The sequence below is a fragment of the Dama dama genome, chromosome 1, assembly GCF_033118175.1.
Source record: "Dama dama isolate Ldn47 chromosome 1, ASM3311817v1, whole genome shotgun sequence".
In the NCBI taxonomy this organism is placed as follows: Eukaryota; Metazoa; Chordata; class Mammalia; order Artiodactyla; family Cervidae; genus Dama; species Dama dama.
The window spans coordinates 80955922-81027318 of NC_083681.1; the positions used below are offsets into that span (position 1 = coordinate 80955922).

Below are 71397 nucleotides of genomic sequence, written 5' to 3' on the forward strand. Positions count from 1 at the left end.
GGAGGAGGGTATTTTTTTAAGAATACCTTTCATCTAGGCCCTTTCCCCCCAGAATTTTGCACTATTAATATTTGGGATATATCCTCTCAGAAAATTTTCACGTGTAAGTGTACAAATGCAGATAGGAAGCACAACTAATCTCCTCCAAATGATGTCCTAAGCAAATTTTAAAAGAAGATACGTATCCTTATAGCTGATTCACATTTCTATACAGCTGAAACCAATACAACATTGTAAAGTGATAAATCTTCAACTAAAAATAAAATTTTAAAATAATAATAATGTGCGACCCCATGAACGTAGCCCGCCAGGCTCCTCTGTCTCTGGGATTCTACAGCCAAGAATACTGGAGTGTGCTGCCATACCCTCCTGCAGGGGATCCTCCCGACCCAGGGATCAAACCCAGGTCTCCTGCATTCAGGCGGATTCTTTACCATCTGAGCCTCCATGTATAAAGGAAAGAAGGAAAAGATACTAGCGTCCGCCTGTTGTAGTTCCGGTCACCCGGCGTTGGCGAGGGGCCTCGCCCAGTCTGTCCATCACACCTTGGTGAGGAAGGCAGGAGGCAGGGAGGGAAACCTGGGAAGGGAGGATGGGCCGGGCGGAGGAGAGGGAAGAGGAAGGCGGACAAATGGGGGGTGGCGGGGTGCGGGCAGGTCCAAGGCAGGAAGGGGAAGATCAGCGCAAGAAGCAGGAGAAGCAGGCACTCGGTGGCGAGCAGCACCGCGGAGCTATTTTTGTGAACCAGCTGCTGCTGATTTGCATATTCAGCATCGCTGTGCATCCCGAGGTCGGAAGGCCCCAGCTCCTGAGAGGAGGAAGCGGAATTCATCAGGGCCGCCTTCTGGAAGGCTCTTCAAGCACTCTGCGCCCAGCTCTCCCCACCTCAGGAAAAGCGAGGGGAAGGGGAGAGCCAGCTCCTCCTCCAGCGGGGGCGCCCCCCGCCCCACTGCTTCTCCCTGGGCGTCTGGCTCGGAGTCCCCAACCCCGAGAGGGAGGGAAGCGGGAAGGGGCTCAGGCTAGTGAGGCAAATCCCCAGGAATTAACGCAGAGGAGCTCGCACCTCAACAGGGAACGGAGTCGGAAGGTGTCGTAGGAGAGAGATCAGATGCCTCACCCTTCGTCTCAAATCTCTGAGTGCAAGCAAGGAAGGAAAGCAGGAAGGAAGACAAGGAGGGAGGGAGGCGGGAAAGGAACGGGGTTGGTTTACAAGCGAGCTCATGCACTTGTCACTGCGTTATCCTTCAGCAGAATCCCCATTTGTATTGAGTAGACAAAGTGTGACTTAGCTCGGTTACCTGCCCGTAGTCACACATTGGGAGAAGGAAATGGCAACCCACTCCAGTGTTCTTGCCGGGAGAAGCCCTGGACGGAGGAGGCCGGTGGGCTGCCGTCCATGGGGTCGCACAGAGTCGGACACGGCTGAAGCGACTTAGCAGCAGCAGCAGCCACCCATTAGAGGCAGATCTGTGGTTTGAACCCGGAGCGCTCTGAGTCCATAGTGTATAATCCCAACTCTTGGGTTGGCCAAAAAGTTCGTTTGGGTTTTCCCATAAGATATTACACCCAAACGAACTTTTTGGCCAACCCAATGTTATACTGAAGTGACAAAAAAAAAAAAAAAACCCACACAACAGGGAATAAAGGAGAGTCTGAGCACTTGAGATGGGAACAGGAACAAGAGACTGTCTCATGCCCCACGCTATATCCCTCCCTCTTTCCTTTCTTTCCCGCTAGCCTGTAGTAGACCAATCTGGGGAGTTTCTTGGAGCTCCTCTATCCACCCCGCCCCCCAAACCTTTGCTTACGTGAAGTCTTGATGTGTCACGGCAGGAACTCTGATCCCAACTCCATGTGACCTCTTGTTTCAAGTCCCACCATCAACTCGCTGATTTCACTTCCGTGTTTATCTATAGACAAGACACTGTTCGCCCAGCCTGAGGACCGGGTCCCCTTGGGACATCTGTCAGAGGGCCGCCCTTGGTCCACCCGGATGCGGTCTGCAGTAATAAGAACAGGGAGTCCAAGCAGGAAAACCAGATGCCACAGGCACGCCAGGAGGGATAGAGAGGGTTACAGGGGACCGACGATCGGCTGCTTCAGAGGTTCACCCTTAAAGGATGCCCGCTCAGGGCATCCTTTGCTGAAAGCGGGAATACACTGTCTGAGCTCAAGTTCCTCTGAAGGGGCGAATAAGCAGCGGAGCACTTTAGACCCCTTGCCCAAAAATATCTCCTCTGCCTGCCTGCCAGCCTGGTGCCTGAAGATCTACCCTTAAGGATTCCCGAGGCACCTGGGACAGGTCACTTAGCCTCCTTCTGCATGAAAAGCATAAAAGGCAGCCCTAGACGTTTTGCCCCAGTGAGAGGCAGGACGGGGTACGAGTTGACCACATCTGTGCAGGTCAGTGTTGGAACAAAGCCTGCTGGTCATCTCCCCAGCATCCATCCTCCCCTTCTTCTATAAGCAGATGTCTTATCTGGGCTCAAGGCCACCCAGCCAAAAGCCGTCTTTCCCAATCTTCCCTGAAGCTGGCTGCAGCCAACTGCTTGGATTGAGGCCAATACGACCATGAGCAGAAGCCGTGGTCGGGCCCTTAAGTGGAAGAAGCTTGCTCTGCCTTCCCTTGGCTCCCACGACCGCAGCGATTCACTTGGTACTAGAAGCTGAACCAGCCATGTTAGTCACAAGATGGAACATGCGTCTTGAGGACGGCAGAGCAACAAGGTGGAACGTGCCAGGTGTCCAGGGCCCAGGGGCCACTGGGTCAGCCTTCAACTGTGGGTGCCCGCGTTGTTACTTCGCGTTGTTGTGTGGGTGAGACATAGACTTCCTTCTCTTGCCACTCAGCGTTATTGGCTGTTACCATATCACTCCAGGTCTTTCCTGGCCTCAGTTAGAAGGTCCTTTGTGCCCAGTGGCAGGCCATCTGGTAAACACAGCTTCGGGCCTTTCCCAGGGCTGGCGAGGAAAGACTGGGGCCTTGTAACCTGGGCACAGCTCCGACCTCCACTCGGAAGCCCACCCACTGAGACCTCTGCTTCCTCTTCCGGGGAGACAGTTTCCTGATCCCTAAATCAGGACTCATGGTCTGACAAAGGCTTGGGAGACCTTGGGAGACCTCTGCTTCCTCTGCCGGGGAGACGTGTTTCCTGATCCCTAAATCAGGACACGGTCTGACAAAGGCATGGGAGGTGTCTTTGAGGAACAAGAAATGTTTTAGGAGATATAGACTGGATGATAAAATGCTGGTATTTATGGGATATTTCACACAAATACAAGAACACTAGGAAATTTTTTTTTTCCAAACTTTATTTGTTTCGTATTGGGGTACAGCCGATTAATAACAATGTGGTAGTTTCAGGTGACCGGTAAAGGGACTCAGCCGTACACACACATGCTTCTATTCTCCCCCAAACTCCCCTCCCATCCAGGCTGCCACGTAACATTGAGCAGAGTTCCCTGTGCTATGCAATAGGTCTTTGTTGGTTATCCCTTTTAAATATGGTAGTGTGTACATGACCTTCCCAAAGTCCCTAACTATCCCTTCCCCTAGCAACCACAAGTTCGTTTTCTTAGTTTGTGAGTCTCTTTCTGTTTTGTAAGTAAGTTTATTTGTATCATTCCTTTTTAGATATCACATATAGGAGATCTCATGTGATATTTCTCCTTCTCTGTCTGACTTACTTCACTCAGTAGGACCCTCTCTAGGCCCACCCATGCTGCTGAAAATGGCATTATTTCATTCTTTTTAATGGCTGAGTAATGTTCTGTTGTACATATACACCACTTCTTCTTTATTCATTCCTCTGTCGATGGACATTTAGGTTGCTTCCTTGTTTTTGCTATTGTAAATGGGGCTGCAGTGGACACTGGGGTGCTTGTATCCTTTCAGATCCTGTTTTTCTCTGGAGAACACTAGGAATTTCAGATGTCAGTTTACACTGAAAAGCCCAAGACTGGGACTGCCCTGGTGATCCAGTGGTTAAGACATCACCTTCCGATGCAGGGAGTGTGGGTTCGATCCCTGGGTGAGGAGCTAGGATTCCATGTGCCTCGTGCCCAAAAAAAACGAATCATAAAACAGAAGCAATAGTGTAGCAAATTCAATGAAGACTTTAAAAATGGTTCACATCAAAAAATCTTTTAAAAATAAAGGATTCACAGTGTTCCGTGTAGGAAAGGCCGGTTCCCAGGCCCAGCGTTTCCTTCTTGTCTTTCACTCACCGCCTGACATATTTCAGGCACTTGTCCTGGTGGTGGTCAGTTTACAACCTCTTGTGCAAATAAAGCAGGAAGCAGCCCTGTGGAAGAAAGTATGGGGGAACCCGGCTTCAGCTTGCCCATGAGCTGTCTGGCTCAGCCTCCTGCGACAGATTCTCCGACCACCTCCACGCCCCCAGCCGAAACCTAAACATTTCAAGTCCTGGGGAAGACGTACCTGCTTAGCTGGGGTCAGACACGTGCCCATCCTTGGCTTTTCCTCAGAGTGGAGAAAGAAGTAGCTGGCTTTCCTCGGCTTCTCTGGCGAAAGAAGATGAGCACTGGGATTCATTGTCCCAACAGGATGTATAAGGATAGAGGGTTATGACACCAAGAAGATCTGGGAAACGATCTTGCAGAAAGCGGTGGATGCCAAGTGGCCAAGGAATGGAAGAGCACCCCTAGGTCCACCTCACCCTCTTGAGAACTAAAGTAAAATTAAATGAAACAAGAACAGAAGAATAAAACCCCAGAGAGAAGCTGTGGAGCCGAGGGAATTTCCTTTCTCCGGAGATATTATCACCGGTGGCATAATTTGATTTTCTAGCAATGCCTGTGATTTAATAAAGAAGAAGTCAATGCTGTTAGGAGCACAAGTCACAGGACGGCATCACCAGGGTATAACCTCACGGACATCCTTTGGAGGATCGCTCAGAAGGAGGGCTCAGTGGTAAATCCCCAGGTGTCAGAGCCAAGACGGGGACAGGCCCGCCCGGGGAGCAGCACTGGATACAGAACCGCGCCTGTGCTGTTCTGCAGACTTTACGCTCCCTGGCAAGTCTCCACCTGGACCTGGTGGGACCTCTCTAGAAGCCTAGTCTATCTCGTTACACACCTGAATGCCACTCAGTTGTTCTCGCAGACAGAAGGGACCGTGTTTCCTGTCATTACCATCTGGCCACCTGCTATGTGTCTCAGTAACACCTCCTAAAAAGATTCTTCTCCAGTATCCCCTGTGAATTTAGCAGAATAAAGAGGAAAACTATAGCTATAGCTAATCTGGCTCCGATTGGCTTTCCATCAAGGGATACTTCCGTGATGTGCCCCAGCATGGGGAAGCCGGGGCATCAGAGACCGGCAGAACTGGGAGAGTATAGGAAAGATGAGAATTCTTATCATTATACCTAAAGGGATTGTGGCCATGCACCGACCACTGTCCTAGTCACTTTAGAGGGACTGTCTCATTTCATCTTCTCCACAATCCTCTGAGTTGGGTAACATTACCTCCATTTATAGGTAAGAAAACTGTGACACATGAGTAATGTAAGCAGGTCACTCAGCTGGAAAACTGCAGTGGACCTGAGTCCAGAACAAGCTTGCCACGCCTCTGCAGAATTGCCACTGGAAGACGGTGGTGCACTTGGCATCTCGCAGATCCTTGGCTCAGACAGACGTGAGCATAAGCCGCCAGCCCTCGTCTGGTGGCGAAGGGAAGGAGGACAAGGGGAGGGGAAATGACCGCCTCGCTCTCCTGAGGACAGATGACCTCAGCACATGGACGGGGCAGTTTGGGCAGCTGCTGGCACTCGAGGGGGCCCCGCAGAGCAGCAGAGACTTCGGACATCATGGCTCTAACACTGACCAGGGCCGGGCGGGAGGCCAGTGGTCAGGGAGGCAGGAAAGTCTGAAACCAGCATAGACCGGTGACAGACAGGTGAGTAGGTAGATAACTGATTTATAGATGTATGAAAAATACAGAAACAGGGATAGTTGGGAAGTGGTAGATGCATAAGTGGGCTTCCCCGGGGGCTCAGTGGTGAAGAATCCAGCTGCAGTGAAGGAGCCACAAGAGACGCGGGTTTGATCCCTGGGTCGGGAAGACCCCCTGGAGGAGGGCATGGCAACCTACTCAGTATTCTCGCCTGGAGAATCCCATGGACAGAGGAGCCTGGCGGGCTACAGGCCATGGGGTCACACAGAGTCAGACAGGACTGAAGTGACTTAGCACACACACACGCAGATACACAGCAGATAGATGATAGATACATAGGTAAATATATACATACATAATTATAGATGATAGATACATAAGTAGATAGATACAAAAGTAGATAGATGATAAACATGGTAATAGATACATAATCAATAGGTGATAAATACATAAGTAGACAGATAATTGATACATATATATATGATAAATACAGATATCGGTATACTTGGTAGGTGGTAGATATGTAAGTAGATAGATGATAGATACACAGACAGATACAGAATTGATAGATGACAGATAGATAAATAGATGATAGGTACAAAAGTAGATAGATGATAGATAGACACACAGATAAATAGACAGATGACAGATAATTAGGCCAGCATGCCACATCAGAGTTCTAGCCATAGACACGGAGCCCCCAAGGAAGAGTTGAGCACGTGGATGGCGTGGACTGGTACAGCACTGCCAAGTACCGACCCATACAGCAGATGGGCCAGGCTGATGACACCTCTGGAACTTGGGTGGGGCTGAGCCTGTGGACAGGGGCGCGGGTGACTGCAGCCAAGGAGGGCTTGCAGCATGAGATTCCCCATCCAGGCGCCTCTGGGCTCACAGGTCAGCGTTGCTGTCATCACTCACGTTTACCGAGCGTTTACTCTGTGCACGGTTCAACATGCTACACGGCTGCCTTTGTGTCAAGCTGTAACAACAGGCATGGGCTGTCTATGTCATTCTAGGTCCTCAGATCGCAAGCAACAAAGCCCGTTGCCTTGTCCCACTGTCTGTCCCTCTCCTCACCCCCAAAGTCCTTGGAGGCCACACGTTTCAGAAAACCAAGGTTTAAAATGGCCCAACTTCCTTCAGACTTTGAGAAACTAAGAAACAGAGAACAGTTCAGAGCTTTCTGACATTCTCCTCCCAGGTTATTACAATCTTTACATCAGGTTCAAATAAAATTCCACACTTCTTTCATTGAAAAAAAGAGGAAGAAAGAAGGAAACTTTTATTGCATTAAGCCACTGAAGGCTCAGGATTAATTTGTTATTGCAGCTTTGCCTGACTAATGCAATACTCATGACCTCATAGGCTTGTTATGAGAAGCGAGTTTATGGATGTAGAGGATTTATAATCTTGCCAGCAGTTTTGTAAGCACTCCATAAATGCCAGTGAGTGTTCATATCACTCTTGGATGACAGAATATGATACTGATCTCCAGAGGACCTGAGCTCTTACTGATGTTGGCATGTATTGCCCCAGAAAAACATCCACACAGCTCCTGTTCATAACAGCACAGAGCTGGGGCTGGATTTGTATTTGCCAAAGGTTTTATTGGTTTTATTAAGAATTATACAGTAAATGCGTACTCTTGCAGTTGGAAAGGATCTTAAAGGTCACCCTGTCTCTCCTTCACCTGGGGCTTAACTCCCTTCCCCAACTTCCCTACTGAAGACTGAGACCCCGTGAGCCTTATCTGAACACGCAAAGAGTGCTTACTGCTGGAAAGTTCTTCCTGTACTTGCCTGAATCTATCTCCAGTAGCCGGTGCCCTGGCCAGTAGACCCTCCCAGCCCATCCAATGGCCCGAGGACCATGCACCCAATTCACTTGGCACACACTCAGTGACTTCCCACCTTGTACCTGCTTACCATGACCTCGGGCAAGTTACTCACCGTCTCTGAGCTTCCCATGTCTCGTGTAAAGAGAGTATAAGAGCACCTCATTTGTTGAGTTTCTGTGAGGATTAAACAGGCAGTATATACAGAGCCTGGCACATGGTGAGTGTTCAGTAAATATTTGCCTTGATTGTCACCACTGTGGTTGCAAAGTATTGGGGGAAATGGAAGCTGAGTCAGTATTTACAAGTCTGATGAGGACTCCGAAAGAGAAGGGATGGGGTTTCACAGAAACACTGAATGGATTCGAATTGGGTTGAATTATTCCACTGATGCTAAAGCTGAAACTCCAATACTTGGGCCACTTGATGTGAAGAACTGACTCATTGGAAAAGAACCTGATGCTGGGAAAGATTGAAGGCCGGAGGAGAAGGGGATGACAGAGGATGAGATGGTTGGGTGGCATCACCGACTCAGTGGACATGAGTTTGAGCAAGCTCCTAGAGTTGGTGATGGACAGGGAGGCCTGGCGTGCTGCAGCCCGTGGGGTCACAAAGAGTCGGACACAACTGAGCAAGTGGACTGAAATGAATTCCATATGAAGAGAAATGCCATTGATTATTCACGGATGCTCAGAAAGGCCTGGAAAAAAACAAGCCGAGAAAGCCACAGCAGAAAGCTTGCAGGTCTCCCTGAAGAGACCCCAAACACACAAGATGGGAGAGCTGTCCCTGCGGAGAGCAGCAGGATGGGGCCCTCAGCATCTGAGCCAGGAGAAGCTCAGGTCCAAGATCCAAGAGCAGGAGGCGGTGGTGGCCAGCTCCGAGCAGCTTAAAGGAGCAGGGCAGGACCAGTCCTGTGGACAGAAGACAGACAAGGCAGAAGGACCTTTAGCAATGACCTTGCATTAGCTTCCAGCTCCCTGACAAGGAAGTCAGCACGGGTGAGGGATCCTGGACAAGCAAAGCGATAGAAACCAGGTCCCCTGCATGCTCTCTGCAAACTGGGCTCCTGCTTCTGAACCACTGCTTCCCCGCGTGCCAACAGGGGAGAAAGCCTGGGCTTGAGGGTGGGCGGTTCAGAAATGAGGAAAGCACCCCGCCCTGCCCAACTCAGGGAGGGCACATGGGGGAGGCGGTCACTGCACTTCCAGCCAGTGCCCCTCCGAGCGTGATCTGCGCTGCTTTGTGGTTCTCTGGACACCTTCTCTCGGAGGAGAGCCCAGGAGGAAGGCGCTTCCTCCCCCTCGTGGGCTGCTCGCTGGCGGGTTCATCCTGGCCACAGCCCCGGGGGCGGGCAGCCCGCTGGCGGGTGGGTGGGCAGCGGGAGGCAGCTCCTCCTCTGAGTCACAGATGGTACCCCCACCCCTGCTTCTCTGCCAATTAGACCAAGAGCCCTGGCTCTCCATGGGAGACTCAGAGGACCCTGATAAATTCTGTTTAAAACAGGGGTTGGTTGTGGTTTTTTGTTTGTTTGTTTGTTTTTTCTGTTTGGGATTTTCTGTTAATGATCAGAAGGGAAACACCCTTTTTCCTTAAGGAGCTCAATCGCTAAATTGCTCAGAAGAAATTCCCTGCCCTCCACAAGGGTGCTGAATGGGTTAGGAGGGAAGAGGGGTTGTGGGATGGAGAAAGTCTACCCCAGGGCCACACTGACCATAAGCTGGCCCTGCTTTCCAGCTGTCAGCTCCCTCCAGCATTCAGGCCAGGCTGATGACAGTGACAGGTAGCCACGGTCCCCAACCAGGGACAGCATGACCCCACAGCTCCAGCAGAGTAGGGACACAGAAAAAACCACCACTCGGGTCTGATTCCCAACTCCCTCACGTAGAGTCTGTGTGACCTTCGATGAGTTACACCACCTCTCTGAGCCTCAGGTTTTTCATCTGCAAAGTGGAACCAATCATAATGACATAATAGGATTCCAGGGAAGATTAAAGAGAACAAACATATATTAAAAAGCTTCACATGGTGCTGAACCCAGCAGAAACACTCCAAATTAGGAGCTGTTAAAGTCCCTGTCTACCATGAATATGAGGTTGACTGTAGGAAGCTTGTCCTTTTCAAAGGAAATAAGGGGCCCAGATTGTGCGTCACTCTCTGGAGTGTTGATGGCTCAGCTCCTAGAATTCTGAAGACCAGCCCTTGGGAAAATGACAAGGATTCACCTCTGTCTCTCTCCGTGTTATTAATTCCTTGGGATGGGATGGCGGGGGTAGGAGGGAGTCTCAAGAGGGAGGGCATATATGTAAACATACAGCTGATTCACTTTGTTGTATGGCAGAAACTAACACAACATTTCAAAGCAATTATACTCCAATTAAAAATAAATAAGACAACTGTTATTAAAAAAAGACTCCTCTCTCGAATTGCTTTTTATTTCCTTTATTAAAACAGTATCAAATGTTGGTGCATGCATGCTAAGTCGTTTCAGTCATGTCTGACTCTTTGCGACCCTATGGACTGTAATCCACCAGCCCCCTCTGTCCATGGGGTCTCCAGGCAAGAATACTGGAGTGGGTTGCCATGCCCTCTTCAGGGGATCTTCCCGACCCAGGGATCGATCGCACATCTCTTATGTCTCCTGCACTGGCAGGAAGGTTCTTTACCACTAGCGCCATGTGGGAAACCCATCAAAAGCTGGTAGAGACCCCCAAATAGGTGGGCTGCAGAGTGTGGTCTGGCAGATGCCTTTGCTTCCTGATGGAGCAGAAGATGTAGGGAATAAAGCATCGTGAGGGCTCTGTGTGTGTGTGTGTGTGTGTGTGTGTGTGTGTGTGGCCAGGCTCCTGTGACCCACTCGCAGCATCTCAGCTGACATTTGCAAACAGAGCTAAATTGAGAGGTGTCACCTCCTCCAGCAAGGTCAAAAGACTGACGCCTGCCACCCCTGAGAGGTGGGAATTGCAAGCAGCAAACAAAATCACACTGCCACTTGGAAACCAGCCAACTGCTACAATCAGGGTAAAAATAATTGGAAAAATCAGTCAGGTGTGAATCAGATGCCGCGGCACCCAGCGGAGGTATGAGCGCGGTCGCCTACCCTCTCTGCCTCCGGGAGCCTCCTGCACTGCCCTCTAGGATGTGTTTCCTGCCGGGGGCTCTTCCAGCTGCCGCCATCCCCGACCCCTTCCCTGGCTGCTCCTTCCTTTCCCAGGCCCTCGGGTTTGGCCCTGGGCACCTTGTTACTCCCCTCTAGCTCTGGATTCCCTGGAGGGTTCATCCTTCCCTGGGATTCATCTCCATCCCACCCCAACCTCACTGCTGCTGACCACCAAGCTAGAACCTCCAGCCAGAGCCCTCCCTGCCCCCTGCTTCCCTCTTCCTGTGGCTCACAGGCTGCCTTCTCTTGTATATTCCTGAATAAGCCACACATCCACTGGTTCAATTCATCAACAAATAATGATTGACTATCTGCTTCATGCCAGGCCCTGAACTAGGTGATAGGGAGAGAGAAGTGAAATTTCCGTACTATTGGATACACAGAAAGGAAATTTTAGAGAAATCTTTAACTATTAAAATTGTGGAAAATATTATAAAGAATACTGCATGGCCTAACATGAACAAAATTGAGGGTTGAGGAAGGGGAAAAGTCTAGCTTTTATAATGGAAGACTGCTCTGAGCTGGTACTGTTGAAGCTAACAGCTAAGGGTGAGCAGGAGCTGGGTGTGCAAAGAGTGGGGAGAGACAGTTCCAGAAAGATGAAATAGCACAAGAAAGGCTCTCAACAATTGCTTTACAAAATAATTTGATTTGTGTGGAACATGAAATGGAGGGTCTCCAATTTGCTGACTACCGAGCAGAAGTTAAAAGCAGACAGAGAGTAACACGGTAACAAAAAAATATGCATCAGCCAGTCATCCAAATAATTACGTAAATTGTCCCAGCCCTGACATTTATCACCAGCCCTTCCCTTGGAGGTAAGTAAGTAGGAAAATAATGAGAAGAAAGTTATTTGGTAATTACCCAGCATGAATTATGACTCTGAGAGGCTATTTCCAGGGGGTATTTTAGTGTAATTTAGTTTAGCATTATCGGAGTTCAATTTAGAATGACATCATTGGTGCAGAAAAGCTCTAAAACCAGACTCAAAAGAACAGGAGTTCCATCCTGACATTCCTAGTTGAGTGATGATGGATCCTAACCCTGAAACAACTACCTTCTCTATGATGTGGGAATAATCATTCCTATTTTACCTACCTCCTGGAAGAGCTGGAAGAATCAAATAAGATGATGGATGTAGAAATGCTTTGCAAACTATAAAGTGTGGTCCATGGGAAGGGTCATTCTTCACGCCCTTCAGTGAGGTTCAAAGATCCCTTTTTGTCACTTCTAACAAAAGAAAAGCTAGCTCCAATTGGGGTAAGGAATGAAAAATTTACTGGCCACAGTAAAGAAAAAAATCTAAGATTAACAAGCTGTAAGTAGGGTTTGATCCAGGGGCTCAAATGATACCGTCTTTCCCAGATCTTTCTCCACCTCAGCTCCTCGCTTCTCCAAGCTGGCTGCCTTAGGCTCTCCATGGTGGTCAATGACTGCTCTAGACTTACACCCCACCCCTCCCCCAGGTTCAAATCCAGCAGGAAAATGAGAATGTCTCTCAACAATTCAAGAAGTTGTGAAAAAGATGTGGGCATTTATACAATGGGAAGTTACTCAGCCGCGAAATAGAGTGAAATAACACCACTTGCAGCAAACATGGATGGAACTAGAGATTATAACACTAAGTGAAGTAAATCAGACAGAGGAAGACAGATATCACTTGATATTGCTTATATGTGGAATCTAAAGATATTGTGCAAATGAACTTATTTACAAAACAGAAGTAGAGAAACCAATGTAGAGGACAAATTTACGGTTCCCAGGAGGGGAGGCGATAAATGGGAGACTGGGATTGACATATACACTCTCCTATGTGCATTCACGCTCAGCTGTTTCTGATTCTTTGTGACCCCATGGACTGGAGCCCGCCAGGCTCCTCCATCCATGATTTTTTCCAGGCAAGAACACTGGAGTGGGTTGCCATTTCCTCCTCCAGGTGATCTTCCCAGCCCAGGGACTGAATCCACATCTCCTGCATTGGCAGGCAGATTCTTTACCACTGAGCCACCTGGGAAGCCCAGTACACACTACTATATATAAAACAGATAACTAAAAAGAAAATCCTACTCAACACTCTGTAATGACCTTTATGGGAAAAGAATCTTAAAAAGAGAGGACATATGTATATGTATAACTGACTCACTTTGTTATACAGCAGAAACTAACATAACATTGCAAATCAACTGTACTCCAATAATTTTTTTAAAGGAAAGTTACAAGCCTCACTGGCCCCAGTGGGACTGTAGGACCACCCCTGCATTGACCACTCTGTCCAGGGAACAAGACCCTCCACAAGCCATGTCTGAGTCACATGCCCAACCCTCAAGCGAGAAGCAAGTGGACCAAAAGAAGGGGGAGGACAGATTTATAGAAAAAAATCAAGAAAGGAAGTTGGAGAGCAAAACAGTAGATGTCCACTCTCAACCCACATAATAGAGCCCTTTACAAAAAACTCCCAGGTCAGTCTTCAGCGTCTCCAGACCAACCGTGACTAAAGACTGTTGTGATTACAGAAGTGGAGATTCAGCTGCCTTTTTCACATTCAATCCAGAGTCACAATCATTTCTTCCACAAATGACGAAGTTCTTCTGTCATGTGATTTATGGTCTCTCTCTAGTCTCTCAATTCCCTCCTCTGGAAATCCTGTGAGCTTATCAACGTTTCTCCTCTGCCTCTTCAATTTACTTTCCGCTCCTTTGTAATTTTTGCTTGATGTTCTGGAATATTTTTTTAAATTTGTTGGAGTGTGGATGACTTCCAGTGTTGTGTTGATTTCTACTGTGCAGCCAAGTGACTCAGTTGTAGTTATACATGTGTACACATTCTTCTTCATGTTCTCCAATATTTACTCAGTGCTATCCTATGGATCATAAATCTCTTCTTTGTCTTCTTTCTGTTATGAGACTTCATGGATGCTCTTATAACTATCATTCACTGTTCCATTTTTTGAATGACATTATGTCACTTTTCTATAGAACATTCTTATGAGTCTACCCAAAGACACTAACTAGATTTTTAGAAGATTTTATTTCTTCTGCTTTACCTGTTTTGTATGTTTTTAGTTGTTCTTTACATCTTGAGAATGATCTTGGTGCATTTTTATTCTGCTTATTTGCTTTCCTGCTAGCTGGTTTTCTTTGTTTAACTGCTTCTACTACTAAATATAAGTCTCAGTTCATGTAAAAAAAAAAAAAAAATCCTACAGAAACTCAGAATGTGGAGCCTTCTCTGAAATCCCAAGAGTTCACCCTGCTCCTGACAATCTCATATTTCCTTTCAGAGCCAGTCTACCTCCCTCTCCTCCAGGCTAAGTCCTGCCAGCCAGGAGCTGACTGCTGCAAGGACCTGTGTTGTAAGTTTCACCCACTTCTCCTACAAGCATGGATTCCATCCATTAATCAGCAATGTTGATTCTAAGTCTCTTTTGACGCTGACTTCTCTCCTGCCCCTTGGCTTTCTTGCAGGCATTTGAATTCTCCAGGTGGTTCAGTGGTAAAGAATCTGTCTGCCAATGCAGGAGCCACCAGAGACACTAGTTTGATCCCTGGGTCAGGAAAATTCCCCTGAAGAAGGAAATGGCAACCCACTCCAGCATTCTTGCCTGGAAAATTCCATGGACAGAGGAGCCTGGAGGGCTACAGTCCATGGCATCGCAAAGAGTTGATCACAACTGAGCACACACGCATGCACGGGAATATAAAAGATGTAGTGGTGCATTAGCAAATGATTAATGTGCTTTGGGGGCTTTTGCGGGGTGATTGAGGGTGTGTGGTGGGGGAGGGTGGGTCTTGATGAAAGCTTTATAGGGGAGAACTGAACTGGGTCTTAAGCAATAATTAAGAATTTGCTAGAGCAAGAGGAGAGAAGATCATTCCAGGCATGAATCTTTAGATCCAAAGCTATTTTGATCTCTTGACAAAAAAAGAAAACTCTTTTCTCAACCCAGAATTTGCAAACCAGTGGCCCACAGATAGATCAGGCTGACAGATGTGTTCAATTTGGCCCATGCAGCATTTTGTAGAATTTAGTTGCCAACATTTAAAAATGGTGAGCTTTTACATAAGGATCTGGGTTTCCAGCTGCTCTTGAAAACTCAGGAGTTCCGGCAGCCCTGGACCCGAGTCCCTACGGGGATAGCAACTGACTGAGTTGAGTGGCACCTGCCCTCTTAAAACACGATCTGCTGACCTCCTGGTTCTCACAAGTCATTGCCTGGCCTGTTGGTATTTGAGTTTGTGACCCTGTCTCAACCCAGTCAACTGACCATTGACTCTTGAGACCATCTCCCATTATTATTATCATTATGTCATATTATTGGAGAAGGAAATGGCAACCCATTCCACTATTCTTGCCTGGAAATTTCCATGGACAGAGGAGCCTGGTGAGCTACAGTCCATGGAGTCTCAAAGAGTCAGACACAACTGAGCATGCACACATGTTTTGTCATATCATATCATATTCAACAGTCTAATCTGTTTACATTACTACTTAAAAGTCTCCACTGATTCTCCAAATCAACAGAACAAAATCTGAATACCCAAGGCAGACTAGATTGACCTCTACCTTGGCCCCAAATCCTCCACTCTGAATTTTTACCATTTCCTCATCCCACTCTTTCCCACCACTACATTCTCTTCACACATGTTGTCCCTCTCAGCAGCATTTCTGGGAGAGCTCTCCACTGGTCAAATTCCCCTCCGCCTTCAATGTCCAGCCAAGAGATCCCCGCCTCTCTGTAGACCACCCTGAAGGTGAAAGAGAAAGAGTCAGTCACTCAGTCATGTGCAGTTCTTTGCAACTCCATGGACTGTAGCCCGCCAGGCTCCTCTGTGCAGGGGATCCTCCAGGCAAGAGTACTGGAGTGGGTTGCCTTTCCCTTCTCCAGGAGATCTTCCCATCGCAGGGATCAAACCCAGGTGTCCTGCACCGCAGGGAGATTCTTTACCATCTGAGCCACCAGGGAAGCCCAGGCCGCCCTGCCCCTCCTAGCAAAAACCGCCTCTCCTCCTCAGGGTTCCTCAGCGGCACTGTGCTCCTACCTCAGCTCTGCCTCCTGCCATGTTTTTCTCCGATTATCTGTTTACAAGCCTGCCTCCTCCACGCGCACCCAGACTGAGATCCTTGAAAGCAGAAACCCTGTCTGATTCATCTTTGTAAATTCAGTGCCTTTCCGTATACCTTGGCAGATATCAGATACTCAATAAATTCTTCTTAAATGAATGAAGAAGGGAACAAACACACCGGGAACAAATTGGCTTGTGTCCATGGAATGTCACACCTCAGCAATTGTAATGAAAGAAATGCTTTCCACTGAAGCTTTTCTGTCTACTCTGCCACAAGGAGCCCCCTTCTCTGGAGGCTGGTAGAAACAGCAGTTTCTGAGAGATCTTAGGTGAGTTATTAGAGGAAGCGAGGAGGAAGGTCGGATCCCTCGGGTGCAGACGTAGAATTACAGAGCCAGAGAAATCCTCAATGCTGGTCTCTGACTTTCTGGCCCCTGGCAGCTGCAAGCACTGAAGTTCTTGAAGTAGTGGCTCAAGCCCTAATGCCAACTCTCATCCTGGCAGAGAGTAACTCCGCAGCTGAGACCCCCTCAGAGAAAAGGTCAGGATAGGTTATCCTGTTCTCATTCGGTTCCAGCCACACGTCGCCTATGACTAGCTTTTCTCCTTGAAAACATCAAGCATCCTCCTGCAAGACCTTTGCACATTCTATTCCCTCCACTTGGAATTCTCTTCTCTTGTATCTTTACAGGACATACTCCTTTCCTTTATTCAGACTTCAGAGCACATTTGGGGTTTCCAGATAGCACTAGTTGTAAAGAATCCACTAGAGAAGCCAACGCAGGAGACATAAGAGATGTGGGTTCAATCCCTGAGTCAGGAAGATCCCCTGAGGATCCCAGCATTCTTGCCTGGAGAATCCCCCTGGACAGAGAAGCCTGACAGGCTACAGTCCCTGAGGTCACAAAGAGCTGGATGTGACTGAAGGACTGAGCATGCACGCAACAGCACATTTAATCTGATTAGAAAAGCCTTCCCTAGTCAACTAAACTCTTCTTCATGCCTTGTCACTCCTGATCCTCTGCACTGCTTCAAGCGAGAACTTATAGGAACCAGAGCACTAAGGACCAGAGTGAGCCAGGACCTCAAGTCCTCAAGACTCTCCCCTCTCTCCTCTTCACCTCTTAGGTTGGGCTTGTTCTACTGAGCGCCATTCTTTTCTTCCTTTACATGGAGGAGCAGTCATGAGTCACATCCTTCATGCTCATAACTGAAAAGAGAAGGGGCCTTTCCACTCATGTGGGTGAGGATAATCTCAAAGAAATAATGTTTGGCCTGGTTCGGGTCACATGCCAATTTCTAAGCCATCACCACTGCAAGAGGATGTGTGTTTTTGTTGGTCAGGTCTGGGTCAGGCCCCAGGATTGGCTCTGACAGGGTCTGTATGGTTCATCCCCCAACCTGTCACTATGGCCAGAGGGAGAAAACCTCAGACCTGTTGAGACTCGGAGCCAGGAGAGGAGCGAGGTCCATCTGAACCATGTGGTTAAGGATGGGTGAGTGGAAAATCAAGGTGTGATTGCCCCCATGATAGAGGAGACAGACAGACATTGGGCAGATACGTGTATCAGACACGTGACTTCACCATCCTCAAAGCACTTGCTCTCAGCCTTTATTTACTCCACTGGACCCTCACACCAGTTCTGTACAATCACTCAAGAATTTTGAATTACCCCAGGGGTGAACCTCAAAATACTGAACAACCAGTATGATGTGAGCACTGCCCAAGAAGAAGGGACCTCTTAGTCATTTGGAGAGAGGGTGGGGGTCTCCTCACTACCCTGGGGAAGTGGGGACTGGTGGCATAGACTCGATGACTTATAAGAGACAGGAATTATTTCTCACAGTCCCGGAGGCTGGAAGTCCAAGACCAGGGTACGAGCATGGTCAGATTCTGATGAATGTCTCCTTTCAGGCTGCAGACTGCCGACTTTTCACTGTATCCTCCCAGGGCAGCAAAAGGGCTAACTCGTCTCTGGTCTCTTCTTCCGGTTCCAGTTCAGTCACTCAGTCGTGTCTGACTCTTTGTGACCCCATGGACTGCAGGATGCCAGGCCTCCCTGTCCATCACCAACTCCTAGAGCTTGCTCAAGCTCATGGCCATTGAGTTGGTGATGCCATCCAACCATCTCATCCTCTGTCATCCCCTTCTCCTCCCACCTTCAATCTTTCCAGCATCAGTGTCTTTTCCAAAGAGTCAGTTCTTGGTATCAGGTGGCCAAAGAATTGGAGTTTCAGCTTCAGCATCAGTCCTTCCAGTGAATATTCAGGACTGATTTCCTTTAGGATGGACTGGTTGGATCTCCTTGCAGTCCAAGGGACTCTCAAGAGTCTTCCCCAACACCACAGTTCAAAAGCATCAATTCTTATAAGAGCACTAATATCATTCATGAGGGCTCCATCCTCATGATGTAATTACCTCCCAAAGCCTTTCCTCCAAATGATATCACATTACAGAGTTAAGACTTCAACATATTATTAGGGGAGAGGGGACATAGACATACAGTCCACAGCAAGACTCTAGCTATGAACCGTGGGGATACCCATTCTGGCGAACAAGTGTGAAACAGTAGCCCGATTATCTTTACTTTGAGGGCTCCCCGGGTGGTGCTAGTGGTAAAGAAACTGCCTGCCGATGCAGAAGATGTAGGAGACAAGGGTTCACTCCCTGGGTCAGGAAGATCCCCTGGAGAAGGAAATGGCAACCCACTCCAGTATTCTTGCCTGGAGAATCCCATGGACGGAGGAGCCTGGCTGGGTACAGTTCACGGGGTCCAAAAAGGGTCAGACATGATTGAAGCAACTTAGCACACATCTTTATTTTACCTTCATGCTGAAAACAAGAGAGATGTTTGGCTTTGTGCCTAGACAGATGGCGAATCTGTGGCAAGAACTCGAGACCCCTGGCACCAATTCTAGGCTTCTTCCACTGTCCTAAACTACCCCCTGTCCTCAACCATCGGGAGGGGAAGTGAGACAGGATGGAGGAAGCCCGAGAAGAGTTGCTATTATGATCCCAGCAGAGTGGAGGAAGAAGCCAGCATGCCACAGCACACAGGGAGGGCTGCTTGGTGGGTGCCACAAAAACCTGGAAAGCAGCGCCTGCCAGACAGCAAGGATGGGGCGCCGCCAATGGGATGGGAGTCTGCAGCCAGGATGGCAGATGCCAGGAGGGCTGCAGCTATTCTGGGCCTTGAGCTGTGGCTGCTCCCTCACCCAGGCCCTGCCAGTCCCCACAGCCCCAGGGGAGTGGGGAGACCCCCACCCTCTTTCCAGCTCCCTATAGATGGAGCGTCTGAGACCTGAGACTTCAGAGGCAGGAAGCCAGGCCAAAGGGAATCAGCCCCTCACAAAACAAACATGATTCAACATCATCTCACAGCATGGCAAATGCTTAGTCACTGTCCTTATTAGAACTTTAAATCCACCCAGTCTACTTGGAACTCATCTCGTCCAAATGTCCCACACTATTAGATAAAAAACTGAGGGGACTTGTCTGGGGGTCTAGTGGTTAAGAATCCGCCTGCCAATGAAGGGGGTCACGGATTTGATCCCTGGTCTGGGGAGATTCCACATGCCAAGGGACAAGGAAGCCTGTGGGCCACAACTACTGAAGCCTTCACACCCTAGAGCCAGAGAGCTCCGCCACAAGAGGAGCCATAGCCCTGAGAAGCCCACTGGCTACAGCTTGAGAGCAGCCCTCAGTGGCTGCAAGGAGACAAAGCCTACGTGCAGCAACACAGACCCCAGCGAAAAATAAGTATTAATTAAACTTGTTGAAAAAAAGAAAGAAATTGAGGCCCAAGAAGAGACTATTTCATGCCTCAAATTTGAAGCAAATCTGAAGGAGAATTGGGCATTGCCTAATATCTCAACTTGGGACTCCTTCACACTGGGTTGCCCAAGATTGGGAAAGCATCCGGTTCTATTCTTGGGGTCATCCTCCTTCCATTTCACGGGGCCAGCTGGGCTGAAGTTAAAGCCCCGTGTCCCCCCCACCCCGGTAAGGGCTGTGCAGCGGTGAAGGCCTGAATTCCGGCTCCACCCGCTTCCACGTCCTCAGGCGCCATCTTGAGAACCAGGCCATCTTGAGGACGGCGCCATATTGAGGACCGCGCCATACTGAGGACCTGGCCATCTTGAGGACAGCACAGTACAGGCTTGGCCCCGCCCCTCTCTCTCCGGGACTCAGAGCGCCATCTTGAGGACCATGCCATCTTGAGGACCACACAGTGCAGGCTTGGCCCTGCCTTTCTCTCTCCCGGACTCAGAGCCTGAGCCAGCCCACAGCGTCCAGCCCCACATCTCCACCGTGATGTGGTCCCTCTCAGCTCTCCAGGCGAAAGGCACCACCGGAGCAGAAGCATCTGAGCCCCACATGTCTCTCCTGGAAAGAGAAAAACCGAAGAAAGGGGGAGAAAGCAATCCCTCCTCTTCTGCCTCTGGCAGAGGTCTCCTTTCCGTTGGCTCCACCTTCTCAGCCTGAGAGGGCACCACGGCTGTGTCACGTGGTTCTGTCGTGCCCTCTGTGTTCAGTTTTGTGGTTCGGGCCACAGGCTCTGGAATACTAGGTATACCATTGACTAGGTGCGCAACCTGGACAGTTTACTTCACCCGTCTGTTTTCTCATCCGATAAATGAGACTGTGGGGTAGGATTAACCTCTGAGGTTTGGGAGGTCGTCATGATGTAAAGGATTTGTCTCTGTGCCTAGGATAGAGTCAGCCCTGGGTGCTTCTTAGGGATCGGATGACATCAATGGCCACACGACCTGGAATGAAGGGGGACTGTCACCGTGGCCACCACCGCCTTCCCAGCTCCGGTAAGACCATCCCAATCCCTGAGTATGCCAGGAGGCCGCCTCAGATTCCTCTCATCTCCCATCAATTTCTCTTTCCAGAAACATCCAGTTTAGTGATGAATTAAATAAATATCTTGTCTAATTATTCTGGGTTTGTGTCAGTCTTGTCTCTTCATCTAAAACCCTGAACACCTATCAGGCGAGACCAGTAGGTTTTCTTCTCTCCCCGGCAGTGCAAAGCCCAGGCCCAGGGATATAGGGGTTCTGGGAAAGTTAGCAATTAGATGAGTGAACAGCTTGGTAGCTTTTATGGGAATGGAGTGAAACTATCTGTATGGATCTCATCTCTTGCTCCTGTGATCTGTATGGCAGAGTACATCCCTGAGGTCCTCGGCCAGACCTGGAAATCTGTCACATGAGAGCTCCAGCACGTCGCATCCATAACCCAAAGAAGACAGAATCAGCATCATATGGACAAAGCACTCAGCAGCTTATGAAATGGCCTCAGCAATTCACTGATCGAGGAAGTACCTTTCCTCATCTCTCCAGAGGGATGCCAAGGATCTGAGGGCTTGGAAGAACAACCCTCCCTCACACTGCTGGTAAGGGGCAGTTCAGAGATCGCTGCCCAGTGCTGCTGGCCCTAGACCTTGAACTTTGCCCTCTCAACCAGCTGCCTCATAGGGAAGTCACACTGGCATGACTCCTACTTAGCCACAAGTAGACTCCACGACCCCTCCCCCTCAACCAGGCAGGAGCTGCCAGGGGTGGCTTTGCTCACTGTATGCTTCCCTAAGGCCCACTCCACTGGAATATTTACGGAAACCTAACACAGTATGAAAGAACATCCCTGTGACTGGCACCGGGACATATTGCTGCCCAATATCTCCCTGTCCCAGGGCTCACATCTCCTCCAGAACAGGCTTAGAGCAGACCCAGGGGAGGGGAGATGCACCCAGAAGGTGGTTCCCCCTCATAGTCATTCACCCAAAAAAATGAGCCTCTGCTCCACGTGCTGATCCCATGGAACACCATCCACCTTCCATAGAGAAGGAGATTCAGGAAGACAGTGTGGGCTTGGGCTTTGGAAAGAGAGTGATCAGGTTGCAGTTCTTTCCCTGCTGCTCTACGAGCTATGAAATTTCAGGCAGGTTACTCAATTTCTTTGCTCTTAAGTTTCCTTCTGGCTGGAAGAGGGGGCTATCATACTTCTGTTTCAGGTTATCTTGAGAATTTTCAAAGGTGGCATTTGGAAAGTACTGAACACAAAGTGAGTGTTTAATGAGTGATGGGTATCAGTTCTTCTACCCACTAGCTAAGCTACCTTCCGCAAATTACCTAATTCATCTGGGCCTCGGGCTTCCCTGGTGGCTCAGTGGTAGAGAATCTGCCCTCCAGTGCAAGAAATGCTGGTTCAATCCCTGGGTTGGGAAGATCCCCTGGAGGAGGAAATGGCCACCCACTCCAGTATTCTTGCCTGGAGAATCCTACAGACAGAGGAGCCTGGCAGGCTACAGTCCACAGTGTGGCTAATAATTGGACATGACTTAGTGACAAAACAACAACAACAATCTGGACATCAGGGATTTTAGTCTGTAAAATTGTGATTTGATGGGAAAAAAAAAGAAAGAAAGGAAAGGAAACACCTCCTTCACAAGGCTGCCAGAAGAACAAGATAAGAACATCTATGCAAAGCTCTTAATGGAGTGCCTGGTGCAACATAACTGGTCAATTTCATTTGTGTATTGCCATCCCCAGGGACAGAGAACTGGACAATAACAGAGTTATAACCCTTGGCAAGGTCTTCTGGGGCTAAGCCAGTATAGTCTGGGAGATGAAAAAGAAAAGGAATCAGCATTGGTGGCTTCCCCGACATGGGCAAGAACAAATTACTTCAAATATGGCAATTTTTCTGTGCCTGAAACAAGAGCTCAATCTTATTTCTTTGTCCAAGTGGACAGGTAATACAGAGCAAGAGGGCATAGGTCCCAAAGGTGGACATGACCTCACTGCAGCACCAGGGTATTTCCAGGTGACACCTCGCTCATCAGGACTCACCCTATAACTAGGTCTTATTTCCCAGAGCCTGGGAAGGAAGCTGGCAGCTTCTCCCAATCCAAGTGACTCATCTCTTCTTCCTTCATCGTGGCAGCTCCCCTTTTCCAGAGGAGCCCAGAGCAGGATATGGGCCCCCTCTCACCCATCCTCTTCTTGGAATTCTAAACGATGCCTGGGAGAAGGCATCTGCCCCAAATGAGTGGGTCAGAGGAGTGATTCAGAGTCAGCTCTGGTTAATAGGAGTGGCTTTTTGGTCTGGCTGTGGAGTCCGGCCTGCTAAATGCATCTGGACAGTATCAGAATCACAAAAGGAGGAGATCTGGGAAGGGCTCAGGGCCAGCAGACACTCCCAAAGAAAGGAATATGTAGGGAACCAGCCAGGCAGGGGTGGTGATCTTCAAAATGAATGATTTTATATTAACTATATTTTTTCACATGTCTCTACACAGCTAGAGGAGATAGTGCTGTTGTTTAGTTGTGTCCAATTCTTTGGGACCCCATGGACTGTAGCCCACCAGGCTCCTCTGTCCATGGGATTTTCCAGGCAAGAACACTGGAGTGGGTTGCCATTTCCTTCTCCAGGGAGTCATCCCAGACCGGGGATCAACCCACGTCTCCTGCATTGGCAGGTGGATTCTTTATCACTGAGCCACCTGGGAAGAACAGAGAAGATAGAGGGGTAGGCTATCAAGTCAAAGGAAATTTCTAAGCAGAGCATTTTCTATAGGTCACGGCCAGACCAGTGTGATCATGCACCATCATCAAAGAAGTCATAAACGGCTGGACACCTTGAGCTGTCATTACTGCAGAGTTGTTTTTACAAGCCCACTGTGTACATGGCGCTGCCCTCCTGACTCAGATTCAGACTCAGGAGAAATAACATCTTCCTTATTGTTGCCTCTCAGTTCATTAAAATCTGTATTTCATATATGAAGTTAGTTATCTCACCTGAGAGAGGCGAGGGCTATAAAAGCATCTGAGGAGTAAAACGACACTGCAGAATGTTAACAATAAATAGCTTGCAGAAGCACAAAAAAGAGATTATCTAATAAGGTTGATACCTATAACTCAAAAACAAATAACCAAAGTCAGTGAGCTTATAAAGAATGCCGCCTCGCAGGGCACAGGAGGGGGGCCCTCAACATCTCATCTAGCTAATGCACAGAGGTCTCCCCGACTCCCCACCACCACGCTAGCACAGAGCCCTGCTCTTAACTCCCTGGACCTCCCTGTATCTTCTCTTCGAAGAGCTTTTCGTCTTTACAATTATTTTAAGTTTTTTTTCCCCTGCATCCCTACCTCCCCAAGCAGAGACCTTGCTTGTTTTCTTGACTGCTGTATTTCCAGGGCATAGCATGTTGTCTGGTACACAGTATGGGCTCCATAGATATTTGATGGCCAATAAGACCACTCGTTCTGAATCCTTTTAGGGAGGACTAATAGGCTTCCTTGATGACTCAGCAGGTAAAGAATCTGCCTGCAATGCAGGAGACGCAGGTTTGATTCCTGGGTGGAGAAGCTACCCTGGAGCATGAAATGGTAACCGCTTCCAGTATCCTTGCCTGGAGAATCTCTTGGACAGAGAAGCCTGGCAGGCTACCCAGTCCAGAGTGTCGCACAATCAGACACAACTGAGTGACTGAGCACACAGCAGACGTATGTCCGTAGCCACCTGCTTCCACCGTCCCCTTCTCAGCGGCCGTGTGGACGGAGAAACTGGGGGGTTCCCTTCTGATCCGGCAGCCCAAGTTCTCGCTCTTTGTAGCTCTGAAATCTCAGGCAAGTTGCTAACTGCTGCCCCGGTGCTCCGGTTTGGTTTTCCTCACGGCACTATCATCATGCCCTGTTTCGCCTGTGTGTGTGCTCACTGTCTCCAACCAGAAAGCGAGCACCAAGGGGTCGGGGACTGTGGTTTGTTCCCAGCTAAGCAGCGGCCGTCACCACGTGCAGTGGCAGCCGTCACAGCCACTGACCGGTCAGCACGGGGCTGGCCCGTGTGCTGAGCAGGTGCACGCTTCCCGTCTATCAAACCTAGAACGGGGTTTGGAGTGCAGTAGGTACCCAACAAATGGGTCAAATAAGTAGATGGATTGCAGTCACCCTGTCTATAAAACAGGGTATTTTAGCTATCTGGTGTACATGGGGTCCTTTCAGCCCCCCATGCAGGCCCGCTCTGGCCAACTAAGGAAGCAGCCAGACCCTCTGCTCTGGCCCCCAGCATCTCTCCCACCACAGCAAATGTGACCTCTCTCAACAGGATCTCAAAGTGACAGCATCAACTGTCTCCACCTCCTACTCTGGGGACATGGAGCATACAGTCCAATCTGTAATTTCACCCTTTACATCCATCTCTCTCTTGCCATTGCCACCAGGGGTAAAGAGCCGTATTCCTAGACATTCATGCTCCAAGGACTCATGCGGTTCCCACGGTTATTATATACTAAAGACTTGTGAAAAACATAAACAAAGCTCTTCCCCTGTCCACAGGTTGCTTACAGTCTAGCAATGCAAACAGATAAGTGAATATACCATTACATGGAGAACTCCTGAGAGAAGAGAGCTTAAGAAAGCAAGGAGTTGCAGTTGCTAGCAAATTTTAATAAAGTTAACTTTTCAGGGACTTTCCTGGCAGTCCAGTGGTACCGATGCAGGGGGCACGGGTTTGATCCCTGCTGGGGTAACTAAGATCACACATGCCATGCGGCCAAAACATAAAATAATAAAATTAATAAAACTAACTTTTCAGATAGACGCACTTGATAAGCTCTACGTTTTCTATCAATAGAATCAATTCAGAGTCTCATAGCTGCCTGGAACTTGCAGGATGGCAGCAATGATTCCAGGAAAGACCTGGCCAACAGAATCTTGCGTAATAAAAGGAACACCCCCTGCCCACCCCTCATCCCTTCTGTCCTTGCCTCCCCTCCCCACTTCCCTGCCCTCAAGATGGGGGCAGGGGCAGGACAGAGAACAGAAGCCAGGCGCCGATCACACTGTATGAACACACCTTGTCTTGAGACAGTCACTTGTGAGATTCTGCTCTTCATGTCTCCGAAGTTTGCACACCACCCTCTCGGTGCCCGGCGCCCCTCGCCCACACAGTTCCATGCACACACGTGAGCACACGCACACACCTCTGAAGTGGCGAGGAACAGTGCAGGATGTTAACCTCCAGCTCCAGCAGCATGTGCGGAAGGTCACCAAGGCAGGGAGCAGAGATCAACTCAAGGACGGGCCCGGGGATCCAGGAGCCGAGAGACAGGAATTGTGAGTGGTTCTCGGTTCAGAGGATGGGCTTGGGTTGTTGCCTAAGAACAGTGCTGTGGTCTGAGGTGGGTGCCCTGCTCACCCCCACCACCCCTCTCCCAAAATAACAGCAGTAGCTTAGTAGTAGTAATAATTCAGGTGTGCTGAGAGCTGACTGTGTGGCAGGCACTACGAACCATTTTACGTAAGTCATTTAATTCTTATAATAATCCTGGGTCCAGTTTATGACTATTATTACTCCACAGCCCTAATGTAACCACTATGTTACACAGCCTCCCGCCATGTAATATTAATTACATGTAAGAGTGCCTCCAGGTTAAGTCAAGAGATTTTAAAGTATGAGGCAGAGAAGACCTTCAATCCATTTTATATAGTGTGACTAATAGTAGTGGTAATGGCTAAATAATGGAAGTTTTAGAAAGAACCAAAAAATAAAATAATAAAATTGCCAGATCAAAGAGACCAGCAGTTTCTTAAGCCAGGTTCCACATACATCACCTCTCTCAGGTCTCCTGGTAGCCTCTTTCAAAGCTTTGGGTACAAACTAAAATCAAGCCCATTTTAGAGATGAGCAAACTGACCACCAGAAGGACGAGTAAACAGCCTAAGGACACAGAGCTAGTGAACGGTGGAGTCTCTACGCGTTAACTGTTGCTCTGCTTTATTCAATTAGCACAATTCTACATGCTTTCCAGGCAGCAGCATTACCCATCAGGGCACCACAATTAATCCTGTTCTCCATGGCATTTCCTTCCTATTAATATGATGTTCGCTTGGCACCTCCTGTTGCTGGGCATTCATGTTTTCTCCATGTTTCATTATCGTAAATATCCCTGCTATGAATTTTTTGCATGAAGTAATTTCTTCCTAATTGCCAGATCAAAGAGACCAGCCATTTCTTAAGCAGATCTGAGCCAATGCCCAGGGCCTTCAGGAAGAGTTCAGGTACCTGGCCCCCCCATACTAAACTCACAGAATGTTACAGATGTATTTACTGTTATTCATGGAACATATTAGCACAAAATGGGGATTGTTTTCACGCATTTAAGTGCTAGCCAAACAATGCCTTTTTCCACACGATGTTTGTATTAGTCCTCTCGGCTGATAAATTTCCACACTCAGAGTGGCTTAAAAGTACACATCCATGTATTAAAATCCTGGCACAACACAACTGGGCCCTCTGCCCTGGGTATTTCACGGGGCTGACATCAGGGTGTTGGCCAGCTGCGTTGTCATCAAGAGCTGCAGATCATCTTCCAGACTCATCGGCAGAAAGCAGGTCCTTCCTGTTGTAGAATCGGGGTCCCCATTCTCTTACTGGCAGTTGTCCAGGAATCAGTCTCAGCAACCAGAGGGCTCTTAGGTCCTTTCCCCCATTCTTAGAGCTAACAGTGGAGAATATTCCTCAAATACCCAATGAGGAAGAGCCCAGGCCCTTTTAAGTGTTCCCCTGGCTAGGTAACACCATCTTAAATAATTGCCCTTTTAATTAACACAAAATCAACTCACGACTGGGGTCATCACAGGAGTGATGTCTTATCATAGTCACAGATTCTGCTGAAACTCAAGGGAAGGGGGTGACCTGAGTATACACACGGAGTCAGGGGGGGCGGTTGTAGGAACCTCCAGGGCTGTATTAGTTGCCTCTGGCTGCTGAAACAAATTACCACAAACTCAGGGGCTTGAAGCCACATATGTTTCTTATCTTTCTGGTCTGGAGGTCACAAACCTGCAGGGCTGCGCACCATCTGGAGGCTCTGGGAGAACAGCTATTTCCCTGCTTTTTCTAGCTTCTGGAGGCTGCCTGCATTCCTTGATTAACTGCCCCTTCCTCCATCACAGAGCCAGCAGGTGCCAGCTTGCAGCTCCGCTTCCACCATCACGTCTCCTTTTCTGACCCTGCTACTTCCCTCTTACGTAACACTGGACCTCCCTGGGGAATCCAGGCTCACCTTCTCATCTCAAGATTCTTAATTTAATCGCATCCCTTAAGTCCCTCTTGCCATTTAAGGTAGCATATTCACAGGCTTCAGAGATTAGACTGTCTTTGGGAGTTGTCATTCTGCTTACCACAAGGATCATCCTCCAGTCTTCCCTACCACAATGTTTTAGGGGTTGTTGTATTTTTATTTAGATAATGATTAATATATACAACATTTTCTTTTCTGAATGTGCATTAAAGATCTATGTGTGATATCTTAGTTCCCCGACCAGGTATCAAACCTGAGCCCCTGCATTGGAAGTGTGGAGTCTTAACCACTGGACCACCAGGGAAGTCCCACATGGATTACTTCATATCACTTATCTAAAGTCTGCTTTTTCACTGAGTTTCTTTCCTTTCTCTTTGATTTATTTTAACTTTTTTTTTTTTTTTTCTCATTGAAACCTTGTTGTCTTTCAATATTGTGTATTTGACAAAAGCCGTCTTGTCACTGACATCCTCCATTTCCTCAACACACAGAAAGATAGCGACTCTCCAGACCTGGGAGAAATGTGCTTCTCTGTTCTCTTCCTGCATGCATATTTTTATTGTTTCTCAGTTGCAGTCTGGACCATTTGGAATTTTTTCAGGGTATAAAAGTGAGATACGATGCTGAAAAAGCTCAATAACATTTCTTACTCTGGGACTCCTTTCAACATTGTGGTTTTGTTTCACGTTCTTTATGTTCTGTATTCTAACAGTGAGAAGCACTTACTCAAAGCATAGTCATTCCCATGGTCATTTTCCAAACCACAAATATTAAGTAATACCACTGAGTGATTTTCAGCTTACAATATATTTTTAAACTGTTTTTTAGTTAGGTAAATCCACCACCATTACTTTTAAGCATTTTCCAGCATCATCATCTTTACTAACACCATCAGTGCATTCCGGCCCCTTTTTCTCCCAGATGGTTTTCACAACCAGTTCACCAGATTCTCCTAAATATTTCATTAAATTATTATAATGTAGAAAGCAGAGTCACCTTTCTTATCGTTAAGCTTTCTCAGCCGCTGGAGAGATCAGCTTTCTGTTTCTTCCTGTATTGTCATTCTACTAACATTTCATAATTTTCCCTGAGCAAAATTCTTCTGTGATAGATTAAATTTATTTTCTAGCATTTGAAGGTTTTATTAAAACAAGGTCATTATTAAACAAATGTAACATGGATGTCAAGCAATCATAATAGTAATAAAAATTATTTTTCAGTTCACTTATATCTGTATCTCAGATTAATTTGTCCAGTAGAGTAAATCTTTCACATTCATGATGAAACAGTCATGGTTTCAATAAATTGCAAGAGACCCTGAAAGGCCATGATATGTAGTAATTTATCATTTTACTGGGGTTCAAAATTGCATCACCCCCACCGCAAGGTGGCTGTGTAGAGAAACTCATTCTGCAAAGGGGAATAGCCAGCCACCCAACACAAGAACAATGCTGGATATTATACATCTTTTGCTCTCCCCCTCTTTCCCTTGGTGAGTCACCGTGAATGTTTTCACATTAAAACTTCTGAGAAATCTTAATAAATAAATAAATTTGCTTCATTTTGTTTAGTTCAATGTTTCTCAAACTTATCTGAGAACAAACACTTTTCTCATGGTGCACAGTGTACCATGAGACACCAGTTTGGGAAACAGTGGTTTAAGACTTAACTTAGAGAATGACTATGGTTAAAAAAAAAATCATTTAAAAGATAATTATCCCCATTAAACTTCACTTTTACAGAAGACATAGGCTAGGATGTTTCAGAGCTGGGATTTTCCCAAAGGTTTGGAGACTTATCTTGCACAAGAATACGTTCAAATCACCAGCAAATGTGATTTTTTTCCTTTCTCCACTGCCCATTTCTGTGTCATTTGTTTTCCTTGCCGCGTAAGTAGTTCAGCAATCTTATAGTCTGCAGTTTGTTTTATTTTGCTTTATTTATTGATTACACAAACACATCTGTATACTGCTCTAAGTATTTTGTTAATAGCAACCCATGTAACCTAAAACAACCTCATGAAATAGGCGCCGTTCTAATTACTCCTATTTTACAGCCCAGAAAGCGACAGTTTCAAATGGTGACAAGGCATTCTTGCCTAGGTCCTGTCTTTTAAGGAAACTGTCACAAATGTTTTCCTTCAGTCATATTATTGGTTCTAACGATAAACATAAACATATTATGTAAAGGAAGAAAACCCTTTTTTTTTAATACGCCTTTAGTCAACAGTAAATATTGAAAGGCACCGATTGCCTTTCTTAGCTTCCACTGAGATAATTATGGAATGTTAATAAGGTATTCTGCTCCTTTGCTTTACTTGTTTAACTGGGCCACTCGTTTCCACACATTGTCGTGTTTTGTGCGTTAAGATGAAGATGTCGTTTCTAAGTTTGAAAATTCCCTTCTTTAGGGAGGGAGGGTGATGCAAATTGTATTTTCCTCAGCCAACTCAGTGTGGAAACACCAGTGCAGTGGGTGCCCTGCTGCTCTGCCCTGGACACTGCAGAACACGGAAGATTCCAGACGAGCGTAAAATGAGAAAGGATGGTGCAAAGGGAAGGAGATCATCGGGGGCCACATAGGAAAAAGAACCATGTTAGAGACAGACGATGGAGTGCTGCTCAGCCGTAAAAAGGAATGAATGTGAGGCAGCTGAAGTGAGGTGGGTGAACCCAGAGCCTGTCATCCAGAGTGAAGTCAGACAGAGAAAAGCAAAAAAGGGGTATTAATGCATACACCATATACATGGAATCTAGACAAACAGAACTGACGAACCTATTTACAGAGAAGAAATGGCGATGCAGACATAGAGAACGGACTTGGGGACACGGGCGAAGGAGTGGGTGGGACTAGTTGAGAAAGTGGCATTGACATGTGTACCATCACGTGTGAAACTGGTGACTAGCCCGAAGCTACCGTATGACACAGTGAGCCCAGCCTGGCACCGTATGACGACCGAGAAGGGTGAAATGAGGGCGGGAGGCTTCGGAGGGCGGGCGTGCATATATAACTATGACTGATTCGCGTTGTTGTACGGCAGAGACCAACACAATAATTGCCTTATCGGCAATTATCCTCCAGTTGAAACAAAGGCTCATGCTAGAAAAGATAGTGATTTTGAGAACTTTGTAAATCTGTACAACTTGATACCTGTTTTCTACTATTCCATTTCAGTTTCCCCTAAAGATCTAAGATATTACTGAAATAGAAGAAGCCTCAGATCAACTAAGTGGACAGACAGGACTGACATCAGCTCTGTATTTATTTATTTTTGAGTTAGCCCTTATAAGGGCAGAACTTACATTTATCTTACCAGTGGCTCTCTGCCCACCGTGTAACCAAGTGCCCAGGAGACAGCGGTTGTTATTAGTCACTCAGTCGAGTCCGACTCTTTGCAACCCCGTGAACTGTAGCCCACCAGGCTCCTCTGTCCATGGTATTTTCCAGGCAAGAATACTGGAGTGGGATGCCATTCCCTTCTCCAGGGGATCTTCCCGACCCAGGGATCGAACCTGGGTCTCCTGCATTGCAGGCGGATTCTTTCCTAGCTGAGCCACCAGGGAAGCAGCACAGAGTGAGTGCTCAATAACTAATAATTAAAAGAAGAAATGAGGCAGCTCTTTGACCAAACCAACTAGCCAAACGTTTTTTTTAAATTCAGGGCAGCTAGAGACTTGTTCCATGGGTCACCAAGAAAAGAGGTGTTGCAAAGACTTCACCTTCTTCTGAAGTCGGTCTGGGGCAGGAGTGAGCATGAAGCTTGGAGAGTTGCAAACGGGACAACAGAGCCTCTGGCCTGGACAAAGAGCAAAAACCACAAGGTTCGTCCCGGCAACGTTCACTCCCCGAGAGACAGATCTGTCTCTACAACCCCGGGTACACCTCACCTGGAACAGACAGTCAGCCCTTTGCATCCCAGAGGCTCTCAAAGCTCGTGAGGTCAGGACTGAGGGACAGTTAAGGGACCCAGAAAAGTTCTCACCGCCTACAATTATCCCTGATAAGCTCTGATCCTGTCTAGTCACCTGATACCTAGTGACCAAAATACCTTCAGACCCAGGGAAACAGATGCTGTATATGGACTGACTAGATAGGGCCCATCAAAGGAGCAAGTTGGTCTCACGCACTTCTCTCTTGTTTCCCATCTTCATTCCTGTCTCTATTGCCTCCCCCAGTTTTTCCCCCACTCTCCTCCTTTCTCTATCCCGAGCTCTTACTCCTTTCCCACTGGGATCTGACGCCCTTAAGCTTCCCTTCCTCGGTCTCGGATTGCAGACCCGCGCCTCTGCCCCTGGCTCTCTCCCCGCCTGCTCGTCTGCCACCCACCCACCACCCACCCCGACCCCTTGGTCCCCTTCGTGGCATCACGAGGAGCCGCGGGTGTGGATTCTGCGATGCCTCCTTCCCTGCTCTGCCGTCTCGGTGGGGTCCATCGCCAGCTCTCCTGTTGCTCAGAGATGTGGAGGCTGTTGCTAAGAGACCGTGAAACGTCAGTACCTGGCCCTCGAGGAGAAAAAAAAAAAAAAAAAAAAAAGGAGCGAAAAAGGGAGCAGGGAGGGAAGAGAGAAAGGGAGGGAGGAGGGAAGGGAAGATCTGGCGGCAGCCACCAGCCCCAGCAGCCTCGGCACCCGCCGAGTCTGGGTGAGAAGCACTCGGATTCCGTGAACTTTCTTCTAAGCCGCCCGCCTCTCTCGGTTCCCCTTCGAGTAAGGGAAGGGGAGCGGCAGGGGGACCCCAGCGCTGGAAACCCCGGAGGATGCCGCCCCAGGATCCCGGAGCCGCCGAGGAGGAGACGCCGGGGGCGGAGAGCAGCCCTGCAGGCTGTCTGTCCTCCTGAAGCCGCGAGCCGGGAGGCGGGGATGAGGGAGGGGCGCCCGGGCCTGCCACAGGCGGACGGCTGTGTCCTCGGACCCGAGTAAGTGGGTTCCCGCGGGGTGTGGGGGTGCAGGGGAGCTGGGGCTCAGAAAGAAGGGGTCGGGTTGCGGGGAGCGGGGTGATCTCCCAGTGGGTGGGGTGGAGGCTGGAAGCGTGAGACGGGAGCAGCGCCCGGCTGGAGGGTGAGGGCACGTGAGGACGGCGGGTGGGCAGGAGAGGGGCCGGGGCCGGGGCCGGGGCCGGGGCAGGGCTGCCGGCGTGTCCTCGCTCGGCCTCCCGCCGACCCGGTGCGGCCGTGGGCGCCCGCTGGGGGCCCGAGGGCAGCGCGGGGAGTCTGTGGGAAAGGGTGCTGGGGTTAGGGGTGCACCGGGGTGCAAGACAGTGGGGGCTCTGCAGGAGCGCGTGCAGGAGGAAGAGAAAACTGAGGAGGTGCGAGCGCGGGCCAGGGCAAAGCATGGGGGAGGCCCAGGAGAAGAACGCTCGTGTGCGCGTGTGAGTGAGTGTGTGTGTGTGAGTGTGTGTGCCTGTGTGTGAGTGTAACTGTGTGTGTGAGTGTGCCTGCGTGTGTGTGTGCCTGTGTGTGTGACTGTGTGTGTGTGAGTGTGTGCCTGTGTGTGTGACTGTGTGTGTGAGTGTGTGTGACTGTGTGTGTGTGACTGTGTGTGTGACTGTGTGTGTGAGCGTGTGAGTGTGTGTGTGTGTGAGTGTGTGTGCCTGTGTGTGAGTGTAACTGTGTGTGTGAGTGTGCCTGCGTGTGTGTGTGACTGTGTGTGTGTGTGTGCCTGTGTGTGTGACTGTGTGTGTGTGAGTGTGTGCCTGTGTGTGTGACTGTGTGTGTGTGTGCCTGTGTGTGTGACTGTGTGTGTGACTGTGTGTGTGTGAGTGTGTGTGTGTGACTGTGACTGTGTGTCTGTGTGTGCGTGACTGTGTGTGTAAGTGTGTGCCTGTGTGTGTGACTGTGTGTGTAAGTGTGTGCCTGTGTGTGTGACTGTGTGTGTGAGCGTGTGTGAGTGTGTGTGTGTGTGAGTGTGTGTGCCTGTGTGTGAGTGTAACTGTGTGTGTGTGTGTGCCTGCATGTGTGTGTGACTGTGTGTGTGTGCCTGTGTGTGTGTGACTGTGTATGTAAGTGTGTGCCTGTGTGTGTGTGAGTGTGTGCCTGTGTGTGTGACTGTGTGTGTGTGAGTGTGTGCCTGTGTGTGTGTGACTGTGTGTGTAAGTGTGTGCCTGTGTGTGTGACTGTGTGTGTGTGTGCCTGTGTGTGTGTGTGTGAGTGTGTGTGCCTGTGTGTGAGTGTAACTGTGTGTGTGTGTGTGCCTGCGTGTGTGTGACTGTGTGTGTGTGAGTGTGTGCCTGTGTGTGTGTGAGTGTGTGCCTGTGTGTGTGTTTGTGTATGAGTGTCTGAGTGTGACTGTGTGTCTGTGTGTGTGTGACTGTGTGTGTAAGTGTGTGCCTGTGTGTGTGTGACTGTGTGTGTGTGTGAGTGTGTGTGTGAGTGTGACTGTGTGTCTGTGTGTGTGTGACTGTGTGTGTGAGCGTGTGTGTGTGTGTGTGTGTGCCTGTGTGTGTTTGTGTATGAGTGTCTGTGTGAGTGTGACTGTGTGTGTGTGTGACTGTGTGTGTGAGTGTGTGTGAGTGTGTGTGTGTGACTGTGTGTGTGTGAGTGTGTGTGTGAGTGTGACTGTGTGTCTGTGTGTGTGTGTGACTGTGTGTGTGACTGTGTGTGTGAGCGTGTGTGTGTGTGAGTGTGTGTGTGCCTGTGTTTGTGTATGAGTGTCTGTGTGAGTGTGACTGTGTCTGTGTGTGTGTGACTGTGTGTGTGACTGTGTGTGTGAGTGTGTGTGTGTGTGTGTGAGTGTGTGTCTGTGTATCTGGTGTGTGAGTGTGTATGTTTGTGTGTCTGTGTGTCTGTGTGTGCGTCTGTGTGTGTCTGTGTGTGTGTCTGTGTCTATGTGTGTGTGTCTGTGTGTGTGTCTGTGTTTGTGAGAGAGAGAGAGATGGGAGTGCTGAGTGTGGAAAGGGGGTGCAAACAGCCAGACTGTGCATTTTTCTTAGAGAGTTGTTCAGAGGTGGGGCCAGGAGACGCAGCAGACGCTCGGCGCCCAACTCAGAGCCCTGGGCGGGGAGGGGCAGCGGGCGACCCCAAGCGCTGCCCACCGCGGAGAGGCGGGAGGCGGAGAACAAGGAGACGCGGGTGGGGAGGCGGCGGGAAGCCGGGACCGGGGACGGGGGAGCCGGGGGCACGGCCGGCCCCCTGAGTGCTTTCCTTGTCTGCAGAGGGTCATCTGCCCCCGCCCGCTGAACACCGAGCCCGCCGGGGACCTGAGCCCCGCTAGTCCTGCGCCTCCGGACGCGGGGCTCCTCCCGCCGCAGCAGCCCACAGCGCGGCTCGCCTGGGTCCTCCTCTCCCCGGGGACCTCCCCTCTCTGGGGTCCTCGGGAGACACCGAGCCCGCGGACTGAGGCGGCCAGAGGCCCCTGGAGGTCCCCTTCCCCCCGGGACCCCTCCCCGAGACGGCCACCCCGGGACCCTCCCGGATCGAGGCCCCTGGGAGAAACGGCCTCCGAGACCCCGAGGGCAGAAGACAGCAGGGCAGCCCTGGCTGCCTCGTCGGCCCAGACCTGGGACTGGGCTTCGGCGTTCCGGGACCTACCAGGCCCCTCAGAAGGCCCCTCTGCTCTCCCCACGCCCCTTCCAGCTCTCAGACACGGTCCCGGGGTGGCACCCAACAGTCATGGGTGAGAAGGACCCCAAAGACCTGCAGGGCCCCTTCCGCGACGTGCGGGCAGCTGGTCCCTCCGCATCCTCGTGTCCTCCCTTTCTCGTACTCTGATCATCCGTTCCAACCCTGGGGGGCCTCGGCTGGGCGGCGAGCCCCCCTAGTCTCCAAAGGGAACCTCCTGTGGCGCTCACCCAGGGAGCCCTCCGGTGCCCAGAGGCCCCTGGGAGAGGCTTAAGCCATGACCCCGCAGAGCCCCCAAGCCCCACCTCCCAGGGCTCCGGCCCCCGAGGAAGCAGCTGCCCTTCTGAGCGGCTGACTCTTGATTCCACGGCCAGAGCCCCCGTCCCGATGGGCTCCGTTCAGCACCACTGTTGCCCGCAGCCGAAGATGGGCGACACCTGGGCCCACGGGCCCCGGCCTGGGCCCCCGCGGCCCGCCCTGCTCCTGGTCCCCCTCCTCATGGCGGCCGGGGTGATGCCCTCGGACGGCGGCGCCAGCTGCCCGGTGCTCTGCACGTGCCATAACCAGGCGGTGGACTGCAGCGGCCAGCGGCTCTTCTCTGTGCCCCCGGAGCTGCCCGTGGACACGCGCAACCTCAGCCTGGCGCACAACCGCATCGCCGCTGTGCCGCCCGGCTACCTCACGTGCTACCGCGAGCTCCGGGTGCTCAGCCTGCGCAACAACTCCCTGGTGGAGCTGCCCGCGGGCCTCTTCCTCCACGCCAAGCGCCTGGCACACCTCGACCTGAGCTACAACAACCTCAGCCACCTGCCCGCCGGCATGTTCCAGGCCGCGCACGGCCTTGTGCGCATCGACCTCAGCCACAACCCCGGGCTGCGCCGGGTGCACCCGCGCGCCTTCCAGGGCCTGGCGCAGCTGCGGGACCTCGACCTCAGCTTCGGGGGCCTGGCCTTCCTCAGCCTCGAGGCCCTCGAGGGCCTGCCCGGGCTGGTGACCCTGCAGATCGGCGGCAACCCCTGGGTGTGCGGCTGCACCATGGAGCCCCTGCTCAAGTGGCTGCGGAACCGCGTCCAGCGTTGCACCGCGGGTAAGGCGTGCGGGGCCCTGCTCTCCAGGGCAAAGGCTCCGCTGGAGAAGGGGGGGCTGGAAACCCCGCCTAGGGAGGATCTGGACCTGGGCTGGCCTCCTCCGCACGGGCGAGCATGCCCAAGTCTCTGCTGTGTGTGCCCGGTGCCGGGGACCCCGCGTCAATAAAACAGACCCCGCCCTCACCCACCCCCGAGGTACTGATGACCTAGGGAGACAGACGGACAGAGAGCGGACAAGTCAGAGCAACTCACTGATAACCAACAGTGTTTATGGAGCGTCCACCATGACCCTCCAACTCGGCAGGTGTTATCTCGTGGGACCCCACTCTTGTTAGCCCCATTTTACAGGTGAAGAAACTGAGATTTAGAACAATGAAAAGACTTGGCCAGAGACACTCACGTAGAAAGTGAAAAAGACATGGAGAAAATCCAAGTTTATGTGATTTCGAAGCTCTGTGTTACTCTGCCAGACTGCTTTTTAAGTATGCCGAATACTAGAAGAAACAGAAATGGCTCACCCTCTTTATTTTAGTACTTACTATCCACCAGGCCCTATTCTAAATATATTACGTTTTAACTCATCCGGTTTACTGGTGGCTCAGAGAGTAAAGAATCCGCCTGCAATGCTGCAGCCTCAAGTTCTATCCCTGGGTCGGGAGGATCTGCTGGAAAAGGGAATAGCTACCCACTCCAGTATTCTTGCCTAGAGAATCCCATGGAGAGAGGAGCCTGGTGGGCTACCATCCATGGGGTTGCAAAGAGTCAGACACGACTGATCAAGTAACACCTCATACCCAGCTCATCACATCCTCACAAGAACCCTGATCTCACACACTCTCTCTCTCACACACACACTCACACACACACACTCGCACACACACACGCATTCACTCACACACACACACAAACACACTCACTCACATACTCACAGACACTCTCACACACACACACTCACACTCATACTCACACACACACACACTCACGCATTCACTCACACACACACGCATTCACTCACACACACACTCACACACACGCACTCACACACTCACGCACACACTCACGCATTCACACACACACGCACTCACACTCATATTCTCACACACTCACACATACGCATTCACTCACACACACATACACACACACTCACACTCACACTCACTCACAAGAAGAAACCAAGGCACGGACAGGTTCGGAAGCGTGCCCAAGGTCCCACAGTGGTTAAGGGCTGGAGTCAGGATTCAAACCCCGTCTGGCCCTGTCCTGATGAGTGAGGTTCTAGGCTAACAGGAGAGGTCAGGGCTTGGGTTCCGGGCCAGCCGCAGGGCCTCTGCGAATTCTGCGAGGTCTGGGCTTGGGGTGGAGGGCTCAGGTCTGAGAAGAGACGCTGTTCCGCGGCAGTTTCCCGAGCTAGCCTCTATGGGGAGTGGACCTGGGCCTGCGGGAGCCTGCCCCACACGGGTCGGCTGGGCCCGCGGGCAGGCTGGTGGCGCCCTGATACCACCCCATCCCTGTCACCAGGAGAATGGCAGCCCTCAGGGGCTTTCCCAGAGCCTGAGCGCAGAGCGTGTTCAGAAAGAGCGATGCTGAATGAGGTGGGGGCTGAGGGGTGGGGAGGACCGGGGCGGGGTGGGTGGGGAGGAGGACCCGGTGGGAAGCCCAGGATCAAACTAGTTTGGGTGGGGGGCGGGCCGTGGTCAGGGTTCCCGTGCTCCTCGGAGCTGTGGGAGGAAGTCCTCTGGGACCAGCTGGGGCCCGGGGCGCGGGTGCTGGTGGGGCAGACGGCCGGCTGCCTGGAGCCGCCCCTCCTAACCCAGCCTCTGCAGGCTGCGGCCTCCTTCCTCTCGCGCCCGCACTAAGGACAGAAAGGTCCCGCTGGGTTCCCCCGCATGGAGGGGCTCCCTCTGTTCTGGGGGGCCCGAGGTCCCCGCCGCCCTTCGGAAGACGCACAGGGCCCCAGCGAGCAGGAGAAGGAGTCCCAGGTCCCGTCGGGGAAGCCTCGTGTTCGTCCTGACCGGGAACCACCCTCCAGGGAGGCCACGTGGCTGGCCACAGCCAGAAACCCAGCCTCCCTGTTCCTCCATGGAACAGGCTTTTCGCTGTATCTCTAGGATAATTTTCTCTTGGGGGCAAAGAACCTGCTGGGGTAGGAAAGACGAGGTGACCCGCTTCGCTTGGTCTTTTTCTGCTCCCTCCTCCCCTTTTCTTGACGGGATTCTCATTACTGTCTCTCCTTTTTGGACAAATCCCGCCCCCCCCCCCCCACACACACACAGGGCCATAGGGACCCCCTTGGGATGTAAATCAGGTTCAAGGCTGGACCCTGCATTAACCAGAGGGCTTTGTCAGCCCGCAGTCTCCTGTGCTGCCCTCCTGAGGGTTCTGCCAATCGCCCTCAGGGTTCCCACACCCCCCAGCCTAATGATGGATCGCCAGCACCCCACTCATGCCTGCGAGAGACTTTGGGGTTCGGCATCTTCCGGTTCCAAGACGATGACATCTTGATGGTCAACCCCAGGCACCAGCTTGTTCTCCACGGGGTCTGAGCCACTGTGCACACAGCCCACAGGGGGTCCTGAGCCCTGGGGCTGGGGGGAGGTTCATCCTGCTTCTGAGCCTGACTCTCCGTTTCTAAGAATCCATTTCTCAGCATCATGTTCATCCACTTCTCAAGGGAGTCGATTTCAGTCCAACGTTTTATTCTTTTCCCTCAAAAACTGCAGAATGAATACACAGCTTTTATGTACCAAATAGCTTTAAAAGCTCCTTCGCACTGACTCTCTTAGACACTGAGATTCAGTGATCCACTTCTTACATTTCGCCCGTCTTCATAAGAACCAGAAAGGCAAAAAAGACTTGCCCCTGGTGAGCGTCTGATTCGTATCTATCCCCTGAGCAAGGAATACCTGGCTTCAAGGCAGAACTGCTACCCTCCTGCCACTCTCCCTTCCGAGGCAGAGTAAGATGCAGCCAGTTGCAACCATGTACAAATGCATGATGGATGTTGTTGCTCGGTCACTAAGTCATGTCTGACTCTTTTACGACCCCAAGGACTATGGCCTTCAGTCCATGGGATTCTCCAGGCAAGAAGACTGGAGTGGGTAGCCATTTCCTTCTCCAGGGGATCTTCCCGACCCAGGGATCGAACCATCAAGGAAGCCCAAGGAGAGATAAAGAGGGGATTTGAAGCCAGGCTGGCAATTCCAGAGCCCATACTCAACCCTACATTCTTGTGTATCTGGAAGAGTCACATGGGGTCATAAAAACATACCTGGCTTTGGACTGGACAGAGTCATTCATTCTCAGATTCAATGAGCAAAGGTTAATTATGCGTTCACATGGACAGGTCCCTTCTCTAATGCTAAGTGTACTACAGGGAGAATTTACATTCAAAGGGAGCAAACAGATAACAAACTGGGAAATGGTGATCAGTACACTGGGGAAAAAAAATAATAATAAGCAGAGCAGATAAGATAGAGAATGCTCAGAGAAAGGGGAAGTAGGGTTACTACTTTATACAGAATCATAAAGGAAGCCCTCACTGATAAGCTGATATTTGAGCAAAGTCCCAGAGGAAGTGAGGAACTGAGCTATGCAGAGATCGGGGCAGGAAGAACCCCCTCCCGAGGGGATGAATGCAAAGTCTCCCCCTCCTCACCCTGAAAGGGGACGAGCTGTTTTTTTACTTCCTTTATATTGGTGTATAGTTGACGTACAATATTATGCAAGTTAGGAGACCCGGGTTCAATCCCTGGGTGGGGAAGATCCCCCTGGAGAAGGGAGTGGCTTCTCCATGCCAATATTCTTGCCTGGGTGAAAATCTCATGAGCAGAGGAACCTGGTGGGCTACAGTCCATGGGGTTGCAAAGAGTTGGACATGACTGAGCTGCTGACACTTTCTTCTTCAAACTCCCTAACTATCCCTCCCCACCCCCATGCACCCCCCCATCAATTCATTCTCTAAGTCTCTAAGTTTTGTAAGTTCATTTGCATCATTTTTTTTTTTAGGTTCTGCAATGTCATATAATATTCTCTTTCTCTGTTTAACTTAGACTTCCCTCGGGATGACAGTCTCTAGGTAGGGCTTCACATTTAAAAGGATCATCTCAGCGTGGAGATGGTTAAAGGGCAGTAGCTGAGAGACCAGTTGGGAGGTTATTGTGAGAGATGGATAATGTTGAAATCCCCCAAAAGCCTCAGATCTGCCTCTAGCAGGGGCTACTGGGCTTGAGGCAAATTACTAAAGTCTCCAAGCAGTCATCGCCACCTCTATAGAAATATTCAGTAGGTCAAAAAATACTTGCCCTGAGGGTTATTGAGGGCACTAAAGAAGGTGAGTGAAACGTGAGGCACGCAGAAGTAACTCAGTAAAACCCCAGCTCCGCCTGGACGGGGTGGGGGGCTCTCCCTTCCGTCTGGCCTCTCCAGCACCTCACCCACCGTCTCTGTGTTGCAGACTCCCAGCTGGCTGAGTGCCGAGGCCCCCCGGAAGTCGAGGGCGCCCCCCTCTTCTCGCTCACGGAGGAGAGCTTCAAGGCCTGCCACCTGACCCTGACCCTGGACGATTACCTCTTCATCGCCTTCGTGGGCTTCGTGGTCTCCATCGCGTCCGTGGCCACCAACTTCCTCCTGGGCATCACCGCCAACTGCTGCCACCGCTGGAGCAAAGCCAGCGAAGAGGAGGAGATCTGACGCGGGGGCCCAGCGCCCCTCCACACTGCCCGCCACTGTGGCTCCGCGGGCCCTGGTCACCTCGGTCGCGCTCAGGCAGGGTCACGAGGCCACCTTTGTGTGCGCGTCTCCGGGGGGCCAGGCGCTGTGCTAGGAACTGGGGCTGCCAGCTGGATCAGACCCCCACCCTGGCCCCCAAGGCCCTGACAGAGGAGCAGGAATCCGAAACGCTTCCCTTCAAGGCGTTTTGGCAGCACGTGGAGCGATGGAGGCCCAGAGGACAGGTCATCTCCTGTCGAGAAAATCCGAGAGCATTACAAGAACACAGGCGATGTGTGAAGTGCCTCATCGAAAGGAACGCCTGCTTTGTCCGTAGCCAGAGAAGGGCAGACACCGGGCGATGACACGCGTGGTGTGTGAACAGTGACATCGATCACTGTGACTTCAGAGTACAGAGCAGGAGGGGCCGGGACCAGAACTTTCCCCCCGACGCCTGGGCCGTCAGCTCTTGGCCTTGCCCACCCCTGCCCTTGGACGGTGACAACGCCTTCGCGCCGGCCCCCTAAGCCTCCTCCTACCGGCAGCCGCCAGGTGAGACCCCCTCCCGTTGACCGCCCTTGCCCCATCCTACGTGGCCAGCTGTCGCCACAGGCGAGGTGGTCCGGGCAGTGAACCCCCTGCAGCACCCTTCCACTCCCCCATCTCCTGCCTGGCATGCGAGCGTGGGCTTCCGAAGAGGGAGGCAGGAGTCCTGGCGCCCTGGGACTCTTCATCCTGTGACTGTTTCTGTGCCTACACCAAGGGGTCCCCCCAGGACAGTGCACCCCACCGTGCAGCCCTGCAGCGTGATCCCGAGGCCTGATGGAGACGGCCACCACAGTCGTGACCACAGGAAGGTTAGATCCTCCTTTGAAGCCACGGACCTGTTTCAGCAAGAGGATGAGAGGGCTGTTCACTGCCCAGCACCTGCTGGAGTTGGGCACGGCAAAGGGCTCTCTCCAGAGACAATCCTATTCATGCACACAACAGTCTGCTGAGGTAAGCATCATTGCGCCCATTTTACAGGTGAAGAAACCAAGGCTCAGAGAGGTTAAGTCATATGCTACTTAAAAGCAAAATGAAACCCCATTCAGGTTGGGGGACATCACAGTTTCCTCTAACCTTCTCTAAGTTCAAATTCCAATTGGATGAAGCCCCTAAAGGACCAGACACTCTCCTGGGGCACTTGTAAGTCTGTCGACTCACTGATTTCAATTCTCCCAGCAACACTGCCTAGTGAGTTCTGTTATTCCCATGTTACAGATGATTCAGTTGGAGCAGGTTGAGTCTCTCACTCCAGGTTATATGGATACACTCTAGAAGAAAGGGGCTAGGCAGTTCTATTCAGGGAACCCTGTCTAACCGGTCAGTCAAAAATCAAGGAACTTCATGTGCAAAGCACAGTGAGCATCTTCCTCTTCTTCGGCGTTGGTCTCATCGTCTTGATCATGAGCTTTCCCGTATTTGTTCAGCGCTGGACAGTTTGTGAAGCACTTTGATATCATTCTCCTTGACTTTTCATGACCCTGGGTGGTAGACAAACCACAAAATCCTTGCACCTACTTTACAGATGGAAAAATAGAGACTCCGGAGCAGGTACGACTTGTGTGCATGGCAGGGTGGCAACTCAACTCCATCTCGGTCCACTTTCCAGGGCTTTCCCAGATGCTTTCCCAGAGGAAGAAAATGCCTGAGGGCTCGGCAGAGGGGCCCTTGAATTCACAGCCAACCAAGAAGGTCCCTGCCAGTCAGCTAAATAAAGGGCACTGAAATCCTGCAGTTTAGAGGTACTCGCATCAGGGCAAATCCTAGAAGACGCCTGACTTGCAAAGTGTCAACGACACATCAGAGCTGGTGGGCACCATGGCAGTCATGCAAAAGATAAGACCTCTGGGAAACAGGAGAGAAAGCTGTGTTCCCCCAGCCTGCCTAAGCCTTTCTGTGTTGCAAGAAATACAAAGGCAGCAAGAAGCAGTCCCCTCTGTAGGATAGGGGACCACTCTAGGACCCAATCCCATATGCTGGCAAGATCGGCGAAGATGAGGATTAAATCCGGGACTTTCTACCGTGCCCTTGGCTCCAGTAAGCTCGCCTCACCCATCCTCCTGGCAGGCCGCAAAAGAATGGAGGAGAATGGCAGAGCATCTTCCAAGAAGTCTTCCCCAACTCCTGCTGGCCTGAGCTCGTCAACCAAAAGAGTGCCCGACACTCTGCTGGAACTGGGGTGCTTGACCCTTGTCTCCTCTGCGTCTCATGTACAATGTCAGGGCCAGAATTCTGCTCCCTGATGATGGGGCAGGGCCGTGCCCACTCTCTTCCGCTGTGTCCCGGGGCCGGCAGACCAGGGTCACTCTCTGGGAGTCCAGCCAATGACAACAAAAGAGTATTTGAGGAAGAACTATTAGAAATAACAGCCCTAACACAAACAGTTAAACCTCCCACAGAGGGGCACCATACACATCTATCATAATGTCTTAGAGACTCTGGTTTGCTGAAATATAGTTAACATATTTTAAGACAGGATTTTTTTTTTTTTTTTTTTTTGCATAGAACTAGACCAAGCAAGCCAACCCTTGAGATCAAATGCCCTCTCTAATAATACTCTTTAGTTCCCACTGATGGCAAAGCTTTCTGAATAGGATACAGGCTTTTAAAGAATAGATGCTTCTGCAACTACTAAAAGGTCCCCAGTTAATAAATCACAATGTAAGATGCAGTTAACTTCCCTACGGCCGTGGAATTCCCTGCTTCTCCCTTACCCCTCACCACCATCATCTTGAACAGGCTCTCAAAGCAAGCCTCTAGAGAAAGCTTCTGGAAATAATCTAGCAGTCCTGGTTGGTATCGTTCCCACAACCCTACCGACCGAGGATCCACGATGTTGCTCCTACAAGGCTTCCTTAGGCTTTGTCCAGGCGGGTTGACGTGTGAGCCTTGGGGTATCTCTGAGTCCATGTGTCTGTGCGTGGGGTTCTTTGGTTGTGGTGTCTCCTGATACGGCTCCCGTCTCTCTGGAGCCTCAGTTCTCTGATGTGATCTGCTCAGCCGTCTGTGTACTGTGCGGCTTACTACAGTAAGACGGAATCCCTTCAGGCTAGGGGTAGGAATGGCCACTCAGAAAATACAGGAGAGACGAGTGTGTAACTGAGGTAACCTGATGGCATCCTAACTGCCTCCCAACCCTCAGTGATCTGTCCTTATCACAGAAGATAGGTTCATGCTGAGCCAGAGGATAACAAAGCTTAGCTACCCAACAGGGCTACCACAGTCAAGGTGCAGGCCAAGAAAACTGTTCTTTAGAAAAGACACCACGTCTGTGCACACCCGATGACAAACCCTCATCTGTATCTCCATCCCCACAGGGATTCCCAGGAAACCCTTGTCAATGAAGGTCCCCTAGGCTGCTAGGGGCTTCCCAGGGGGCTCAGTGGTAAAGAATCTGCCTGCCAATGCAGGAGACACGGGTTTGATCCCTGGGTGGGGAAGATCCCCTGGAGAAGGAAATGGCAACCCACTCCAGTATTCTTGCCTGGGGAACCTCATGGACAGAGGAGCCTGGCGGGCTGCAGTCCATGGAGTCGCAAAGAGTTGGACACGACTGAGTACTGAACACACACACAGGTTGCTATAGTTTACCGGCTCCTTTTGCGCAACTTGGTGTATGGAATTTGAACAGATCGGGACAGATACTTCTCCATCGGAGGAGACCTAGGGCCCCATTTTCCCTAGAGATGTCTTTGTGTCACTCTGACATCGGTTCCAGCTCTGAAAGGGTACCGGGAGACACGCTCGTCCATTCCTCCAAAGAACATCTTCCCGAAGCTGGAGAAGCTCATCTGCTCTCCCCAGCTCCAGAGGGAGGCAGCAGGGAAGGGGAGGAGGCAGGCTGCAAGGTCCTTCGCCAAGCACCATCGAGTCTGCTGCAGCACACTGGCTGGAGAGTTCTGGACCCAGGGAGCTCTCTCAACGGCAGAGGGCTGATGTCTGGGGGCGGGAGGGTTAGGGCGGGGCGGGGAGTGGGACGGTGCCAACCTTGTATGGAGATGATTTTATAACCGTGCACTTTTGTAACCGGGAAGAATTTTTCATACACGTACATTAATAATAAAGAGTGTATAGTTTAACAAATTTTCTAAAGAGTCGTGGAGAGGAGGAAGGGGGAGGGAGGCAGGCAGAGAAAGAGGGAGAGAAAAAGGAGGAGGAATCAAGCAAATGTGCCAAAATATACACACCAAGGGTCCATGGGGAGGGAGTGGATGGAATAATTAGGAGATGTGCCAGCCATGGAGGTTCCGTGTGGGAGTAGATGGAACCTCACAGAAGCATATTTCTACCAGTCAGAAAAGAATACACTTGCGCCTGTATGCACACACCCCCGACGTGTCGGCGTATTTTGGTCCCTGGAATTATACAAAGAAGAGAGCATATGTCTTATATGTGTTGGTGTTTGCAGCTTGGGTCATCTGCAAAGCATGCCAAGGCAAGTGGGTGTGCCTGTCTAGTCAGCATCACTAAGGAGGGTGTCCTTGGGAGATGGTCCATGCCAGCCACATGGACATGACGATACTAGCTCAGACACACAGGCAAACCAGGCGTCTACACGCACAGCAGAGCGGACGGATGAGGCCGTCACTGGTGGAGCTTCAGTCTCTGTTTTCAGAGGTTAACGTATTTTCTTTTTAAGGAAGGGACTGGGGACTTCCTTGGTGGCTCAGACAGTAAAGAACCTGCCTGCAATGCAGGAGACCTGGGTTCGATCCTTAGGTTGGGAAGATCTCCTGGAGAAGGGAATGGCGATCCACTCCAGTGTTCTTGCCTGGAGAATCCCACAGACAGAGGAGCCTAACAGGTTACAGTCCATGGGGTCGCAAAGAGTCAGACGTGACTGACCAACTAACACTTCCACTTGGTCCAGTGGTTAAGAATCTGCCTTGTAATGCAGGGGACACAGGTTCAATCCCTGGTCCAGGCGCTAAGATCCCAGACGCCTCAGGGCAACTAAGCTCACGTGCCACAACAAAGACCCAGCACAGCCAGAATAAATCATCAAAAACTTTAAAAGAGGAGAATTTTAAACCTGCCGAGTCCTGTAAGTCTTGCCTACACATCATTAGAAACGAGATGGTTGGACAACGTACCTTGGGAACAGAGACAGGAAAAGAAGGGGTAAAATCGACTTCTATAGGTACGAAGGCAGCCATGGCTATCCCGGGAGGGAGGAAGGGAGGAAGTGGCTCTAAGCCGGAAGCGGTTCTTTCCACCCATGCACATCCTAACCTCCCCTTGGTCCTCCCACTCTAGTTGCCCCAGAGTACAGACAAATATTGCACCCACAGCGTAAAGCCACTGAAGGGGACACACTGACTCAGAACACTCGGATGGAAAGAACAGGCACAACCCCAACCAATGTGTTCTGGAGTCATCTGGAGAGGGGCGATTTCTTTCTCTTAAAATTAGGACTTCAGGACTTCCCTGGCAGTTCCGTGGTTAAGACTCCACACGTACAATGCAGGGAGTGCAGGTTCGATCTCTGATTGGGAAGCTAAGATACCACATGCCATGCGGCATGGCCCCCCCAAAAAAAAGGACTTAAAAGACACTGCATTGAACAAGTGCAAGATCAAAAACTAAGGGCCGTGAAATGAGCAGATATCTCAGAAGGCCAGACCTTGTCTGTCTCACCCAGTGCTATCTATCCCTAGAGGCTTGCAATTCATGATGATGATGGTAGTGATGAAACATTTATTGAGCATGGTATATGACCAGATCCTGTGCTGAGCAAAACACATGAATTAACAGGCTTAATTCTCACCACAACCCAAGACAGGTCTTCACTATACCCATTTCCTGATGAGGAAACTGAGGCCCAGACAGATTACACAGCAAGGAAGTAGTAGTTCCTGGTTTAGTTTAGACACTCAATAATGTTAATACCCGGGGACTCCCTGACCAGGGGACTAGAACAGTACGAGGCATTAAGAAAATCCAGTCTCAAAAAAAAAAAAAAAAAAAGAAAATCCAGTCTCACTCAGAAGTCAGCTTTTAGTTACAAAGACCTTCTGTAAATACTCAGTGCAAAAAAAAATTGGAAGGCGGTGAAACCAATGCATATCCTATATGTTTCATTCTGCACAAATTTGATTGCTTCATGGGTCAAGGCCAGTTGTGATAACAGGTGATCCCAAAATCTCAGTAGGCTAAAGGTGTGTTTGCTGGGTTCTCCCACATAGTAAAGGCTTATATCCTGCTCACATCACATACCAATATGTCAAAGGCTCTGCTCCACGCGGTAGTTCAAGGACCTTGAAGCCAAAGAGCCCGTCACTGAATTTTCTGCAGTGCAGAGGCCTCAAGGGTTGGGGTGGGGGGGGGCCAAAACTGGAGTAACCATCCATAAATTCAAGTCATATTTCGCTGGCCGGTGGAACTCAGTGCCTTAGCTCCATTTAACTTCAAAAGACTACTATTTACTGTGTAAATAATCATAAAACAAAAGAAGCAGGGTTAGGTAAACACCACCAGTCTCTAACGCCACCTGCTCCACCGACCAGCAAACACCAGTCTCAATCTTCCCTTCACACTTGCCTGTCACCACGTCCAGCACAAAGGTCAAGATCGCCATCGGGTGCGAGGTCCCTGGCGGCCGAGTGGTTAGGAGTCCAGGCTTTCACTGCCTTGGCCCCACGTTCAGTCCCCGGTTGGAGCTAGGGACTGAGATGCCACAGACCTCGGGGCACAGCCAGAAAAACAGGAAAAAAATATGCTCATGAGGCCGTATTCCTGAGAGGTCTCCTCGTGGCCTCGTGATCTCTGAACAAGGAAACCCACCACCCAGTACCGACCACACACCCAGCACACAGTCGTGGCGTGGGGAAGGGTCACAGCCAACCGAAACTCCTTGCTCGGAAAGAAATTCCCTCAGTCGTGTCTGACCTTTCTCAACCCCATGGACTGTAGCCTCTGTCCATGGAATTCCCCAGGCAAGGACGCTAGAGTGGATAGACATTCTCCTCTTCGGGGGGTCTTCCTGACCAAGGAATTGAACCCCGGTCTCCTGACTGAAGGTGGAGGCTTTACCACCTGAGCCACCAGGGAAACCCCGGACAAGAAAGGGTGAAAATACAAACACACAGCAATTGTGGCCCGTGGCAGTGCTGAACTCCCGAGGGGAGAGCGCTAGGAAGGCCTCAGGTCACGTCCCTTTATTCAACCTTGATTCTGCTTTCTGGTTGGAACTCCTCTGTGCGGTGGTCTCTGTGGCCTCTGACCCTTCCCTCTTGGAAGGGCTCCCTTTTCCATTATCCACCTTGGCCATGCCTAAACTGGATTTTGGATGAGCCTGCACGCTTTAGGGGTTGCCCATCTTCTGTCTCCTGCTGCTGCAAGGAAGCTGGCCTGAAATTTGCTTTAGGCCTCAATACTCAATAGCTTTTCAAATCCATGTTCACGGTTTCTTAGCAATTCACCTTCCTGAAAAAAGCCGATATTTTGTTCTCTACGCTTCTGAAAAGAGCAGGATCCTATGGTCCTTCCCCCTGACACACACACCAAGCCCTTGCCATGTACTCTGCCTGCCTTTTGTCTTGGAAAAGCTGTAGCCAAAGAATAGGTTTAATCAGAGAAGTGAGAAAAATGCAGAAACAAAGGGAAACTGTCAAAGGAGACCAAATAAAAGTAGTCCAGTCATGAAGCATGGTGAAGGACCCGCTAGTTCCTTCTCAAAGGCTATACACAATACTCTGAGCTGTCCTACGAGCTGCCTTATAGATACTGGAACTCCCACCAGCTGGAGAAGCTAACTGCGAGATGACCAGGCTGGAGCCTTGACATCAGAGACCACAGTTCCAAGAACCGGCCTCAAGAAATGCAAACAAACTGACCTTGGAACTGAAGATTAACGATACCTAAAAGAATCCATGGCAGAAACTAACACGGTATTGTAAAGCAGTTATCCTCCAACTAAAAATAAATAAAATTTTTTAAAATAATCAAGATGATGCTGGTCAGACCACCGATGACCAATTTCAAGATGACTCTCAGAGCTGACTGTGCTGTTTCGGCATGTGGCCCCCTCCCTCAGCCTACAAAAGCTCTTGCCCCTGATTGTCAATGGGGGGGTGGGGGGGAATCGGCCTTTGGACAGGCGTCCACCCACCCCCGTGGTTGCTGGCATCCAAAATAGAGCGAATTTTCCTTCCCAGCAACCTGGCCTCTTTATCGGCTCTTGAGCAGCTGGGCCCCACTTTCGATTACACTCCCGCAGAGCATCCTGTTTCAGAGCAAACACAAAGGTCTTTCCTCAGAAGTGTTTTTAAGCCTAGCCTATTCCTTGCTTTCTTTTCCTAGGTGTCTCCTCTCTTAATGGCAACCTTGCAATTATCTGAAACAATGAGAAGTCACATTCTTATTCTGTATTTGTTTCCACTTGGCTAAGTTATATCTTCACCGAAAATTTTTAATGGGCCTTGTTGCTCAAGGCCCTTTCTGGTTTTATCTCTTATGATGTAGACCCAGAAACAGTCGGATTTTCCAGTGTTTTAATGCTCCAATTATTTTTACTTCTTCTCTGTTCCTTTTCTTTTCTACTTTCAAGCTGCTCTAAAACTAATTAAAACATGAGAAAAATGGTTTAGGATCAATAAGGGGCTGAGATGGAAAATGTGTGAAGCACATGAACAGTAATGCCACATGAACTTTATAGGGGAAATGAACCTCCTCATGGAAAACGATCGCTGTGATGAAAGGTAAAGACAGGACGCATAGCACCAAGCTACAGAGTTAGTTCACGGCATTCGGATTTCAGAGTGATTTCTACTGGAAATCACCACCGCAGGGGCCGGCTTGCCAGGAGAAGGATGAGAGATGGATGAGAAAGAGTCACTGCCCATGGATGTGATTCAGAGGCTCTTTGGGAGCAAATGGGAATTTGCTGTATGCCTCGGGGAACTCAAACCCAGCTCTGGAGCCGCCTAGAGGGGCCCCAGGAGGAGGGAGGTGGGAGGGGGCACGGGAAACCTACGGCTGCTTCACATCGATATTCGGTAGAAACCAACACAGCACTGCAAAGCAATTACCCTTCCGTTAAAAAGAAACAACATTTTTTTTTAAAAAAAGGAGACTATTTGAGGAGAAAATACTGGCTGTATTGTGTCACGGCTCATTCCCTCCAACCCACTCACCATGGAGGGCAGGGATGATAGAGAAAGACACCCCGGTGAGAGGGTTATGAGAAAGAGAATATTATTATGTTCCCCCCCCAGCTTCACACATTGCTCATGGAATGATTTGGGAGTACATCACCAGGACCTCTAAAAAATGACACTAATGTAGCTGATTTTTTTATATAAAATGGAAGATTCTACCTCTGTGGTTGAGTCGGGAGTTGAAAGAGATTCCTATGCCTGTAATGAAACGCCGAAGCTGTGGGGACCTCCCTGGCGGCCCAGTGGTTACGACTCCACACTTCCACTGCAGGAGGCGCGGGTTTGCTCCCTGGTCAGGAAACTAAGACACCACATGCCACGCTCTGCAGTCAAAAAATAAAAGCCAAAGCTACGGGATCAGTTCATATAAGAAGTTAGAGCTCCCTAAAGGAGCAGCTTACGCCTTCACGCATGCAAAATCCCATGTGACAGGCACGTTTCAAACGCTGGGTACATAACGGTGAGAAGGTAAAGTCTCTGCCCCTGGTCGCTTGTTTTTTCTGTAGGAGGGGGAATTGGTGGGGACAGGAGACGGAGGTGAGATCAAACAACAGGCAATAAATAGTTCCAGACAGTGATGCGTGCTGCAAAGAACACCCAGCCCGAAGAGGGTCGGAGGGGGAGGCTGAGAAAGTACACCCAGATCAGGCAGGTCCTCCTGGGCCCTGGCCAGACGCCACACTAAGTGTAACCGCCGTGGGAGACCACTGGAGGGTTTCGAGCAAAGGAATGGCAGAGTTGGATGACATTTCTCAAGGATCAGGTCAAACGCTGCAGGGAAGTGATCCAAAGGTGGGGAAGCGTGTACGCTGGGACCCCAGGGAGGGCGCTTCTGTGTAGTTCAGATGGAAGATGTTTGAAAGAGGCACCAGAGTGGATGGTGAGTAAGGAGACAGATAGAGGGTATGGTCTGGAGGCACAGTCAGTGGGACTTGCTGCTGCGTTAGATGTAATGAAAGAGAACCAAAGAGGAATCGAGGATAACCCATTTTTTCTTTACAGCCATAACCGTGCTGTGTGCATACTGTCATTCCAGTTGTGTCCGACTCTTTGCAACCCTAAGGGCCATAGCCCGCAGGCTCCTCTGTCCACGGGATTCTCCAAGCAAGGATACTGGAGTGGGTTGCCATGCCCTCTGCCAAGGGATCTTCCCCGCCCAGGGATCGAACCTGCATCTTTTACGTCTCCTGTATTGGCAGCAGGTTTTTTACCACTAGTGTCACCTGGGAAGCCCTATAGTAATGCTTAGCCAGACCCAAGTAGCAGAAAAGCTGTCTCCATTCTATGCGAGAAAAACAAAACCCCAGCAGACAGCTAACAGTTTGTAAGTTAGAAAGAGGAAGCAGATATACAAACCGATTCACAATGGCAGGAAATGGCTCAAATCTGAAAACCAAGAGACAGGGGCAGAAAAATCTGAACACACATTACAAACCTACAGGTATAAATACCCTGTATCGCTCTGAGCATCCCAGTGGATCTTAAACAGCGCCATGGAGCTTCAGGCGCTAAAGCGTGGATAATCAGCTGCATCTTCAGAGGACAGGTAGCTTCTCATCCATAGTGCCATGCGGGAGGCCAAGCATTGATCCAGGATGATTTCCTAGAAGGAAAGCCTGAGACTCCCCCTGCTGCAGACCAAGAAGCAAATTCAGGAAACAAACTATATGGGAGATGAGCCCAAAGACATCTGAAATGGGAATGCTACGTGGGACCATGTGATTTTTAACGGGAACGAACAGCTTGTACTCACTGTAGCCAAGGAGTGAAAGACGATGATGAGGAGCCAGGCCTCTCAGGATGGTGCGCCTCCGTGGACGTTCACAACCACTGCCGACTCGGTGCTTTTACACTGTACCACAGGCCACACCAAGCGTGTTACCCGCCCGGTGTCACAGAGTCTCACGGGGATGGAGCCACTCTTGAGCAATGCAGAGCGTGATGAAGAGCACAGACTCGGGAGCCTGGATTCAAAACCCTGTGCCGTCCCTTACCAGCTGGGCGAACTTGGGCAAGAGACATCCTCTCCATGGGTCTGAATTTCCCTGTTGGTCTGAAAGACAATGGAAGCCACTCCATAGGGTCCCTGAGAGGGTGGGAGGTCAGATACGTGCAGTGCTTAGCACGGTGATGCTCAATTAGTGACAGCGACTGGGAACGACTTTGAGGTTCCCGTTCAGTCACTAAGTCGTGTCCGACTCTGCGACCCCATGGCCGCAGCACGCCAGGCTCCTCTGTCCTCGACTGTCTCCTGGAGTTGGCTCAGATTCACGTCCACTGGCTTGGTGATGCCATCCAACCATCTCGTCCACTGCTATTCATTCTCCTTTTTGCCTTCCACCTTCCCCAGCATCAGCATTTCCCATCCCAACCTTTCCCAACCTTTCCCAGTCTTCTCCAGTGAGTCACCTCTCCACATCAGGTGGCCAGAGTGTTGCAGCTTCAACCACAGTCCTTCCAATGAATAACCAGGGCTGATTTCCTTTAGGATGGACTGGTTTGATATTCTTGCCATCCACGAAAGGGATGAACTACTAGCTTGCCACTCTTACAGGGGAAGAACCGGACGCTGAGAGATCTGTAAGTCACTTATCTAACATCACACAGTAGAAATGGGACAAAGCCAGGGTTTTAGTCCACATCTGGCCTCCAGACTCAGTGCACTTAACCACTGTCCTATACCAGACAATTCACGTCAGCCAGCTGTGACAGCTTGTCTCCAAACAGGGGCCCCAATGAACCAGAGCTTGGAGTGGTCCACCCCCACACTGAATCTGTGCCTGTCCTGTGACATAATCTAACCGAAGGAAGGTAGCGGAAGTGATGCCAGCTCCAGTCCGAATCCTTAAGAGGGTCTGGCAGCTTCTGCTTTCATGCTCCTGGGAGCCCTGAGCTCCTATGAATTGTCTGATCTACAGCAAGACAACTGTCCAGTGAAGCCATGTTGGGGACATGGAGGCCAGTGCTAATGCCTTGTAGCCGCTCTCAGCAAACCAGAACTTAACCCTGAAATGCCTCAAGGTTAAGAAATCAAAACTAAGGACTATCGATCACAACCAACTAGGTTTTCTCAAATGAGGCGACTGCTTAAGCCTTAACCAATCAAATAATTTCCCTGCTTTCTTTCTGCATCCTCTCTACAAAAGTCTCGACCCTAGTTTCAGTGGGTGGAGTACTCCTAACCACTTCTGGTTAGGAAGCGTGGCACTGCCAGATTAGAATGGATTTTTTTGCTTAAATACACTCAGAATTTTTAATATGTCTCAGTTTATCTTTTAACAGAAGTAATTTTTTAAGCCTCTATGTTTGGGACTGTTTGTTTGACAATAATGGGCTTCCTCAAAGGCTCAGCGGTAAGGAATCTGTCTGTGATGAAGAAAACTTAGGAGACACGGGTTTGATCCCTGGGTGGGGAAGATCCCCCAGAGGAGGTAATGGTAACCCACTCCAGCATTCTTGCCTGAAAAGTCCCACGGACAGAGGCACTTGGAGGGCTAGAGTCCGAAGAATCACAGAGTTGGACACGACTGAGTGAGAAAGCCAGTGAGTGAGTTAGACAATAACATACAACTGAAACACTAGTCTAGAAGGAAAAGACTTACTGGGGGAAAACGTGTCAGCAACATAATGCTGAGATCCAGAGCGACCACCACATTGCAGAAGCAAGATTCTGAGAGGGTAAGGGCCCATGGTCCAGGGTCCAAGCAACCAGAGCTAAAGTCCTGCTATTGTCACTACTGATGCACGAGTTACTCACTGCTGCCCTGACTCATTCCCTTCTCTGTACAATGCGGCTATCTCGCAGCGTGGTAGGAGCGATTCAATGATACAAGCCCTGTTAATGACACTAGAACAGTGTCTGACATAGTGGGAAAAAAAAATTAACAACTGCTGTTTCTATTATTTTAAAAAAATAGCATAATTATTCTAGATGCTAGTAAATTGACCAATTCAAGGAACAGATGGATTCCTCAGCTCTTGTCTCTAACTTTTCCAAGAATTACACCACTTTGTATCACTGTGCTTTGGAAAATGCCAGGGAACAATATTTTAAGAGTTTGACAAGGACAACAAAAATAAATAAAGAAGCTTACCACCCACCTCAGCGGCCTCAAAGAGTGTTGACATCTAAGCTATTACTGCAAAATAAGATTGTTAGAGAAACATACAATGGCAGCATGTTTTTTTCCCAACTGAAAAGTAATTTACAATTCGGACACAAGGTGGTATGTGACTGCTTCCAGGCAAAGAAGTTTAAAACCTTATCCCCCTTCATAGGAGCAGAAGAATACCCAGCTTTCAGAAAAAACACAGCAACCAGAGGAACCACAGATAGAGTAGACTGCACTGCACGGTCACCGTTTTGATGAACGAGAAAAGGGAGAAGCAAAGTCCTTCTCAAAAGTAAAGGCAGTGTCCCCCTCTGGATAGCCCAGGGAGCTCAACTCGGTGCTCTGTGAGGACACCGATGGTGGGATTGGGGGGTGGGGGTGTCCACGAGGGAAGGGATATGTGTGTGCCTATAGCCGATTCACTTCACTGTACAGCAGAAACGAACATGACCCTGTAAAGCAATTATACTCCAATTAAAAAATAAAATAATACAAATTTTTAAATTAAAAATCCAATTACTGAGTCTAGCATCTCTGAAAGCACATAAAAAAAAAAAGGAGAAACAAGAAAGAAAAGTGATTTCTAATGATCGCGTGCATGCCTGGTAAGTCGCTTAGTCATGTCCGACTCCCTGTGACCCCGTGGACTGTAGTCCGCTGGGCTCCTCTGTCCTTAGAATTGAATTCTCCAGGCAAGAATACTGGAGTGGGTGGCCATGCCCTCATCCAGGGGAACTTCCTGACCCACGGATCGAACCCGCGCACTGGCAGGCAGGTTATTTACCACGAGCACCACCTGGGAAGCCGAAAAGCAAATGTTAAATCAATGGAAAAGCCCCTAAAGAGATAGTTAGACATCCCAACAGAAATCAGACTTCAGGGGACAAGAGACACTTGGATCACTCAGAAGTCATCCATCTGGACAGAAAAGAACCCACTAAGTCCTCACTGCGGCATCTTGAATGTCAGAAAGGGACAAAAAGAAAAAAAGCCAGAATTGTTATTTATCTTTTAACAAAAGTAATTTAACAGTAGGACAGACACCTGTCACCAGACCCTTGGCGACGTGGAGCGGGGCACCGATGCTTGATCCTGTTCTATGCCCTGCGTCACTTCATCAGAGACATTTCTGTTGTTTAGTCACTAAGTCGTGTGCGACTCCTTTGTGACCATGTGGACGGTAGCCCGCCAGGCTCCTCTGTCCATGGGATTCTCCAGGCAAAAGTACTGGAGTGGGTTGCCATGCCCTCCTCCAGCGGATCTTCCCAACCCAGGGACTGAACCGAAGTCTCCTGCATTGCAGGCAGATTCTTTACCACTGAACCCCCAGGGAAGCCCTCAGAAATGTTTACCTTGCTTTGGTACAGACCTTCTCCCTTCCACCATTTTTGATACGTGGATTTCTGGATCGCATGAACCTTTTCTCCTGACTAGAGTCTTGGGATTCTGCAGCCCAGAGTTGGTAAAACCAAGGATACAGCCCGCTCTCTGAATCCCTCCTTAAGAAACGTATTTATTTCTGTCTGAAAGTGCTCCAGGTTACTCAAGAAGCCTGGTAATTACAGAAGGCAGCTGTGGTGAAGTGGAAGAAACCCCGGGGCTGGAATTCAAGAGTCTTATTCACTCAGCAAACACTTGCTGAGGATCCGGTGTGAGCAAGGCAGCGTTCGGTACAAGATAGAATGTGCGCGTGGTCCTCAGCTGTGTCCAACTTTTTGAGCCCCCAGCCTGTAGCCCACTAAGCTCCTGGCCGTGGAATTTTCCAGGCAAGAATATTGGCGTTGGTTGCCATTTCCTACTCCTGGGGATCTTCTTGACTCAGGGATCGAACCCTTGTCTCTTGCACTCCCGCCCTGGCAGGCAGATTCCTTGCCCCTAGTGCCACCTGGGAAGCCCCCACAAGAAAGAACAACTGAAGACCAGAGGCAGCAGGAGCTCTGCCTTCAGTTTCACCCCCCACGCCTCGCACAGGACTGGCGTCTAGCAGCTTCCAACAGATGTGTGTTCAACCCCGTTAATCTTGCCACTAACCAATTTCCCTCGTCAGGCTTCAGACGCCACCTCTTACTTTTTTTAAGTAACTTAGGGCCTCACTTCTCAAACTTTAATGAGCAAACCCATTCCCCAGGGACCTTGCAAGGTGCAGACTCCATCAGCAGGCGTGGCAGAACCCAGGAGCTGTCTTTCTAGCAAGCCTCCAGCACTGTTGGTCCACGGACCACACTTTGAGTAGCAAGGAGTGAGATGATCTCTCAGGGAGAGATTCTGGCTACCACTCTACCCTTTTGAAGTGTGGAAAACACTAGAGACTCTAAGTGTGGAAGGAAGTGGAAGAGGAGCAAAGTGAGCTGGGCGTGGTGCTGGGCTGGATCCAGGTTAGTGGAAGCTTCTCCCCGAAGCCGGCAGGAAAGGCCCACTCTTTTGTTACAGCGCACAAACAAAGCTTTCAGGGTCTGTAAAAAGCATCAGGCATCATCTTGCTGGCTCGGAAGGCTCTATCTCTTAATGATTCTTCCTGTTTTTCTCAGCCTGATCCAAGAGAATGAGAAAACAGTCCCAGTGAAGGTCAGCAGAGGTCAGGGAGGTCCCTGGAGAGGCTGCTTTCAGCCCACATGTGGGGAGAGAAGCAGCTGGAGGCCCCACTCCAGCCCTGCTGGGTTCCAGCCCGACACCTTTGCTAACCCAGCCCCATGCCAGAGCGTCAGGGTGACAGGGGACCCGGGGTGGGGAGCCCTGCTCCAAGTCAGCGCCATTCAAATCCACACTCACTACGACTGCTGGGTGTGCCAGTGGGCCAGACACCCCAGAGGACACAGCGTCAACAGAGTCAGGGCCTGCTGGGAGCGCTTGTCTGTAAGGGGCGGAAGGTATCCGTGGAAGACAGACTGCAATGCAGAATGTCACCAAGGACACGCCAAAGAGACCCACAGGTGGTACAGAGATTTAGAGAGCTGCAACCCCAACTGCAAATATGCAACCTGCTTTTCTCAACAACAACAAAAAAGAGAATCCCAGCATTCTGGCCCACGCACAGACATTTCCGGAATGATCTCTTACATCTGGACTCAGCACAGTATTTGATAACATCTGTCAGGCCCTGTCACAGCATTCAATTGTAAACACCAAGGCCCCACTCTGCTCCGTGTTGTGTGGCAGCCTGGATGGGAGGGGCGTCTGGGGCAGAAAGGATACATGTACGTGTCTAGCTGAGTCCGTTTGCTGTTCACCTGAAATTTAAAGAAATGTAGAGAGGTGTTGCCGTAAAGGCATCAAGGGAAACATCATGAAGAGGGCATCTGAAACTTGAAGGGGGGTATGGGATCCTCAAGAAAAGATGGAAACGAGAATATTCCAAGTCAGGGAAAAATAGGAAAGAAGGCGCAGAGGGGAATTTCAATGCCCATTCAGGGTGGGATCCAGTGTGACTAGAGCTCGTGGGAAAAGAGGCTGGTAAAGAGAGGCTGAGAGCCAAGGGAGGATTCTCATCACTGAGGCCTGAGCCTCTCTTTCCCCTCATAGGGTCTGGTAGAGGCCCACGGACACGCACACTCACCTGGCCAACTTTTAGGACTCTGCCTGTCAAAAATGAGACTACACACATACGTACAATGGAATATTACTCAGCCATGAAAAGGAATGCATCTGAGTCTGTTCTAATGAGGTGGGTGATCCTAGAGCCTGTTAGGCAGAGTGGGGTCAGTCAGAAAGAGAAAAGCAAATATTGTGCGTTAACGCGTATATATGGAATCCAGAAAGAGTACTGAAGAACCTATTTGCACGGCAGCAGTGGAGACCAGACGGAGGGAACAGACGTGGATGCTGTGAGGGAAGGAGAGGGTGGGACGCGTTGCAAGAGTAGCAGGGAAACACGGACGCCACCGTGTGTGAGACAGACAGCCTGCGGGGATTGGCTGTAAGACACGGGGAGCTCACAGCACGGCTCCGTGACGACCTAGAGGGCTGGGACGCGGGGGGAGGCGGGAGCGGGGTCCACGAGGTGGCGGAGGGACGTGTGTGCGCCTTCGGCCGATTCAAGCTGATGAACGTTTCGGCCATAGCAGAAGCCAGTCCAATATTGTAAAGCAGTTATCCTCCACTACAAACAAACTTGTGAAAAATGGCACCACAATGATCCCCAGCAACTCACTGGTCCAATAATTTCTAACTGAACCCTTAATACATGTGGAGCCACCATGCTCAGCTGGTAAAGAATCCGCCTGCAGTGCAGGAGAGCCCGGCTCGATCCCTGGGTTGGGAAGATCCCCTGGAGAAGGAAAGGGCTACCCACTCCAGTATTCTGACCTGGAGAACTCCATGGACTGCATAGTCCATGGAGTCGCAAAGAGTCGGACACAACTGAGCGACTTTCAGTTTCACTTAATATACATGAAGCACCTTCCCAGGGACTAGAAATGCCGCAGAGAGATAAACCAGACGCATCCCTGAGACCTGGACAGACGACAGGTAACACGAGGTGGCAGGAAGAACACAGGACTGAAATCAGAATCATCTGGGCTGCAAACCCTAGCTGTGCGTTAAGCATGAGCGATTCCCCGTCTCTGGGCCTTGGCGTCCACCTCCCTGCCATGGGTGATGACACTTATCGCCCAGGATTGCTGTGGAAACGAACCTTCTGGGAAGGAACGTCCCGTCGCACACGCTGCAGGCATTCACCACCGGTTTGTTCTGTCTCCGGTCACAGAGAGGCGCTGATCTCCAGGGCCTCACACTCCGCCCCGGCAGTTTGGAGACTCTGCAGCTCCTGTCACTGTGCCCACCTCCAGGGCCCTGGCATGTCCCAGCGAGGGGGGCTCTCCCCAGCCCTGGGTAAGAAGTCCTCCGCCCCCCATCCCCACCCCGGGGTGGCCTGAGACGAGGCCGGTGGCCCAGGCAGCCGTTAATCAGGATGCCTCCGCGGCTGCACCAGGCGCCGGCAGGCCGCTCAGCTGCCCCGTGGGCATCCTCACCGCTCCACCGACCCGTTGCCATGGCAGTAACCCCCAGAGACAGCCAGGACTGGCCAGAGCCGAAGAAGAAGGTTCTGTTCCTCTGATTCAATCGGCCTCGATCTCGGTTGATGTCAGGGTCCCAGAGTGAGAATTCACAGCAGAATTTAAATTGACTGAGCACTCCTTTTCAACCCTGAACATCTTTTAAGCGCTCTCCACCCGTGATCTCATTCCATACTCACGATGACACTGTGCAATAGGGATTCCCAGCCCCACTGAGCAAAACCGGAACATGGGGTTCAGAGAGGTGAGTGCCGATGTCAGGCAGGTGGCCCGGGGAGCCAGGACACGGCTGTGCCCCCCAGACCCCCCAGCCCAGGGTTGCCTGACTCCAGAGCCTCTACTAGCTTCCCCCAGAGCCAGGGCCAGCGTCGCCCTGGCCTGAACGCTCCTGGAGCTCAAGGAGGCAGCCGCAGAGAACAGAGACCCTGGGTCCTCCTGGGACCCTGAGGATTCCTCAGGGTCAAAGTCAGATGACTCTGACCACGCGCTATATTGAGGCAGCTGCTCAAAAACGTGTTCGGGAATTTCCTAATGCAAGCCCAATTTCAAATAGGCAGCCTACTTTTCTCAAAAAAAAAAAAAAGTGAAAATTCCAACATTTTGGCCCCCACACCAACACGGCTCCAGAATGGTCCCTTACATCTGGACTCAGCACAGTATTGGGTAATATGTGTCAGACCCTGTCGCAAGATTCGATTCTAAACACCAAGGTTCAGCTCTGCTCAGTGTCGGGTGGCAGCCTGGATGGGAGGGGAGTCTGGGGGAGAGTGGATACAAGCATATATCCGGCTGAGTGCCTTGGCTGTCCCCCTGAAACCGTCACAGCATCATCAATCAGCTGTGCTTGCAAAGTCACTTCAGCCGTGTCCGACTCTCTGTGACCCTACGGACTGTAGCCTGCCAGGCTCCTCTGCCCACGGGATTCTCCAGACAAGAATTCTGGAGAGGGTTGCCATGCCCTCCTCCAGGGAATCTTCCCAACCCAGAGAAGGAACCTGCATCTCTTAAGTCTCCTGCATTGATTGGCAGGAGGGTTCTTTACCACCAGTGCCACCTGGGAAGCCTCCAATACAAAATGAAAACGTTAAAAGGAAAAAATCAAAAATAAATAAAAATAACCAAAACAATAAACACCAAGGTCCTTATATTCAGGCACAAGGGGAACAGCTTTCACTTGCTGGTTTCAGCTGCCGGGTTCCGCCCCGCTGGAGGCGCACGTCCCCGGAGGACCTGGGGAATACCTCGCTAAGCTCAGATGCTGGAAAACTCACCTAAAAAACGGGGTAGCTCTCCCTCCCTGCCACCTGCCCCCTCCCGCGTGCCTGCTGACCTACTAGTCCCAACACTGGGAACCCATGACGTGGGGAAATCCAGCCGCTCTCAGTGGCCCCGGACATCTGGGTCCTCCAACCCCAGGCCTCGGCTGAGACGGGAGGCAACCATGCAAGGAGGCTGGGAAAGCAGCTGGAGGGACTTCTGCCCAGCGGTCGACCTCCTGAACAAACACTTGTCCCACTCTCTAGGGGTCAGCAGAGCCGTGTTTACGCATGCCCAGACCAGTCCATTAATTAATTAACTCCCCGGGTGGCCTCTGGCCCCTAAAGCCTTCACCCCTTGGGGCGTCAGTTTCCTTATCTATAAAGTCTAAGAATCGGAGGAGTTGATTTTTTGTTTTTTTTTTTTTTTTGCTTTCAATTATTACTGGAGTAGAGTTGCTTTACATTATTGGGTTAATTTCTGCTGAAGAGCAAAGTGAAGCAACCACGCCAATACCTCTCTCCCCACTCTCTTGGATTTCCTCCCCACTTAGGGCAAGATGGCGCTGAGCAGGGTTCTCGGCGCTGCAGAGATGATGCTCGCTGGTCGTCTGTCTTCCGCAAGCATCAGTGGTGTCTGGGTGTCAATCCCAGTCACTGCCCCTCCCCCCTCGGCTTCCACACGCTCCTTCTCCACGCCTGTGTCTCTTGCTCTGCTTTGTAAGTGGATGAGTTGATTGCCAAGGCTGCTTCTTGCTCTGGAGCTTTCTGATGCCAGGAGCTACCTTGAAAGAGCAGGAGACAGCGCTGGCTCCACTGCATGGGCCTGGGCACCACACCCCCTGCCTCTGCGCCTCGGGTTCCTCAAGCTGACATGGCCTCTCCATCACGGCCTGCGTGCATTCCAGCAAATTCCAGAGCTGACACCTGCTCACCACCACCTCCACCAATCAGGCCTCCCTGATCTGCTGCAATAACCTCTGAGCAGAGGGCTCCAGCCCCAGCGTCTCCTCCACCCGCCCGTTCTCCTCCCGGCCTCCAGGGCCATGTCGCTGCGGAACTCTCTGGTGCTCCAGGGCTTAGGATCCCATGCTCTCAGTGCTGAGGGTTCAATCCCTGGTTGGAGAACTAAGATTGCACAAGCTGCATGGTGCAGCAAGAAAAAAAAAGAGAGAGAGAGGGTGGTGTTTCTTTTCAAAACACAAACCCACTCCTATTAGCACCCCGCTGATAAGCCTCCCCGCTGCTTTTAGGATAAAGAACAAAACCCCAGCCAGCCCTTCAGCATCCTGTCACTCAGCCTCCCGCTCTCCCCTGCAGGCACCAGCCACCTGGCCTCCTTTTTGCTCCTTAACGGACAAAGCTCCCTAGCTCCCGCCAGGCCTTTGTCGAGAATCCGATCTGCGCCCGCTCTAACCCACCCCATCCTTCAAGGAGCACATTCCTTCTCTTCCTTTAGGTCTCACCTCCACGCACCCCCACTCAGGAGTCCACCCAGGAACGTGCCAGGCTCGCTCAGAGGGCCTGCTCTGACTCCCCCACGAGACCACACCCTTCCCTGCACAGTGATCCTGTCCAAGTATGCGTTCACTGATGAGATTCTCTGTCCTCTCTCCCTGCCCCGCAGTCTACACTCAAGAAGGATTCTCACTGCGGCAGCGGGAGCTGGGAGTTCTACCCTTAGGAAGGCCCTGGGGTGGGAGGCGGAGGGGTGCCATCCCTTCCAGCAAACCCTGGCAGAGACCAGGCTCTGTCAGCTCTGATCTAAATCTCTGAGGCTCCCAGGGAGACATCCTGCTGACTGCTGGAAAACTCTCCCCAAGGCCAGCTCACAACATCAAGTCAGCTATGGGCTAGGCTCAGAGTTCATGCCAGCAGAGGGTGCAAAGGCATCCCTGCCAGAGACCTCCGCTGCTGGCGGCCCCCCCCGGCGGTGGGCCTCTTCTGAGCATCAGCCAGCAACTGGGAGGGCGTGGAGCTGGTGTTGCAAAGGGAAGATGACCAGTGGATTCCTGGCTGTCTGGAAATGTCTTCAGTCCTTTCCCCCCACCCCACCTCCTTCTGCCAACTGACTCACACTGATCATTCAAATGTGAATGTCACCTCCTCCTCCAGGAAGCCTCCCTTGGCTGAACTAATGACCCCCTGCCTGTACCTGTGTTCCCTCCACCCCACCCCTGGCATCCCTCTGGCATGGTACTCAGAACACTACATGGAAAGTAAGTGTCTCCCCACCCAGCTGAAGGCTGCCTGAAAGAACTGACATCACCAGACCCAGTGCCCAGAACCCAGCCACTACTTAGAAAAATGTCATTGTATCAATGAGGAAACTGCATCCCTGAGAGGAAGAGTGATGTGTCCCCAAGACCACATGACATGTCACTTATCAGCAGAGCCAAGCATACAACCCAGGTCTCTAACCACAAGTTGTCATAAAACCCAGGTCTCTAACCACAAGCTGTCGCCCTCTTTCCCCACTGCCTCCCCATCTTCATGGGAATGGCCACTGTTCATGACTCTGGGGACCAAGGACACTCCAAAGACTCAGGAGGAGAGCATCCTGAAGGCAGGATCCCTGGGGTGTCCCCAGGGGAGAGCAGCTATAGACTTCTGTGTCCTTCACCCGCCAGCTGAACAGACATTCCCCACTCAGGACTGAGATTTGTGGAGAATCCAGCCTCAGAGCCAGCAAAGCCGTGGGCACGTGGTGGCAAACCATCCCTCCTCTGCAAGCAGAAAAGCCGTCCTCCAGGACAGAGAGTCTGTGGTCCTCCCTCCAGCCCCTGTCCTGGAGCACCTGCTTTCTAAGAACCTGCCAGAATTTACCAAGCCTGCTGTCTCACTCCATCAGGCACCCCCAGATCTTAAGCTTCCCGAGGGCTGGGAAACCTGTGTTGCCTTTGGATCGCAGAATACAGTATCTGCAAGGGCCTCTCAGATTCACCTGGCTCCATCTGTTTACACATACATCTAAGAAGTGGGATCCAGAGGGGGTAAAGCCACACTCCCTGGTCACTGGGCGAAGGCCTGACAAAGCCTGACAGAGGTCTGAGCCACCCCCCAACCGTGTCCCACATGGATCCCCACCGCACCGGACTCCAGCTCTGACAAGTAGCATCCTTCAGTCTCCTCCAGGCCTGACAGCAGAGCTGGTCCCAGTGAAGTGTGAAAATGAAGTGAAAGTCCTTCACCTGGGTCTGACTCTTTGCAACCCCACAAACTTCAGCCTGCCTGGCTCCATGGAATTCTCCAGGCAAGACTCCTGGAGTGGGTAACCTATCCCTTCTCCAGGGGGTCTTCCCGAACCAGGAGTTGAGCCGGGGTGTCCTGCATTGCAGGCAGATACTTTACCAGCTGAGCCACCGACTTTGTTCATTGACGGGAGGGGACCCACCAAGACTCACACCGCGTCACTTCCCTGCTTAAAAGGCTTTGGTGGTTTCTTGCTACCCTGCCGACACGTCCATCCTTCCTGCTGTGGCCGCCCTCGAAGCCCCAGGCCCCTGCTTTCTCTCCCGCCGCAGACCGCGGTTGGCGGAGGCCTCCGCCGCGGTCCTCACACGCTCAGGGCGGCTCCCACCTCCTAGGCCAGCCAACCCCTGCGGGTCCTTCAGCCCCATCTTGTCTTCCTCCACCCCAAAGACTTCCCCGGAGCTCTCACACCCTCAGCCCACCCCCAGGCGCCCTGAGCTCCATTGCGATCACTACCCGAGCTCCTCATCTCGACACTTCATTCGACCCGCAGGCGCCGGACCCTATCCGTCTCCATCCTCCCCGACTATCGGTGCTTTGACTGGCAGGTGGGGACCCCTCCCCTCCGCCCAACCGGCTCCCTGACCAGCGGCCGCGGACCAGCGGACCCGGCACTGGAGGGGCGGGAAGGGCTCCCAGGGAAAGTGCTCAGAGTCTCACCCGGGGTGCTGGGGGGCACCCCAGGGGCGGGCCCCTCCGGGAGCGCTGCTGTTCCCGCCTCCGCGTCCGTCCAGGATGCGCGGGAAGGGGAAGTGCTCCGCTCCCTCTGACCCCCGGTGGCTGCTTCCTGAGCTTCCTTCAGTCTCGGACCGACGGGCAGACGCGGGCAGTGGGGCTGCCACACGCTGCAGCCCCCAGACACACTTCCTGCCTCTCCCGGCAGGATGTTATTGCAGAGCCCTGCGCGGTGATTGTCAGGAGATGGGCTTTCCTGAGCTCGTTAAGGGACCTCGCTGCTTTCTCGGGGCCAGCCCCCCTTTTCCTGTGGCCCCCGGGAGCAGGGAGGGAAAGGGGCCCTGCGGCAGCTCCCCGAGGACTGTGGCTGAAGACCACGAGCCCTGGGGGCAGCGGGTCCCATCCCAGCGGCTCTGGGCGCCAGGCAGTGCTTGGCACAGACAGCCACTGTGTCGTTCAGCCCTCACGATAATCCCTGAAGGCAGATGCCATCACTACCCCCTGTTTTACAGTCGGCTGACCTGATGTGCTCCAAGGCACGCGGCCAGAAGGAGACAGGGCAGGGATCCAAATCCAGGACTGCCTGACTGCTCCCAGCCTCCCACACCATCCCCTTTGCTGCTGTCCAGTCCAGGAGCGGGTTCTCATCCCGTGAGTGACGAGCGGCAGGGAGCGGAGGGGAGAGGCTTCCCCGGGGCCAGCATTTCCCTCGAGGGAGTCCAGGGCTCACAGCATCTCCCCTCATCTCTGAGAAAGAACTAGAGCTCACTCGGGATAACGAGACAGCTCGCATCTCCTTAGCCAAATTCAAGCACTTCCGCTTTGCCCCGGAGGAGGCGGGCCCCTCACCACCGTGGACGAGGCAGAAGAAGGTGAAGGCGGTCAGAAACTGTCCACGGTGACGGTGGTCTCTCTTGGGTGATGCTTTTTGGAAAGAGCAGCAATGTGGCAGCCTGGACAGACCGTGGCTTGGTCTGTGTCTTACTGATTCTGCTACGAACCAAGTGATCCCGGGGTCCTGCACCTTCCAGGGGCCTCATTTTCCTGACCTGGGAAGTAGGATGACTCCCGCCCCCCTCTCCAGTATTCCTGCCTGGAAAATCCCATGGACAAAGGAGCCTGGTGGGCCACAGCCCATGGGGTCGCAGAAGCGTGGGACAGGACTTAGGGACTGAACGAAAACAGCCCCCCATCACCCAAGGTGTCTAAAAATACAGGGATTCCATGTGCATAAAAGTACCTTGTAAACTGAGACACGGGGCTGTTTCTGTTAAGTGGGTATTTTTTCCTTCTTTTTTCTGTCTGGGTGACAACCCAGAGTAAGACCTCTGGGGCCCAAAACTGGGTTCAAATCTCAGTCTTGCTGGTTTTGAGCTTTGTGACCAGAGATGAGTGTTTTAAGGACTCTAAGCCTGTGTTCCCCCCACCCTTTATTTTTTTATGTGGACCACTTTTAAAGTCTTTATTGAATTTGTTACAGCACTGCTTCTGCTTTTTGCTTCGGGTTTTTGGCCACGGGTGTGTGGGATCTTAGCGCCCCCACCAGAGATCAAACCCACACCCCTGTGTTAGAAGGTGACGTCTTAACCATCGAACCACCAGGGAAGTCCCGAAGCCACCACTTCTGGGCAGGAAAAAATGGAGAACAGTAATACCTGCCTCACAGATTCGTAGGGAAGGTTCGACACATGGACATCTAAACGGTGAGCACAGTGCCTGAGCTCAAGCTCCCGGTAAATGGCAGCTGCTGTTTTACGAAAAATTATGATTATTATTTCTGCAACTGTTTCCATTACTCTGCTGAAGTCACAGTCTAGCAACACAGTGGCCTGAGGAAAAGGAGGTGGCCGGGCCCCCCGCGTCAGCAGCAAGGAGACTTGCTGAGTCCCCACACCCAGCCACACAGAGCCACAGAGCATGAAGGGACAGACCAGACAGACACGGAGACGGACAGGCAGCGCGCGAGAGGAGCACAGAAGACCCGCGTGGGACAGACGTGATGGAAAGAGCAAGCCGGCCTGAGCGGGCCTCCTGTTCGTCCACAGAGCTGAGTCTCCGGGATGCCAGTCTGATGGCGGTGGCACCATCCAGGGTCTTGTCCTGCACTGGGTCACGCGCACACGCTGGGAGGTAGGGACTGCCGTGATTCCCAGTTTGCAAAGCCGGAAATTGACTCTGAGAGCTCCAGTGACTTGTCCAAGGTCACACAGCTAACGGCGTGATTCGGACCCCCAAATGACTCCCAAGCCCACTTGCTTTAACTCTCAGAGGGGCTCTAGGGACCACCATTCAGTGGCGAAGTGGCTTAGAGGATGTCATGTCCCCTGAATTTCCACTTCCTCTCCTGTGACCCTGGCTCAGGTGACCCCACCTCGCTGGACTGTAGCGGCCTCCATGGCCCCAGGGCCATGCCTGCACTGGCAGGAGCCTGCTGAGTGACGCTCTTCCTGTCTCTCGTCTACACCCATTTCTCCCAAACCAGCTCGACCACAAGATTCACCTGACACGCTGTGCTTTTTCACACAGACCCCAGAGACCTGTGAGTCTAAATCCCGAGGAAGTTTCCTAGAAATCTGTACTTACAAAAAGGAAAAAAGACATTCCCTGGCTGTCTAGTGGTTAGAACGCCACGCTTTCCCTAACGAGGGTCCAGGTTCAATCCCTGGTCAGGGAACTAAGATCCTGCAAGCAGTGCAGTGCAGCCCTCCAAAAAAATCTTTTCTAGTAAAAATAGATAAACTTTAAAAGTCAATGTCATGGTATAAAAACTGGTAAGGGGATTGTTTGAAAGGAAAACAAACCCACATGATTCTCATAACGAGGTACATTTGGGAGTCAGAGGACCGGGGCTGTCTACCCACGAGAATCCTTTGGAGAACTTTTTAAAACAACCTCGATGTCAAGCCTGATTCTAGACGACTGACTCTGAGTCTTGGGGGTGAGCCCCAGTCAGGCATCAGGATATTCATAAGTTCCCAGACAATTCTAAGGGGAAGCCAGAGGGGGGAACCCCAGCTCTGAGCCAGTGCCATCCCAAAGAACTTTCTGGAATGTTGGAGGTGTCTTATCTCTGCATTGTCCAATCTAATAGGGCTTCACCATGTGTGACTGTTAGGAACTTGAAATATGGCTGGTGTGGCTAAAGAGCCAAAATATTAATTTCATTTCATTTTCAATGATACCCATTTAAATTTGAATCGCCGCGTGCAGATAGTGGCTACCTGGCTGGGCGTGCGGTTCTAGACCTGGGTGGGCCCACTGACCTCTGGGTAACAAGGAAGGACTGCAGAATGAAAATAAGAAAGGTCCCCTCCACTTCCAAAGGAGGCAGGGGTCCTCCCTGAGACATCGCTTGGGAAATCAAAATGTTCTCGTGGGATCCAAGACAGTCCTAGGGGTCTGTGCCGCCGGGTACATTTCCCACCTTCAGCCCCTTGCTTGGCCCTCCCGCAGGAGGAAAAGGGCCGCCTCCAGGCTTCTAAGGAGAGCCCTTGAAGTTGCAGGAAGAGCCAGGGGCTGGGCCAAGGAGGTTAGCTTCTATTTTAAAGAACCTTTTCCTCTCTGGAGTCGGCTCCATCCTCCAACGGTGAGGACGGGGCAAAGGCTACAGCTGACATTGTGTTGCTGAACGTGAAACGGCCTCTGAGGTCACCTGGCAGCTGGTGGGCACGTCCTGACAGCCGGCTCTTAATCACACTCCCCCCAGCCCCTGGGGGTGGAAGGAGGGGGCGGGTGGGGTCCAGCTGTCGGCGATCACCAGGTGACCTTCCAGCCCCCTCCCTGCACCCCCTGCCCCTCGCCTCACCCCACCCCGCGCCCTGCGCTGATGGGTGTTTGCGAGCCCAGCGGACACTCAGATGGCAGGCAACGCGGACCCCCGGCCAACAACACAGGAAGCTCCGCTGGGTTTCTCCTCGCCCGTGATGAGCTCACGCCTGCATGCCGAGCTGCGATTTCCACGTGTTTTCTTACAGTTGCCACACCTATTGGTTGTCTCTCCCCCTGGGAGCAGTCAGCGGGTCCTGCCAGGGGTCAGCTTTCTCCTGCTCCATCAGCAGGATGGGACCTCCAGACCTCAGTCCGGGGTCGGGGAGGTTAGACGTGGGAGAGTGGAGGCGGGAGCTGGGTCTGGGCAGTTCGCCTTTATTTTTTTTTTTTAAGAGCTGTGTCATCTTATTTGGTTAGTTACTAGCAAGCCAGCATAAACATGGTGTGAGAAGAGGCAGAATCTACATGAAGGTCTGGACTGCTTTGTTATTATTATTTTTAATTGGTGTATAATTGCTCTACAAGGCAGGTCACCTTTAAAATGGGGGTATTAATAGCCACTTCCCGAAATGATCGGAAGAACAAAGCCAGGAGATGGTTTGTAATTACAAGGGATCGGCAGACAGCAGGCACCTGACTATGTTTAGTGGGAGCGTCCCTAACCCCTAGGGCTTCCCAGATGGCTCAGTGGTAAAGAATCCACCTGCCAGTGCAGGGGATGCGGGTTCGATCCCTGATCTGAGAAGATTCCAGAGAAGGAAATGGCAACCTACTCCAGTAGTCTTGCCTGGGAAATCCCCTGGACAGAGGAGCCTGGCAGGCTACAGTCCATGGGCTCCTAAAAGAGTCTTAGTGACTAAACAGCAATCCCTAAGCCCTATTACCTAGGATTTCTTTTACTTTTTCTTTTTTTTGGCCACACCACAAGTCTTCCAGGATCTTAGTTCCCTGATGAGGGACTGAACCTGGGCCCCTGCCGTAAAAGCTCTGAATCCTAACCACTGGACCACCAGGGAATTCCCAGGATTTCTTTATCTTCACCCTACCCTTTCCCTTTAGAGAGGGAGACCCCAGGTTCAATTCCTGGGTTAGAATGATCCACTGGAAAAGGGATAGGCTACCCTCTCCAGTATTCTTGGGCTTCCCTTGTGGCTCAGCTGGTAAAGAATCCGCCTGCATGTGGGAGACCTGGGTTTGACCCCTGGGTTGAGAAGATCCTGGAGAAGGGAAAGGCTACCCACTCCAGTATTCTGGCCTGGAGAATTCCAGGGACTGTATAGTCCGTGGGGGTTGCAAAGAGTCAGACATAACTGAGCGACTTTCACTACCCTTTCCCTAAATTTCTTCTTAATAATTGCAGTGCCCTAGGCTGTGACTTCTAAACCCTGGAGATTTTTTATCCTAAGAAAATTCCCCAAATACCCTGACAAGACCCAAGTCCCAGTGGGCCACACGTGGTAGGATTCCCCGCGAGGACTCAGCCAACCCTCCCAGCACTAGTTCCTCTTCAGATCTTTAGCTCAGCTTAGCAAACACTGGCTGGTTTTCCCCAGGACGGTGGCTGAACATCTGTGCACAGAACAGGGTAGGATGCCAGCCCCAAAATTAGCAAGACACACATCTCCAAGGCTCCTCCAAGCCGTGTCCTGACTAGTAGCTCTTACGAGCTTCAAGACAACCCTCTGGGGAAAAAATGAAAACTGTTATTATAATCCCTGTTTTCCAGATGAGGAAACTGAGGTGCAGAGAGTTGAAATGTCTTACTCAAGTTCACAGATAGTAGTTGCAGAGCCAACCCTCAAACTCAAATTGGTTTTTACTTCAAATGGTATTTTGCATGCCAAGCACTCACAACAAGAACTGAAATAATGATTGGTATTGTGTGTTCAGTCAAGTCTGACTCTTTGGGCCCCATGCACTGCAGCCCACCAGACTCCTCTGTCTATGAAATTTTCCAGGCAACAATACCGTAGGGGCTTGCCATTTCCTACCCCAGGCGACCTTCTCCACCTAGAGATCGAACCCGAGTCTCTTGAGCTTCCTGCATTGCAGGCAGATTCATTACCACTGAGCCACGTGGGAAGCCCATTGCTTAGTATTACTGTTATCTGAAGAACATGCCTTTCCAGCACCAGGGAAAGAGCTGGGTTTTAAAAACCAACAGGCTGTGATTAAGCACAGACTGGGGTGTCCAGAGAAACCAGATATTAACATGCACTTGCAAGTCAAGAAATTCTACTTGAGTTTGAAGACCTTGGTAAGGACATGGGCTGTGGAAGCTTCATAGAGAAGGCAGGACTTGAGTTGAGCAGGAAGAAGGGGTTGGTCTTGCATGGGGAGAGGGGAGAATCAGGGCTTTCTAGGCGGGGAGCTCCATCCGCACAAAGGTTCCAGAATAAGCAAGCACGTTTTGTCAATTGGAAGCTCATCTCAGGGGCCAGGCCCTGGAGATGCAAAAATCAGTAAGATAAGATGGCAGCCCTGGAGGTAGATACAGGAGCAAGGTCAGCACTTGCTCTGCGGGCCTATGCGAGGAAATGGAGGAAAGCAGACAGCTCCCCAGAGTCAGATGGGGATAGAACCTTGAATGGTTCAGTTCAGTTCAGTACGGAAGCAGGGCAAAGGCTAACAGAATTCTGCCAAGAGAACGCACTGGTCATAGCAGACACCCTCTTCCAACAACACAAGAGAAGACTCTAC

General features: G+C 51.0%; 1 protein-coding gene across 1 annotated transcript; it reads left to right on the forward strand.

The window, feature by feature from the left end:
* The first annotated feature begins 32696 nt into the window (after positions 1-32696).
* On the forward strand, positions 32697-43971 carry LRRC55 (leucine rich repeat containing 55). The gene is made up of 3 exons (XM_061153800.1): positions 32697-32984; positions 35219-36711; positions 41166-43971. Exons 2-3 carry the CDS (start codon positions 36012-36014, stop codon positions 41399-41401), a joined length of 936 nt encoding a protein of 311 aa, XP_061009783.1. The 5' UTR covers positions 32697-32984; positions 35219-36011; the 3' UTR covers positions 41402-43971.
* The last annotated feature ends 27426 nt before the right edge of the window (positions 43972-71397 follow it).

What these genes read in the sequence shown, in the direction of transcription:
- LRRC55 (XM_061153800.1), top strand. Translation starts at nt 36,012, where the DNA reads ATGGGCTCCGTTCAGCACCACTGTTGCCCGCAGCCGAAGATGGGCGAC. An exon ending in CGTCCAGCGTTGCACCGCGG is followed by an intron (nt 36,712 to 41,165) that starts GTAAGGCGTGCG and finishes TCTGTGTTGCAG; the next exon opens with ACTCCCAGCTGGCTGAGTGC.